Source organism: Calypte anna, chromosome 11, assembly GCF_003957555.1.
Source record: "Calypte anna isolate BGI_N300 chromosome 11, bCalAnn1_v1.p, whole genome shotgun sequence".
NCBI lineage: Eukaryota > Metazoa > Chordata > Aves > Apodiformes > Trochilidae > Calypte > Calypte anna.
In genome coordinates, this window is record NC_044257.1 from 11769062 (window position 1) to 11841150 (window position 72089).

Below are 72089 nucleotides of genomic sequence, written 5' to 3' on the forward strand. Positions count from 1 at the left end.
TTCACCCCCTCCATAGAAGAGAATATCAGTTTTCCAGGAACCTCTGATAAAAACTACAGTTTCATATGAAGCTTAGATAGTACCAGAAGGAAAGATTGGAACAAATATGATCATAGTATTTCAATTTCCTTGCTGTGATCCATCAGTTCATTATGTCAAGGTCAAAGCTAAAAATTTTAAACTCTTTATTTTACGAAATGGAAAATGTCAGGAAATGTCAGGATTAGGAACAGTGTTGACAGAATCAATGCTACAAAGCATCATTTATGAGAGCAGCAGAACGTATAAATGCTGAAAAGTTCTTAGCTTTTAAGAGAGGAACATGTTCCTCCCCAACAGAGCAATATGTACTTATATTAATACCCTTACTAGGCAAGATTTTATGGCAGCTTAGTTTACTACCAACAAATAAATCCCTCTGATTTAGATTTGCTTTGACTTCTCACTTTCTCTAGTACATTCCTCCTTTCCTGTGTTAGTAGTTAGAGATCCATTTAAGCAACCTGCTGCTCTTTGAACATCTTTTCTCTCAGGACTCAAGACAGTCTAAAAGGCTTTTCCTCAGAAGGCAGTGGTTCTGTAAATGATATCCACCCTTTGCATGTGTCCTTTTACCTTGGAGTGCTGCTGCAATGAAAAAAAAAAAAGTTATATATTTTGTGGATGATGTTTTGCCTTGCTGTATTGCATGCTTTCAGCTCCTTAATTGAATTAAGGAAGTTTTCTATGTATTTTTTGAAAAGCAATGAACTGAGTTCACTACAAGTCTACAGTAAACAAAAAAACAAATAGTAGATTGACAGTTCCTTTCATTCCATTAAGTACTTGAGCACACACTTTAGTCTGTTTGGAATTAGAGTGAGAACTTTGAAATTTTTAAATACCTTTCTCAATTCATTAAATAAGTTCATAAATTGAAAAGAAAGAGGACAGAGACTGTGCAGAATTTTAATCAGCAGACTTTGCCAGTGCCTCTGCCATAAAGCCTGCAAAGCACATAGTAAAGCAAATATCTGAATTCTGAACAAAAAATTCTTAAACATTACTGCCTGGCTGAAAACTAGAAAAGTGGAATTGATCCCAGGAGAAGTTTTTTGCTGTATTTTTTCCCCCCTTTAAAATTTCATCCTGCTTTAATCATAAGCAATTTGTTGAAACTCAGCTATCCCTGCAACTTCCTCACAGCCATAATCCAAGATTTCGTCTCCCCATAGTTTATAAGTTAAACGTTTCTAAGGCTCTGTTTTTCCAAGCTGAGACTTTTCCTTAGAAGAAGTAACTTCAGAAATACTCATTAAATTTTTTTAAGCTAATAACATTGTAGTGACAGTTGAGTTAAAAACTGTTGTCAAAGCCTCTCATAGACTTAGATATTGGTCTAAATGGTCAGACTTGGATCTTACTTTGATGTTCAAGTATCAAGAATTTATAACTACATTTTTTTTTTTTTTTTGCTAGATGTGTGTGCTGCTTCACACGCATGCTAGCTAACCTAGCCCATATATTTCTGAAATCTGGTGTTGCCCAGTGGGATAGCTGTGGGAAGCTTGAGTTAGCTTTGTGAGAAGTCCATTATGGGAGCTGCGTGCTGCATCCCCAGCTTGGGACTTACCCTTTGGTCTGAATGGAATTTGGTTCATGGCCATTAATGGAGTATGGATAAAAGGAGAAGCTGCTTTTGCTGACAAGAAAGCACTACCATCCTTTTTTATATGAGCTGCTGCTGCCAAGCTCATAACTTCAAAGCCTTTTCTATCCTTGGAAGCCATAATTCTGTGTCTTGGTCTCCATTTCCTATCTTCCAGCCTGCTCCTTTGCTGCTGCTGTTTGTTTCGTCATTATATCTGCCCGTATCTTTTTCTTTTGCCACATACAGATTATTATTCTGAGCTTGTAATCTCTCTTCGTAGCTTTATGGCTGTCCTGGTTTTTATGGACTTACTAAAAGTAAGTTTGGTTTTTTTTTAGACTGTTTTGCCTTACAAGATACCTGGTTCATTCCCTAAGAGATTCTGCTGCACATATGAAAGATTTTCTGGTTCCACATTAGTATTTTAATTCTTGCTTGTACAGATTGTTATTTTATTTTATTATTTTATTATTTCCTTGCATTGCCACTTTGATTTACTTCTGTCTCTTTAGAAATTTATTCAGAGAGTGAGTCTGTACAAGATATCACAGTGTTAATACATGGACTCCTGCTTAGGTATTTTCCTGTTTCTACTGAAGACACTGATCTTCTTTTATAATAAAACAACTTAATGAAGTGCAGGGAATTGATAAGGCAGTTTAATTGCCAGTGCTTATATATTTTCTTAGTATATCTAAAATCCTACAAAGGCTGTATACAAGTGGCACCAGAAGCTCTCATCTAAAGAACTAAAATAATGGGAGCAGATTAGCAAATACAGTGTTAAAAAAAATGACATCTTTACAAAGTTTCTTTTATTTATTCAACTTTTATAAATATCACAGAGAGTGATAACTTGGTTTATAAATTGAAGGAATAAAGAAAATGTGCCAACATGGAAAAAATATTAACAATTATATTGTCAGTCATTGTTTGAATTATTTATTTGAAATATCTTTTAAGAGTTTTTCATTGCATCTGTAAGGCAAAGAAATGTATTTATAAGACTAAAATGTAGTAAATTATTATTGAGGTATGCATCAAAGAACTCTTTTGATTATTTTAGAATAAATATTCCAAACTGCCACTTCTGCTTCTATTGTCAACTGTTCAAATATTTGATGTTTCCTGTAGGGCTTTATACCTGAGGCAACAAATTTATGAAAAAGGCCAACTTTTATCTTTCAGAGGAAGCATATATCTGTTGGGACTGACTCAGAAAAATATAAATACAATTAACAAGTTGACAAATAAGGTCATCCAAAATGTATTTTAAATAAGGGGAACCTATTCCAAAATTTGAAAAAAATCTGTATGTAGATCTAAATCCTCTACTGTTTGCCAGGTTGGACATTATTTTTAGCCCACAGTGACTTATATACAACTTTGTATTACTAAATAGTTAGGGTGTTCATGAAAAACAGTGCACTATAAATACACCAATCACATTCTCTCTCCTTAAAAGCAAATACTCATTTAACGAAGTAATTCTCAATGTCTGTATGGGGGAAAAATGCAGCTCTGTGGAAGGTCATGAAAAGTTATATTTTGGTAGTTTAACTTGGCTAAAAGTTAATTATGGCTAACTCTATAATTATCCAATCAAGTTATTAATCAAGAAATATGGAATTACAAATCAAGAAATCTGGGAGAGAAATATTCAGTCCATTCTAAAATTTCAGAAATAGGAAACTTTTTGAGGCATTTGTGGAAAAAGGAGTAAGAGAAGCATTAAACATTCAATAGTACAGGTAAGGATAAATAGCTATTTCAAGTTGTCTCTCGATGCAAAAAAATTAAGTCTTACAATGAAATATTCAGAGCACATTCAATAGCTGTAACTCAGATCAGACAGTCCCAGGTCTCTTGATCCCTTTGCTGGCAACAATTAACAGGGTCAAGATCAAGAGACCCAATTAATAAGGAATAAATTTCCAAAAGAAGAAAGATTTTTGCCATTGACTTTCGTGAGAGGAACATATACTAACTATTTTAATATATACCAATTCAGGTGCTATAAAATATTTGAAAATCATCATAGAGATCTTGTGAAAGTATTAAAATGGATTACATAGAAAATTATAATCACCGATTCCCAGATTTTTACTTATGTCTTTCATCCTTTCAGTTCAAAGTCATAATTATTTGCACATTTCTTACTAACAGAGAACTCAGTAATCTTTTTTAAAGGTAGTGAAGTTTGTGAATTTAATTTTTTCCTCACATATATACAGGTTTGGATATAAAAATGCTTCCAAGTGTGTTGTTACTCTGCTAGTCAAAATAACTGGTAGCAGGAATGGTATGTCTTCTTTTTTAACTGACTGCATCTAGCTATCAAACAAATCTTTCTATTAATTGTTAAATCATAGTGACTAAACCTTGCCTCAAGTCACTGCTGGAACTCTGATAACCTCATCTCCACTGGGCACTGTGACTGCACTGAACTGCCTTGTCACGAGGCTTGTCAGCTCTGTACCTACTCTTATTCTCATGAGTTAATGAAAGACTTTCTATTTTTTTGAGAAAGTAACCTTTTCAAAAGTAGTTGCACAGGCAAGCTTTTAGAAGACACTGTCATTTTTTAATAGTGATGTTTTTTCACTATTATTTATTAGTTTTAGTTGTTATTTCCCAGTTATTATCAAATAACCTAAAAATGAGTGGAACTGGGATACAACCTGGTTCCTAAACTTTGTCACTTCTGTGGGAGACAGACTAAGGCAAAATACTGCCTAATTTACTGGGGCAATACAATATCTGAGCAAGTAGGGAGGTTGGTTTGGGAGTGTACAGATTTTTGGAGCATGCAGACGTGTGGAAACTGGTCACGTCTCATGGAAAATCCTAACTGTCTGTTTTAGCTTAAGTGACAGACTCCACCTCCACATCTTCTGCTTCTGAGAGCCTGTGAAAAAATGTGGAGTGCCACTGGTGATCCCATGGGCTGGCTCCCATCAGCTTCAGTGGGAAGGATCATAGTGTAGCATCATACTGAGCAAACAGCAGGCTTATAGTTCTCAGAGTATGTATCAGTAGCAGGCATTACTTTCTCATTATTGGTTGTTATTAAATTTATTAAGACTTTATGGTAGAAGTACAGCCATTGAGAGGCACAAGTGAGAGTGGCAGTTTGTATGACTGCAGCTTCAGTTGGCTTACAGCTCCTGAACAAAGGAGAGTAAGGAGAGTATTTTACAGGAGAGTGGTATTACACAGGGAGAGTAGACATAGGTGTGTGGTGATGTGTAAATAGGCACTGTAAGGCACTGTGGGAAAGATCTAGTGACAATATGTTAAAGAGGCAGTATTAGGTACAATTCAATAAGTTTGATAAAAGGAACAAATACTTCTTGCTATGATGCAATATCCCCCAATATTTGCTCGTACATTGTCGTACAGATATAGACAGGATATATTTCATGGGAGACTTTAATCCAATTTTTCAATACCATTTGCCTTAAAAATGAGCAAAAGTTTCCTGGGTTCATTTGGCAAAAGCCCTTTTAAGACATGTACTATGAAGTATGTTGAATTTCTTTTTTCCCTCACATATTATTTACAAAGTAAAAGTTACTGTGTTTTTACAATTTATAATGGAAAACAAAGGCATTCTGTCATTTGGAGACTATCATGCTCTTAACTACATGAAGTGTATTTAGAGATCATAGCCAAGTGAACACTTAGAGATCATCAGCTTGACACTGTCAAGAACAGGATTTTAAGTTTTTGCTTGAACTCATCTGTGCAAGGGTCTCTTTCTGCCTGCTCCTCTCCTTTTAATTGTGAAACCTGTAACTGTGGTGCTTCACTTGTGCCGAAAACTATCAAAATGCAACAACAAAGAAAAAAAAAGCAAATAAAAAACATTGTAAGAGAGTACAAAATAGCTGCTATTCTGTTCCCTAGGCTCTCTGCTTGAGAGCTCTATTCACTTAAAACATTTTCTAGCTTCTGAAACACTTGATTAAAGTCAACTGAGAAAAAGATAAGCTCTTAAAAGTGCTAATTCGTGACTCAGAAAACTTGAATATGTCTAAAAATGAAATTCTTTGTTGCTCTGCATTCATGATTATGGGGCTTGTTTGCAGAACATTTGAACATTTCTTTGCGTGATCTCTGTGCCTATGTCTGCTCTGTGTTGTGTGGTTTTTAAGCCATTCCCTAGCATAGTGTTGCAGTTCACCTGTAAGCTCCTCCAACCTCCTTTCAATGTCTTGACCTCTTAGAAAAACTCCTTTGGATCAGAAGCCAGGTGTTTCTTTTCCTTCGTGTTTCTGTGGTCCTACAAGCCCATGTGGCATCCTTGCTTGACTTCATGTACACAACTAACAGTTGGACCAGTATTCTTGTTTAATATTCTCTCATTCTTGGGCTCTGGTCACATGGATGAAATTTAGAAATAGAATCAGAACAAGTTGCATTGTGATGGATGTGTGCAAACAAGCACCTGCCTTGGGAAGGTAAGAAAGAAGGCAATGCACTAGAAGGTAACTGTTGGAAGCTGTGGCGGATCTACCTGTACCTCCCAGAAGCAGGTTTGCTATCATCAGAGCAGAGAAAATTATTTTTAGGGTATAAAACCACTGCTTATAGCTTTTTCCAAATTAAGATAGCTTATCATTCAGTGTCTTAACCACTTCATGTGTCAAACCTAATTTATTTTTCATACTGAAGGCATCCTCTACATACTCTCTTTTTTCCTACTTTGAAGGCTATTAAGTATCTCATCTAGTAATTCCTAACTCTTCTCTCTTCTGTTTCTGTGCAAGAAAAAAAATTATCACTGCATATTTTACAGATAATCCTGTGCCTTGTCTCTCACACTTCCCGCCTCCAGTCAATCCCTTTTTCTTGTGATGTATTTGTGAGAATCCTGATATTGCTGGCAGTTATGTATTTGCCTTAAGAGGAGAATTCATTCGTTCAACTGTCATTTTTTAGTCTGCCCTTGGACTACTGATATAGTCATGTTGTATAATATGTAGACACTTATATACAGCCTACAAGCTGCATGACAGCAGCCTTTTAGCCCTTGAAATCCTTTTCAAAATCTTGAAAATGAATATTTAGTTATCAGGACCTTAGACCTTCTCTTCCATCTGTAAGCATAGCATGCAAGCATCATATAAAATTAAGAGGCAATTCTGAAATTGAAAGGGGTAATGTTTTTTCCCTCATGCAGTGGTGATACCAACTATCAAACCTGTTGCTTCAGTGTTGGTGATGCAATCAGAAGTGCCATAAGATCTTTGACATTTTAATTCTTGGCAAAGCACTGGTATGCAACTAATGCAGATATGATATCACTTGAAACTACCACCTGCATGGATTAGAAATCTTGCAGTGTCCCTGAATTTCATAACAAACTGATGCACACAAAACAAGCAGCAACTCTACCTTACCAGATTAAAGTAAGTAGCTAGTGGGCTTTCAGCATTTATATCTATCTTAATAAATACATATATAAAATAAAAATCATGTATGGAATGACATGAGAATTCACTCAAATTAACAAATAGCTTAGCTCCATAAAGTGTAGGCATCTTACAAAGATATTTAATGGAACTGAAATAGCTGATGAATGCCTTAAATAAATTAATCTTTTGCATCTGTGCCAAGTAACAAGTACTTACATGATAAAAATATAATGGATGATATTTTTTTTTCATAACAAATGAATTACAAAGTTTGTCTGTTTACAGTAGGTTTCTTCTTGGTATTAGTTGTTTGTTTTTAGGTTTCCATTCTGCCCTATTCTGTAGTGTTTTCATTGATAAAACATAGGGAGCAAGAAATAATTGATTGATTCCTTGAGGGTCTTGTTGGACAGAGGAGGACACTGAATGTGAAAGACAGCAGTGGGACAATACAGAGTACAAAGAAGTATTGGAGAACTTTCACAATTTCAGAAGAAATTAATTTCAGAATTTCAGGTCCCTCTGCTTGGTTGGAAGACTTCAGGAATCTGCTGTTTCTTTAGGCTGAGAAATCAGAGTAGCTAATTTGTCTCATTTCTATTCCCATGATAGTACTACACTGTTCAAAGAACTGACCTTTGTAGAAAACCACCCCATTAATTGTGTTATGATAGCTAGAGGAGGAGGGTAATTACTTAACACGTTGAAGCATCTTGAAAGACAAAATTAAAAAAAGTCTTTATGACCTCCATCTACTAAGAGGTAGCACAGAACCAGGAAACAAAAACACAGACTAATGGGCTACCACAGCTTAAAGAACCCCCAAAAAACTGCTCTGAAACAACAGAGACTTCTGTAAGCAAGAATTCAGATCTAAAAGCGTAACAGCAATAAAATAAGTTAATAATCAGAAGGTACATATATGCAACATTGACTAATGATATGTAGTGTAGTTATAGCCAAATACTTCTGTGTTACTTTTTATGCTTTTAGAAAGCCAGATTCCATTGAACGTACTCTGATAATGCACATTGCTTTCTCTTGCCTCAGTAAAGAATTTGCCACAACCTCTGAGCCTATTAATCATAAATAAAGTGGTGATGCAAAATATGCTATAGATTAAAAGGCCCAATTTGGCAAAGGATCAAGAATGCTCAAGTACAGATTCATGCCTTCTAACTGCACAGGTTAGCAGCCTAATCATCTTTCACTCACTACATGATCAACGAAGAGAGAGACCTCCAGAAGGCAATTCAGGCCTCTCTAGAGAGTTATTTGTCTCATTCTGGATCTGAATCAACCTCTAAATTTTTCTTCATCTCTTCACTTATGGAGTGTAAGGTCACGAGGCTTTTGACTTTGAATGTGTGCTCTGTTTGGGCAAATACAATGCCTAGGAAGCTACAAAGCCTGCTACATTATATTATAGTCAAATACGATCTAATTGAAACGTGTAACTTGTAGATTGCAATGCTATGTAAGATCACCTTATTCATTCTAATGATGAGCTAAATTCTGAATACCTTGCATTGTAATTTGTTTCATGGCAAAACAATTGTCCTATACATGCCCAGATTTATTCTCTTTTTATGAAGAAATCCCAGCTAATGCACGTCCTGCAGTTTTGTGGTCTGGTGACCTTATCTAGGTAGACACTCTGGATCTGCAGGTTCCTCTGCCAAATGGATAAGAGGCCTGAAAGAGTTTGTAAATGAAATGAGAACCACTGAGCTACTTCTGATGATGCAGAAGATAATCTGCCTGTCCCACAAAATCTCTGTTCTGGGATAGATTTCCCTCCTGCAGAGTGTAGAGTCACAACTCCTGTCTGGCCCACCCATCTTTTCTGCTGGGGGGGTAAAGGCAGGTATGAGTGGGGATTTGAGCTCAGGGAGAGCATCTCTTTGAGTACTAATGATTCAAATTAAGTGTTGGGGAACTTATTACAATTTAGATAAATATATATTTATATATATAAATTAAAGATAGATCAAGTTTCAAATTACTTGGAAAAGTAGCACACAGTTAATACCAGCAGGAAACATGACATAGATTTTCCTATTTTTACCTGTCACTTAAATGTATATTGGCCAGTAATGCTCTCAGCAGCATGAATTTCTGTCATTAGTACTGTCTTTTTACTTGCAGCCCCAGGAAAATATCGTGTATGGTGCAAAATATGATGTTTTCCCATATATTTACAATTCTAATGCTGGTATCTTAGGAGAAATTTTAAATAATCAAGATCCACTCAAATGTTGGATGAGGCACTCAAAATGCCTGTATGCCTGAGTGTGTCCTATCTGGAGTTTCCTAAAATCTTACAGTTACATTTTTTCACCAACACATATCCAACAATAAACTTAAATGGCAAAACCTTTCTACTGTATCTTTTCAGGGTAATAAAATACTTCCACCACAAAAACTGCTAGGGAAATATGATTTCTTGTTCCTCCTCTTCCGGTGTTTTTGGAGTACTGTTGTGTATCAGGTCTGGTGAAAAACTCTATAATATTTTCTACCCCTAGTGAATGCAGAATATATAGATAAAGTTGTATGTAATAATGATAAGGAGCTATCAATGTAAGGTAAATTAACTTTTTTTTCATTCATACTTAACAGGAAGAATTTTGAGAAGATACCTTTCATTTCATATGAAAAAAAAAATTAAAAAAGACCCAGATACTTTAGAAGCAAAGATAGTGATGTGAATGAGCTTAGGAGGAAAAACTGAGAAGGTAATTATCACTGATCCCTCCCCGTGATGAACTTCTAAATTTGGGCAAAATTCATGAGAATTAAACGCTTTGATTTTATTAGTTCCCTTTTTATTTTGATAGTTGTATATAACTGATTTTGTCTTCCGGATGTTGCAATTCTGTGTCTCATGAAAGAAGAGCTAGTACTGAAAGCAAGTCTGGAGGGTTTCCAGCAGGCCAGAAGGGGTGAGGCCATGTTCAGACACTTGAATGAACATGATCCTTCCACATGTGCAATGGGTAGGGAAGGCAAGGAGAAATAGGCCCTGGTTACAGGGAAATTACTTTCCTTGAGTTGCCTATGTTTAATCCAAGGAAAATCTATGTCTTTTGCTTTATATGAAATAAGTTTTTATACTGCAGTGCCACAAGGATGGTCTTTGGCTGGTCTTGCTATTTTATTTATTTAATATTTTTTGTATTTAGACCAGCCAGAAGATTGAATGCACTTCCTCAGCATGCAGACATGACAATCCCTACTAATTAGCTGTCCCAGAGCTAGATTATTAGTAAGATTCAAAAAGGTCTCCAGTTTCCATCAACAAATACAGTTTCCAGTCATTATAGTCTGCAAGAATAGCATCAATTTATTTGAGATTTTCCTCTCCTAAGCATCTGTACTAAGAGTTATTCCCATATGAATTTAAAAGGATGATTAGAAAGAGAGTTTTTCAAGATGGCTTTAAAATGAAGCAGCCAGACATAAGAATGTAAATCGTGTTCTATGGGAAGAAAAAAAACACGTCAGGCTAAGAATGCAAATCATATTCAAGGGAAAAAATCAGATCAATATTAGAATCTGCCTTGTGTGACTGTGGTAGCATAAAATTATCTGCTGAGCTGCCTGTAAAAATGACAGTAGAGAGAAGAAAAAGATTTCAAGGAAAAGATGGCCTGCTGATAATTTGGCACAATTAAGCTAAATTGTAACCCAAATTGGGGGTAAAATAGTGTATGAAAACATATACAGAATACTTGTGGAAATAGTCAGGTATATTCTTATTTTATTATTATAGTGAGATGGAATTTGAGATGTTTGAGAGGTGGGGAAGAATTACTTGACTAGTATTGAATTCCTATGCAATGAAATCCTGATTCTCAAATGTTCAATTAAGAAACAAGTTGGTGACCTCCTTTTTCTACCACAGTGTTTCCTGGAAGGAGAGATTCCAAACTTTGGTTGATATATTCTAAGGATGTTTTTTAAGTTTTTCATTGTGATTCACAACATTACCTGGAATTGTTAAGAGTATTGTGGAAGGAACATTTCTAATAATAGGTATTAAACCAAACCAACCAACCAACCATACAAACAAACCCCTGCCTACTTCAGCTTTAGTTTTCTGAACTGAAACAGTTGACTGACTGCAGCATTCACAGACCTGTTCTCAGCTTCCAATTTCTGCAGATCCTAGGCAGTTTCCCAGATTTCAGAAGAAAAAAATTCTGTGGATGGAAGATCCTAGAAGTCTAAGAACCTAGCTCCCATTTCCTTCATGATACCTTTGTTTGAATTTTTTGTCAGGCACCAGATCCTCAGAATCCCAATGCAAGTTTTCAGGTTCAAATTCCTTGCTGTAGTGCTGGACTGGGACCTCTTCCAGCTATCTGCACATCATGGTCTCTCTGGGCAGGTAAGTCTCTCATTCTGGAGTAAAATATGTAATGGTACCTCCTGAAATGGTAAATGTGATGAGACTAAGATAGTGCTATGAAATACTTGCTGAGTAGTTGTTTGAGTAGTTGTTTTTTTGATATTTTTTTGTTTGGTTTGTTTTCGGGTTTGTTTGTTTTGTTTTTTTTAATTTGAGAACAAGTGTAACAATATGAGCTGCTATGATTAGGTGGTTTTGAAAGTTATACAGTTTCAAATGAGAGACAAGATTTTTAACCTATTTGTCTAAATTTTTTTAGAAATGCTGTTTGAAATTATGTGAATAGAGTAGAACAAATAATGTCTTTAATAATGTAGAAGAAAAAAAAAACTTGTTAGTATTATTAAATATCCATTGAGATGTCCTTGATTTTAGAATTTTAACATTATGACAGTAGCATAATAATGGAAAAAGATATCTGTGACCTGTTCTGTCTGAGTATTCAGTGGTTGCTAGACAATTTTCTTAACCATCTGACAATACTAAGTAGCAGAAGGTTATTTTTGATGGTTTGAATATTGTGTAAAGAGCAGGGTGGTTAAAAACATATTTTGTTGAGCAAAAGGGTGATTTTCGTGTGTTATATTAGATGCCCAAAGCAGTGAGCCATAATACAAGGAAAGGGAAAATACAAATGTGTAGCACCTCTGCAATGCCACAGTGGTGCAGAGTGATTGATCACCAAGGCTGGGCCTACAATTTCCTGGAGCAATTATTTGGAATCATAGAATGGTTTTTGTTGGAAAGGACCTTAAGGATCATCTCGTTCCAACACCTCTTTTGACCTGCTGGTCATGCATCTTTTGATGCAGCCCAGGATACAGTTGGCTTTCTGGTCTACAAGCACACATTGCTGGAACATGCTGAAGTTCTCATCAAACAACACTGCCAAGTCCTTCTCAGGGCTTCTCTCAATCCATTTTATGCCCAACCTGTATTTGTGCTTGGGATTGTCCACTGAACTACAGATTTAGAATTAAAAATGTATCTGATATATAATTTAAACACATTCTATATGTAAGATAAGTATATCTGAAATATAAGCTGATTTTGCTCCATAGCACATTGCTGCTCTCTTTCCCTACTCACATGGAGATTAATTCACTTGGAAATTTCTGACTGTGGTATCTGTAGGTGGGTGAATGATAGGGAACACAGACACTCCTGTCTTTCCTTTCCTTGCTAGGCCTTTGCTTGTAGAAGACAGAGATGCAAGTAGATGGGAGATGGGAAAGTGACTTGTTCACAAGAGAGCTACACATAACTATAGACTTAGGAAACATTCCTGTGAAAGATGTGCCCATCTAAGACTTCCCACGTATCCTTAGAGAATCATAAAGATTGCCTCAAACCTTATGTAATTTCTCTGTATTGAAAGTAGTGACTGAAATGGATGTTTGGATAAAGGAACTGATAGGTGATTTTGTTTAAATTCTTTTGATTGCAGCAGAAATCAAATTTATTTTGCTGGAGGGTGACTTCCCAAGCGAAGCACATTAAATCACTCTGCTTCCAAGGGAGAGTGAAGCAGCAGATACATATCCATGCTGGAGAGGTAAGATGTCTGATACTTGCTCATTGCACATATTTATGTCTAAGCTGCAACTGAAAAGTATTCATGAATTTTATATATTTTAAAAGTGTTTCCAGGTATGGCTTTTACTTTTCAGTTAAGTCTGAGCTTGTACAAACTGCAAATTCCCTCTATGCCTTCTCTACTGTTTCATTTTTCACCTGTCAAGAAGTTCTGGGTGTTTCACTGCAAGGCAGTAGTATAGAGATGGCAAGGTGCAACCAAGCATATTAAAGGATACATATTCTGTGCTAACAGCACAAATAGTGACTGTCAGGTCTTTATAGCACGAGGCCTGGAAAGTGTCTGATCTGGTTTTGTGTAAATTGAGAACATATTTGTAAATTCACATTTTATATAAATGTTGTAGGACTTACTGGCTTGTGCTGTGTTGTCTTGTTCCATGGCTGTTACTCTCCAGCAGACCTTTAACAAGAAAACTGCCAAACGATCTGCATTTTTACATTAAGAAAGCTTTTACTTCAGATTAGCAGTGCTGTTAAGGAAAGGATGGGAACCACCTTATTTGGGTCAAATTTGTGTTTGGTCTCTTGCCTTCAACAGACCCGTTGTTTAGACACAAGTCCAGGCTCAGACACTCATGCATAGCACAAACACAGACAAACATTTACTTGTGATGTTAAGAGGCCAGGAAATGCTCCCTCCATCTTCTACTTTGCAGCCCAGACGTTTATAGTTCAGTGATATTATTGCTGACATTGTGAGACTGAATTGCTTAAGTTCCTGCTTCTCTTAAAGATGCACACCTGGGGGTAAATATGGCAGAAACAAAGAGTTGCTTCAGCTTATTAACAGTCTAGAATCTTCAAGAGGTTTTAATGCCTAGCTAGAAATAACAGCTGCTACATTTCTCTAGCATATTGAACATTCACTTTAGTTATATTTTTTTAAATGGAATTGTTTTGTTCTTTTGAGACTTAAGAATTTTTAGTAAAACAATTGGACATTTAAAATAACCTCAACATTTAGAAATCTGAAACCCAAATTATGATTCTCTCAGATTACCAGAATATTTTTAAGGTGTAATGAAATTAATTTGATTTATAAACATAGATCACTAAATGATGATGGTTTGGATTTGTTGTTGTTGTTGTTGTTTTTTGTATGTATTTTGTTTTTTTTTCTGGGGGTGGGTTTGTTTTTTGTTTTTCTTGTGGAGAAAAAAGGGTTTCTGTGGAAAAGTGCAATGGATTTCAGCATCTTAGGCTGCTTCCTGTTGACTGCATACGGATGAGAATGATATCTGCACACACTCTATTGATTATAGTGTCACTTGATGGTAAAACAGACCCCTTAGTGCTCAGTCTTTCTTCACACGTGCAATTATTAGTCTTGTAGCTGGCTGTTAAATTTTTAATATTATTTATTACAATATTATCACAACACCATGGTCCATGCTGATTAGCATGTTAGAAAGTAACAGGATGTCCTTTCCCAATGTTTTCAAAGCCATTGAAGATGATCTGGAATTTTGTTTTGATTTTTCAGACTGCAGCAATGAAAAAAATAACAAAAGCATCTCCAGTAGTGCTAAAAAAAAATATTAGAAGATTTCAAATTAGTGATAGAGCATCTGCAGGCATATAGGCAGTTTCTGGCATTGGGAGGAAGATTTAGATTTTTAAAAATCCTGATGCTTATGAAATTTGTAATTTTTCCCAATTCTTCTTTCAGTCCACATTAAGCCAGGTGTCTTTCCAATGAAGTATTGGACAACAGTCCATTGGATATATATAATAAGGAGGAGTCTAGAACTCATGGTTTTAAAAGAATTTTATCCAATTTTCTGTGAGTGTTCAGAGGAATACAACAAACTCTGTGAATGCAGACAAATCCCACAGTATTAGCCATAGGTTACTTGGAATCAAGGAGTCCTGCTTTCTTTACTAAGAGTACTGTGAAATATATTTACAGATGAAGTGTTACTTTGAAGTTGGGATTTTGTCTTTGATCAAAAGCATACAGCTTCTCTCATGTCTCTCAGAAAGAGACAGTAGTTATATCACATTGGTGTGGGGTTTTTTTAATGTTTTGGACAGCAAAAATGACATTTACATGAAACAGTAATCCTGGGAATGTATGAGATAAGACTATTTCAAGTATGAGTTGAGAGAAAGTCTCACAAGCAAACTTTAAATCAAGCAGAAGTAATAGCATGTTATACTCACTTTGCCTCCCTTACCTGCTGTTAATTAAAGTACTGATAAAGGAGGTCTGTCAACATTAATATGATGAAAAGTAAAACGTGCTTAAAATTTTCTAGATGAAAGTACTCTTAATCACTATTAGAGACAAAAGGTTTTGAGTAAATGCTCTTAATTCAGCATCCTTGTTTCAGAAGTGTAAAAATACTACAGGAGAGCTTTTTGATCCACAAAGGGAAAGGGCATAGAGACTGATAATGCAGGGGGTTTTTTGTTTTTTGTTTCCTTTTGGTTCCTAAGGAAGAAAAGAAGGCACAGAGCAATTAAAAGTAAAACCACTTGAGTATTGGCTTGCTTAGTCATTGTAGTCACTCAGGTCACTAACTTTATCAGGACTGTGTGTTTGGATCAATGATACTCACTTGCTGTTGGTTTTGTATTGGCTGTCCATGGATTGTTACACGATTTTTTAAAATGTAAACAGGAGTGTGTCTATCCAGGGGGGAAAAAAGAGAATCTGGAAGAACAATATGCTGCGTACACACAGCAAGGAAGGCATGTCTGTAAATATTTCTTTTAATAAAGAGTTTATTAAAAGCTTATTGTACAGCACATAGTAGACTTGAATGCTGCGGGTGGGCAAAACTTTGCTGCTGCTCTTTATGGACACAAGTAATGTTATTTTGCCTAGCAGTGGGAACAAGTACCTTTAGTGGTTTTTAATTTTTGAAGAAAGGGAGTTCTGATCTTTGTTAATTCGTAATGATACCATTATATTTTAATTTAGTTTCAATAGGAGTTTCATCATCTTGAGTTAGAAGAACTGAATAGGGAGAATTATCATTATTCCCAACTGCAAGTGGAAATAAATAACAAAGATAAAGTAATTTTTAAAATCATTTATCTTTTTCTAAGTAATCCAAAATAACAACGTGTTCTTCCATCCTGCACTATACCCTTCTGTTGAGGGAAACAGGAAATTAAATGAGACATCAAAAATGTCAGAAATCAAGATGTAATTCAAAAAGTCTGGTAGTGTAAGGTCTCGGAAACAGAGGCCTTTTAGACCTTCTGCACTTTGCACTTCATAAGCAGGGCACACAAACTTTAACTCCAAAGTTGTATTCACCTCTACAACTTTGTCATAAGATTTCACAGCTAACAGAAACAGCTTTTGATATTTTACCTCTCCACATCAATCCTCTGTCTTTATTTCTTTTTTTCAAATGCAGATTTCTACAAGCTTCAGGTGCCCTCATGTAGAAAAGCAAGATGCAAAAAAAGAAAAACTTTAAAGTTTTTTAACAAAGCAGCTTTGGTCTCTCGCATCATCCCCAAATATATGGGAATATATACAACGAAATTACCATCTTTGCATTATTAATAATGTTATTAATTAGCTGAGTAGCATAATGCTTTATAACTTTCTTCCAAAATCAATTCTGAATTCTGTAAAAATTAAAATTTTATAAATCTGTTCCAATTGAGTGCAATCATACATACCAACTTTTTTTCCTACTTACACCAGTGTAATTCCACATTTAGTTTGTCATTAGATTATCTTTCAACATACTGTTGGTCTTAAAATGAAAATCCCCAAAGAACTACAGGACAGGGTATGTGCATGTCCATCCATCTCTAGATAATATTTGTAAAGCCAATACAAATGCTTGGCACTTCAAATGCCAAGTAATCAATTGTTAGCAGTTAGCAACAGAGAGTCCTGTAACTGTTTGAAGGACAGCATGATCTGTTGAGGACTGGTCATTTCTAATCTATTTGTCATGTTTGAAGCATGGTATGTAGAGTCATTGCTAAAATGTGAAAGGTTTTGAAAGAGACACAATGCACTTATGTGCAATAGTATTAGATTTGTCTTTTGTAATCTCCAGCAAGTGAGTTGTTACAAGTTGCATCCTGGAGAATGCTTGTGACCTACACACACCTTGAAAATGGGTACAAGGAAAATTAACAGGGAGTCACAGAATGTGTCAAGAGCATTTTCCAGAGGTGTTTACAGAATTAATAAAAGGTATTTGTATAGATGCAGTATTTGTAACATGTAAAGTCAGTCAGCATTTCTCAGTTGACAATTCCTCTGTTAGAGACATATACACTGTTCATAACTATAAACACTCTTAAGTTGGGTTTGTAAAATAAATAAAGCTTACTTGCTATATACATCCAGTGCTTTATTTGATATTTAATTTAGCATCCTAAAGATTTAAGAACCAGTGTTTTGGCCTTTGGGCATTTCCCTTGCCTGCTTAGGAGTGCCTACAGCCAATACTGGCTGGCTTATAAATGTGAAAGCACTGTTTGTATGAATAGCAGAGATGCTCCTATTTCTGAGGAATGAGAAGCAATTCTATGGCCAGTTCTTATGATGCTGATTTGTAAGAGATCAAACATGGAAACAGCAGGGGGGAAAAAAAAAAATCAAAGATGTCTTTCCTATTTAATATAGGCTCTTGGAGTAACCATCCAGAATTAGATTTCAGAAGCATGATTCCTTTTTCTTTTTTTTTTTGCAGAACGAAACATTGTAGACTTATGATACCAGGGGAAGAAACTGACTCTCCTGGTGCATGCTCTGTTATATAAAGTACTCAGAGAGCTGATTAATCTATGGGAGTTGGTAATCATTTGACTCTGGATATTATGTTCAAATGTGGGTTTTTTTCAGTGATTCATGAAGCCCTTATCAGAATTCAAAAAGCACTTCACAAATCAACTAGAAGCTTAAAGAAAAAAAAATTAGCAATAATGAGCTCATTTCCATAGAAATAGGACTGGGCTCACTGGTGGGTCAAACTGTTTTCTGCATTTCTACTTTCTAGTATTTTCTTCATTTCTTCTCCATTTATTTCATGCATCATTATCTTCCATTTTCTCTATATCTAAACCATGCCATTGGGCTTTTTGTTCTCTAACCAGCAGCTGCCATGTCAAGGTATTTCAAAATGGTGGTAAAACATTGTCATCCATATTTCACTCAAGAAAGTATAACATTCATTGTTATCTTAAAACCCATTATTCATGATGGTTTCCTCAACAGGATACAAATCATAGTTTGAAGTAATATGGAGCGAAAATTTATAATACAGAAGTCTCTCCATTCCTGCTGGATTAGTAATGTGTTTCAATGATATTGCATGTACATTATTTCTGTTTTCTTTCATGAGACATCAAAGAAGCAACAGAATGTACCTTTTGTATTCCAGACATACCACAATACTGTAGTGTTTTCCGTTCCTCCAGATTCACTGCTAACCAATATGAAAGCTATGGTCCTGTGAGTGAAACCTAAGCCATCTGAAAAGAAATGCTATCCCTTTGAGGTTCTCAATTTGTTGGAAAAAGGGAATTGCCTATAGTTTTATACACCACAGTATAAGACTTGTTTTGGTGGGTTCCAGAGAACTAAAGTGGTCACGTTCAAAGGGACAGTATAGGTCACACACTGGCACTTGAGTTGCTCAGAGAGTTTTGTGGGCTCCCATCCAGGAGATTAAAAAGGAACATGTAAAATGATTTTATGGATTGAAACTTAATTCACAGACTTCCTATTAAATGCTCTGCACATTGTTGGAAAAATAGAAAAGATTGTAATGATCAGAAGAGGGAACTGGCTGGTGAATGGGATAGATTTGTTCAGCCATATATATGTGTGTGTGTCACATAACTGTAAGCCAATGTTCAAATGTTTATGCAATATCCAGACACACATAAAGAGAGAAAAATCTCTTCAGAAAGCATGCTATTGGGATGGTATGCGTTTTTCTTAAGTTGTATCAGGGTAGTCCACATCCAGATCTGAAGATTAAAGTCCAGTTCTGAGTTTTTTTAGAGTTGTGTATCTCCTAGGATGAATACTGTTGGGTTACATTGTGTGATTAAGGGGAAAAGTGAGCTGTGTCTTTGCTGAAACTTATATTCATCTCAGTTCTGGAAAAAGTAGAATTTGTATGGCCAAAAAAATATTTTCAAAGAGGGAAACAAAAACTTGTTCTGGAAATAGACTTGGTGGAAGTATGACGAGAAAGTCTCATAGAGTCCTCTTCCATGAAATAGGAGGAGGGGGTAGAACATACAAGGTTCATCTCTGCTTTCAGGAGGTGGAGTATTTTCTATGTGAATATTACAAGTGGCATAGTGCCAAGTGTTCTGTATCACATTTTCTATGACAGTAACACTATTGGGACCAGTAATATGCATATTTTAACACTAGGCAGAAGTGCAAATGGCTTTAAAAAGCAATTAGACAAAAGCACGGAGCATAAGGTCATGAGTGACTGTTAGACCAAATGGACAGGATAAAGCAATAATTTTAATTCTCTGGTGATTGCTGGAAGCTGCCTTCTCTGGAAACTATGTCAGAGAAGGGTCACACCATACGAGCCCCATTTTTTGCACCCTTTCTTGATGTATCTCTGGTGAAACGCTGCTGGAGACAGGAGGGCAGACAGACAGTGCTGGAGCTGCAAACCTTTTACACGTAAGGAAAGAGATATACCAAAGCCCTGCTTCTATACTGTATTGAGAAATGTAGAATCATGATTCCATACTCCCCCAGGAAATGTATTTTTAGAGAATTTGATTTGTATTAAACAGCCTTGTAAAACTAGCTGCTATCTTCCATGTCAAGACATATAATGAAAGCAGGTAAACCTTTGCTGGAGAAGAATAAGAAATCTTACAACATAAATTAGATAGCACACTGTCACCTATTATTTATATAAGAGACAAGTCTGCTCTCTTTCTCATGATAAATGGTACCTTGTTTTGTGAGCAGTGCTATTGAAAGCCCTTGTGGTGCATGTGTAAGGGACTGAAAATGAACACATGCAAGAAAGATAGTGAAATGTACTACAGAATGCAGAGATCTTGATGATTTCTTTATTTCCTGCTCTCTCTAAGGCTTCTGAAGTAGAGATGATAATGAGCATTTACTTGTCTTTTGACGAAGGAGCTTTTTACTTTGTACTCTATAAAATGACATTCAGGAGTGTACAGGATGTAAGCAAATGGGACAGTGCCAACAAAACCCAAGCCAAAGTATTAGTTTTATTTTGGTTTCTTTCTATTTTGCCTCTAGGGGAAAGTTCCTTTGGGATGAGAGTAATCATAGAGACTTGCTATAGTTTCTGCAGGCTCCTCCCTGCTATAAATCATCCTGGGTTTTATGAAAGAAATCAGGAACTCTCCTGTTAAAACTTTTCCATGACTAGCTTTCTGGTTAATTGTTAGCTGATTTTTCTGACACTGATCTACAATGCCTTCTTCCTCTGGGGGAATTATTGAGGATGCCTTACTGAGCACAGATGACAAAAATGTTCCTTAGCAACAGGAATAACATGGAATTCTGAAAAGCACTCTGGTGACTATCCTTGTTCCTTCAAAAAAGAAAAAAAAGTGCTTTTTCCTAGTTATTTTTTGTACAGTGTAAGGACTCAAATGCGCAACCTGATGTTTTCCATCTCCTTTCAATTTTTCAAGGAATTGAAGTTAAAAAACAAGTCATCCTTCAGGCATCATTCAAGTAATTTTCCTAGTATGACCAATTCCTTAATTAATTAGTTTGCAAAAGCTTATTAACATATAGCCAAAAAAAAAAAAAAAAAAAAAAAAAAAAAAAAAAAAAAAAAGAATGATTTAGCTATACTAGTATCCAAGGAAAAGAGTATACTTAATACCTGAGATAACGCTCTGCAGCCCTTCTCGAGCCATGTTTTACCAAACCAGGGGACTTTAAGGCCAAATTTTAAATGTGTTTAGACATAACAGATGCAGATAGGTACCTGGCGTTTTCAGAAAGTAATTTAAATAATCCATAAGTTATCTGCTAGCTCCCTTGTGAGAGACAGCAAAATACTGATTGCAGTGGTGTAGAAGAAAATTAGAAAAAAACACAATAAATCTTTGAAAGAGTTAAGAGACAATCCAACCTTATGATTCCTACCTACTGTGCTTTAATGACTAACTAATGTTCCCTGCAAGTCAAGGGTAATTAATGTAATTTAGGCAAAAAAAAGAACATTTTGTTTGAAGTCTAAACCTGAGTGGTAAGACATCATCTGGCTGTTGTCCTGCAGAGGTTGCTCACCTTGACACTGCACTCTGGCTCAGTCCTGTTACCCACTATAATCACTTCATCACTCAGCCCTCCACAAGGGACCAACACTGAACTACAAGAAGCCTTGTGGGGAAATAAATCTATTTGCTGGCAATAACTGGCAGCCACAACATTCTAGCTCCTTTCATAACTGACTCCAGCTCCACCTTTTACATATAGTATTTGGAGGGTTTGGTTTCATTTTTCCAGTTGGATATGACTGCCCTCTATAAATAACACTCTTACCCTTTGATTTGCTAAGACTAAGCATGTCAAAGGTTTTATTTTCTCCAAAAGCTCCTCCATCATTCCCTTATTCCTTGCCTCTGCTTATTTTGTTTTGAATTCATCTTTCCAGAACAGAAGTTAAAGTGCACTAGAACTCTAGTACAAAAAAAAAGTTATTTTAGGCCCTCAAAAAGTAACTTTTGCCTTCTTTTCAAATGAGAGCTAGCCAGAAATTTCTATATATCTAGCACTAGAACTATTGGAAAGAAAGGCTCAGTAACAAGTTCAGTGAAATTAATATTTTTCTTTTTTCTAGCCATTGACAAGGAAGCTTGGTCTCAAAATCTTTTAAGCAAAGTTTTTGACTTATTGCTAGCATAGAGAATATAACAATATTTTAAGGAAATAATGTTGATTATGGAGGCTAAAACACAGAATGTTAAATAATCCTTGAAAAGCAGGGTTGCTAGCTGTGATTGTGAATTCAGATGTAGTATTCTGACAGTGTGATAATTTCGTTGCTTCTCTCAACTGGGAAATGGCAGGTAAAAATTTCCTGCCAAAGCTCAAAATATATATTGGATAAAATGTTGGAATATAACTGGAAATCAGCGGGCATATTGGTCAAGAAATATAAAGAAAAGTAAAAAGAAATGTTTTTTGGTGTTAGATCTTTATACCACATATTTTTATGCCAGTTTATATTTCCAAAGGACAATGTTTAAAAGCAGTTAAAGCAAGTGAGTACCCCTCATTACATTTTCTTTATTTGAACTCTTTACTGTGCAATAATAAAACAGCAGAACAGGAACATTGTTACGGTCAGAGAGGATGTAATTGTAATGCAAGTTTAATTGCCATGAATGACTTACAACTGTATTATTAGCAAAAAAATAAAAAACATATTTGATAATTTTATGTTTGCAGCGTGCAACACTGAAATATATTTTGCCAGTAACTGACAAACTAAATTATGGCTCAGAGAACAGAAAAGGCTATTTTGTGTCATTGTTAGGTGATGAACACTGAGATATATAAACCACTGCAATAGAACATTAGAGTGTTTTCCACTGAATCTCTCATGACAAGATGACATTTTCCACCTGTTCAAAAAAATAACAGAGGATTGTACACCTGCTAAATCTCAGATAAAGACTACAAGAATGACAGCATCATGGTTAGGATTTCACCTTATGGGTCTGGGTTTTTTTCGTGTTTAGACATTGTTCATGCATGTGTGTTTGGCAGTATTCTGTAGCTACTCTGAGCTGGCATCTCTGATGTGCTGGCTGTTCAAAGAAGAGACAGATGTCCTGGGATTGTTGTTTTGAAGACTGATAAATATGGCCTGGGGATATAATGGAGTTCTGTTGACCCAGGATGTGGAAAAATATGAGAACTTGGCCTGCTGGTAGTTTCTGGGTTTTCAGCAAGTCTCTCTTCCTGAAACACTGCTTTTTCAGATGTCCTCAGAAAGCTCTTTTGGTGCACGTGCAGTGTGCTAAGGACCTGAGGCATGTGAATTAAGGGTGTCATGCAGTGTATCCTGGGGTGCTATTCATGGTGCATTGTAAACGTTGCATTTACCCAAACACTTCTTTCCAAATTTCTCAAGTGGAAAAATTGGAGCGGTATGGAACCCAAAATCTCCTGGGGAGATCTCCAGAGAAAATGCAATCTTGGAGGGAAGCTTCAATTACAGCAAGAGTGCAGGGAGCCTAGGAAATAAAATATAACACACACATCAGTTCTGAATCAGTTCTGTGGAAATTTCATGGATGAAAATCCTTGAACAGAAATTTTCTTTTGACAGGAGTCAAAGTTAATCACACATTAAAACTCCTTAAGCTTTCCTGGCTCCATAGCTCGTCTATAGCTGCCAGTGATTCCACAGCATATGCAATACTTTGCTTGGGCTCAGCAGATTTTCCACCTCTTTTAATCTATTTATTGCATATACCACAATGCTATCACTAACTTATGAAAGTCACCATTAGTTCATGATTACCTAATGGCTAAGTTTATTTGCTTCGAAGGTGCCAATCCCCCACCAGGGTTACTGGAACTGCCTGTGTCACAGCTCTTGTGAATGAAGTGCCATCTGAATTTTGCTGATGTCCCTCCTTCAGCACTACAGCAACTTGGATGGCTTGGGGAATTTGTCTGTATTAACACAGGCTTTTGGACAACAAGCAAGTCTTGTTTTCTATTTTATGTAGTTAATGCATGTATTTATGTTTAGAATGCACTTCTCGTAAGTAACCAAAGGCATATTCACCAGGTTACTATTAGCTTGTTATTTGACTACTGTGCTGAAGAGAGCAGAATGTGTTAGCAGGAGCACATCTCTGATTAGAAACCCACAATTATTTCACAGAGAGAATACAGGTTCTAAACGCTAAGGGTAGGTGACGGTATTGAGTGGTTTGTATATAATTTGGCCAAAGTAAAACGCAAGCTACCCTGAATTTTGCAGTTTCCAAAATACCTTAGTTTTGTTTGCGTTTGTAATAAAAGCAGAGGGGTAGCTCCAGTGGAGGGTATGTGGGTGCTTTGCTGCATTTCCAGTTTCACTCCCATGTTCTGGACTTGTGCTGAGGAGACTTAGTGCTGTTGGGGTGTGTGTCAGCTGTGCTGCCAGAGCCTGACGAGGGCACCTGGGGTCGATGGGCATGTTGGCCCCCCCAGAGCAGGTGCTAGGCTGCTCTTTAGGCCACAGCTACTGCAGGTTTGATAGTAATGCTGAATCTGTTGCCTTTTATGTTAAACACCTTGTTCTTTTCAGCCTGGAATCCCTCTTTTGCATTTTTTTGTGGGGGTTTGACCACAGTCTTGGTTGATCTCTGTGGGGTTGTGGCCCCTAGCACAGGCCCTGACAAGACCGGGCTTCACCAGCACCACAGAGCTGAGATGACTCTGAGCTGTGCTGCTGCTGGCTTCCAGCTTCAGCCTTTCCAAAGGGGGTAACATCAGCCTCTGTTCTTGCCTGAAGCTGGTGCGGAAACTTGTCAAGCAAAGTCTTCCTGTCAGTAACAGCCATGGTCCTAATCAGCTCAAGTGTTAACGTAGATGAGTCGCCCTGACAGTCAGGCCAGGAGGTGAAGCTGTTGTTCCTTGGGGACACCTGAGGGCATGGAGAGGACCAGGATTTTTCTCTAGTTTATAATGTTTATTGCAGTTCCTTGTGTGTGTGCTGTGTCAGTCAATCAGTAAGGGACCACAGCCCAGAAGCTTTTTTTTTTTCCCTTTGCTGCTTGATGGTGATGTGTGTATCAGGAGGGAGGACAGGCCCTGTTGTGCTGCTGTCACTCATATTGCTTTCTCCATGCTGACCCCTCCTGTTTTTGTGTCATCGTGTGGTAAGTGTTATTTATTGTGCTGATAGTGGTACTGAAAATGATGCTTTTTTTTTTCATTTTTATTTTTATTTTTTTCTTCCAGGTTGGAACATAACATCTAGCTTGGTTTGTCATGCCTAGAAACTGACCTCCATATACCATGCTTTTAAAAATTGTTTAGTGCTTTCAGATCCTATTACCAATACAGGCAATTCAGCTACAGGAAATACATATTCCTGTTAGTGTCTTTCCGATAATATTTAACCTATGTTTGCATAACTTATACAAGGAAAGCTCTTCAAAGAGAGTAAAACAAGTGCAATACAGCAACTGAATAAAATAACCTCCTTCTGTCTTAGGCTGCCCCTGAGGAAAATGAAGTGGCTGATCCCAGGGCTCTTGTGCTTGCCTGAGTCAGCAGGAGCCAGGAGCATTTGCTTCCATGAACTGAGCTGCTTTGAAATTTCTGGTGACCACTCCCTGCTAGTGATCAGGGAAATCTGTGCTTAAAAGACCTGACCTTTGTGAATTTTGCATTAGTTTGGCCTTGAACACAAGAAGAAATCCAGGTAACTTACAGAATAGTAAGTGCCTTAGAGAGCACTCACTTCTCCTAAAAGCAGTTGACAAAATTAAAATTGAAATATTTTAGGTCGTCCTTCAATTGCTAAAGTGGTTAAACTAATCTGTCTTTTGAGCCCTATCAGTGCATATGGGTTTTATTCCTTCTGCAACTCTGATGATGAAGGTCTTGGGCAGAGTCTGTAGGATTATCTTCTCTCCTACAGATGGGTCACTACATATTATGAATGTAAGACTACAACAGAAGATGTGGTGAGACAAATGCTTAATTTCTTTCCAGATAAACCAGGAAACACATCTGGGTTCTTTGATCCTTGGCTTGGATGGTGTGCATAATGCTTTTACTGTGGATTTTACCTCTTCGGGTTTTGTTTTGGTTCTTTTTTTCATTACAGTGTTAGCATTGATGAAGTCTTCTAAAATGTATTTAAATATTTGTTCATAGCTACTTTTTTAAATGCTGAAATTAAGTTGTGATTCCTAGTAAATGCAGGTAAATGCTAGAAACTAGTTTTTAAGACTTTTTTTTTTGTTCTCCCTGTTACCTTTCTTTTCCTAGTCACTGTAAACCTGCACCTATTTGAAGGCTCTTTAATTTGCTGTGCTTCCTTCCTAAGGATGCAAAAGTGCAGCAGAATCAAAGTGTAACTTGAAGAAAGCCTTGGTAACCATGTTCTTCTGTTACAAAGATCCCACTTAGATCTGCAGCAGGTAGAGACAGATTTAGCTGATTGCCCAAGTGAAGGGGAGGCACAGGAAATGCTGCATGAACTGCTCGAGCTTCTGAGGGGCAAGAAGACAAAATTGCAGACAGGGTTCCCAGCCCATCAGAGATGGGAATGCAGAGCTTTGGATGACAGTTCTAGCTCTATTGGTAGTCTCTGGCTTAAGTCTCTCCTTAATCTTGGACTGAAGCTTCCTAGCAGAAGGGCTAAGACTATTCAGCCAGACTCAAAGTCTCAGAGTTGGAAAGGGAAAGTAATAGGATTACTTTTACCTTTGTGAGAATATCTAAGCTGTAGCTATGAAACACCTTGCTGTTTTTCATCACTTGTTAAAAAAAAAACCAAACGTGCTGCTTTTAAAATAATTCTCCCATTTTAGAGCCAAATTATCTGCAGGTGTAAACTCATTTGCTGCAGTGAAGAAGTGTCAACCTTACTAGTAATTTTCTAGTGTTTACCATTATTTCAAAGCATTGACCCTCTGAAAAGCAATAGCAGCAATATCCTGCTAGTTCCTCTGGCATCTTAGATTCCATCTCTATCCCTTTCTAACTCCCCTTTTCTCTAGTGACTACAGTGGGTTTTTTATCTTGAGTTGAAAGAGTTTGTGCTGAGTGGAGTTCAGTAAGGCTAATTTTTCTTCAGAGCTTGCAAAACCCTTTTTCAGTAGTATTAATTATTGATAACAGGTCTCTCAAAGATTCAACTTACCCAAGATATTTTAAAATGTTTTTATGGTATTAACTGATTATAAGATTGTTATAAAACTGGAAAGTGCATGGTTTTCTGGTGGTCTAGGTTCTCAAAATGAATCAACTATTAAAAAAATTATTATTTCTTGTCATTGCTTCTCAAATACTTTTAAAGTAAATTGTGTCTGTCTTTCTGTTAATTGCAGGTCTGAGCTGTTTTTTATTTTGTTGAATTAAACTTCTGTTGCATAATTGCCTTTGCCAGGTAGAAGCAAGGGCTGTCTTTGAAATCAGAACTAATAGCATCTTGAGGGTTTACTTCAACTAAATACTGCCCCAGTTTGTTCATCTCTGTGCATCCAATACTTATCAGTCAATCTTATACAGCAGCTTTCAAGGTGAACACTCTGCATGCCCAAGGATAAATGGCCTACTTATTTATTAAAAAAAAAAAATACTTCCAGTGAGTGACAATAGAATCAGTGTTGCTAGGATTTCTGGGGGAGGGAAAGAAGAAAAACTTTAATCAGTAAAAATAGAAGGTAGTTTATACAGTGAGAAAAAACTAAAACTTCAGACAGAAAAGTATGACTGTGAAATAGTTTCTTCTAGGTCATATTAGGATGTAAATGTGATTTAAATTAAATCGAGGAAAGTGACCAACAATTATAAAATCCTATTTCTGAAAAATGGAGTTTAGGATTTGCACTATTTCTCTATCAGACCTTTATGCTATCTCTGTAATAAAAGGTGAAAAGGTGACTTAGGCTATTTAAAAAGGAGGTTATTGCAAATTGAAGATAGAGCTATAATTGGGTCTCCTGCTGATGCAAGTGAAGAAAAAACAATTAGTGGAACACTCAAAGAAAAAAAGCTAATCTCAAAAAGTGGTTGGAAAACAATGTTCTTTCCACTGACATGCTGACCCAGATAATGCTAATCAAGGCTCTCCTGCAAAAGTCGCAGGACTAGAAACCTGGGCTTGTGTGCCTGACTTACCTGATACAACATGCTTCTGTTTGTGTAAGTATTGGCTCTACACCTATGTTGTTTTGGGGGCTTGGTTCTTTATTCACTGGTTGCTAATTAGAAATACTATAATTCTGTGTTTTTATCCATTTTTTTTTTTTTTCAGTGAGGTATTACAGTTGTTGCATACAATCTCATTGAGTACCTAGGTACAACTGAGCTAACTGCTGTGATCTTCTTTAAGCATCTTCCAAGGCAGTTGGTAATTGTACCCTTGTGTGCACCCATGCTGATAGGCACAGGATTTGTAACCAGAGCATCTGTAGAGAATATTTCTTTGCCTTGAATTTCAATCTGCGTTGCAGAATAGACAAGTATGACAGGCATGCTGCAGTTTGGAGAAAAACCTGCACTCTCCTAACAGAATTTGTACTTAATAATTGGTTTTACATTACTAGGCTTTTGCTAAGCTTTTTTAAGGCCTGCCTTATCAATGTTTTATAGAAAGTGTTCTTTCTTGAAGTCTCATATGAGCAGCAAAGGTCAGGTATGATGGCAGTCATAAAATCCATATTTTATTTGACCTTTGTATGCTTAACAAGTGTATAATTTTCTGCCCCCTCCCCCATAGAGCCAATGGGAAGGATGAAGTGCTGTGTTTTTTATGTTAAGGTGCCCCAAATTCTCTGTTCCTGCTTCAGAATCACTTTTGTGAAATGCTCCAGCTGTGATACTTGTAACTCTTGGGGCTAACATATCCTTTTATAGTTGTTTTTCTGCTGTGTGATATCTTGGCAGGGGAGGAATCCGCAGCATTTCCAGCTTGTGCTCTGATTTAGGATAAAACTGCTTTTGGAATATGACCTTTCCTGTAGAGAGGAACTGTTTTGAACTTTAGTATCAAATTAGTGCAAATAGGAGTTGTAAGTGTCAGGGCTGTTTGGCAAGCCTGCAAGGTGTTTCTGTCTCTTATCAAGACTATGAAATTGCCAGGATTTGACAGACAATATGACTGCTACATGCAGGGCTGTGCACACAGGAATAGGTCATTTTCCTCAAATCAGGAAGCAATACCCTCATGACCCCTGTATATTCTGCATCAGATAGAGACCAGGCAACCTGAGGGACAACCTGAGGGGGAATTAGTGAAGCAGAAGTTCTGGGATGTACTGGTGGGAGATTACAGTTGCTGTTCTCTGAACCAGAATGTCCCAACCAAGTTTTTGGTGAGAATTTATAAAGCATGCATATTTAATGAAGGGAAAAAACAAATCTTTGTGATCCTTAGTAGAAAAATATATTACAGTTATAGTTTTATTCTGATGTAGCAGGGTAGATGCAGTCTGTCAGGTCATTACAAATATTAGGGTGTTCTTCCAGTTCTCTATCTGTCAGATATTTTTTATCATCTGAGCAAGTGCTGATCCCCAAACTGGTACATCTTAGACCGTGCTTTTGTTAGCTGAGCTCTCTGGCTATGAGCTGATTAATCATTGATTAGAAAGTTTGACTTGAAAGAGAAAAATCTCAAAGATATAACTTGGTGAATGTGGTTGGTTTTATTTTTGTCATTTTAAAATCTTTTTTCTTCATTTTCTTCTTCTTTATTAAGTAACCTATTGGGTTCTCAAATTGGCTATTCTGGGGTGTAAATAATAATGAAAGCATTTTAAAATCTCTTAATTTTACTAATACTGCTGTATTACCCACCTGTGTGATGTTACTTGTCTCTGAGCAGTTTCTAACAGCTTTTTTTAATGTATTTTGTGTGCTGGCTTTAAGTTTCAATCATTTGGAAAAAAAAATGTAATTGATTGTAGGTCAGTACTATTGATGCATCTCCTCTTAAGCCATTGCTTTTGTGTTAGTTTTATTTTTACATACTTGCATATATATATATATATTTCTACAAAGAGATAGTCAGTGACCATCATATCGTTTGAGTGACATCCTAAAAATCTTAGATTAATTGGAAAGCCCTTTACTTGTGGTTATTCTTCAAAACATGTATTTGTTTTGGTTAAATTTGGTGTTGTTGTCCCCCTACCTGCTTCACTGTTTTGTTTGTATTTTTGTTTCAAGAAAAGGATAAAAGTAAAATTCGAGGTTTTGTTTGTGAAAGTTCTCCATAGAGGAAATGGTATCATGATGATGATGAAGTAAATGAGGCATTTTATTCACTGAGTGGCTTGTGTTTATAATAAACTATGCAAATCACTCCTGAAATGGTAGAGAGATTAGGATGCTCTGCTGAAGAGGAGTCCTGCTTGAACAACAAATTTGGGATTTGCTGTAGTCATGAGAGAAAGATCTGTTGAATGTCTGATTGATTTAAATGGGGCAGTTGCAAATCTTGCTTTGATCAAATTTATGAAATGACTTGAAGTGCAACTGACTCTTACAGCAGTTTTTAATAAAAAAGTTAAATTACTATTAGATTTTAAATTGAAAATTTTCTTTTAGTATCAGCCTAATTCCCAGAACGCAATATAATTTTTCTAGGTTTTAAAATACAAAGTTTTATAAAGATAATAAAAAAGATCCATTCATATGGGATTACTTAAAATAAGGATTAAACAAACATGAAGCAGAATAGCTTTAAAGGTGAAGATGGTAGAAAGGGCAGGTAATGATAGATTCCAGATAATTAGTCTGACCTTGAAAATACAGAAAAACTAATATTAAATAATCCCACAATAAACTGAATCTGAAATAGCTTTTGGCCTTCAGTAAAAAGATAGTGTGTATTTTTTCCAGCACTGATAATAAGAGAAAAATGAATGAAAATAAGAATTTTCTCAAATTTTCTTTTGAAATCTATCAATGTCTGAGGCTCACCTGTCAGAGAGGTCAGATTCCTGATCACAGAAATAAAATCCTTCTTGTCCATATAGGCTCTCTCTGTCCTTAGGCATCTACTGCAGAAATGAAGAAGACTGGGGGCAAAAGGCTGGAAAGTTGTAGGAAAACCAAGATAATTTATCCTCCTCTGTCTGTTGAGGTGATCCTCACAAGTAGATTTACAGCCTGTACTTAAATAGACACAATAAATGCAGGTTGTCATAGTTGTTACCATGAAATCCTTTATCTCCTTGATTTGGAAACTTCTGGTTTTATGCTGTTTCAGAACTACATTTAGGAAGCTGACTTGTCATTAGTAGGAAATTATACGTGTGTGACTGGTGAAAAAGGACCACACAGCTGCTCACTCCTCCTGTGCCTTTTTAAGGTGGTGAGGAGAAAATCCACTTAAAAGTTCATGAGTCAGGACCAGGACATGAGGCTTCCACTCACCATTTACAGTCATGGGCATAACAGACTCAACTTGGGGAACAATTTTACCTCATCATTAATCAAAATAGGGCAAAGAGAAAACAAAAAACAGTGCTGAAATAATTTATCCCCGCACTCCATTGATCCTCCAGAGGCAGCAGGTCCTGAACTGCTCCAGTGGTATCCATCAGGGGCTGCTCCACCGTGTTCCTCTATGGGTTACAGCAGGACAGCCTCACCATGGGACAGCCTTACCATTCCTCTTCTCTCCTGGTGTTCCTCTCTCTCTCTCCTCTGACTCTTCCCTGCTCTGAGCTCTTGCCTCTGGGTCTTTTTCTATCTGGAAATGTTACCTGCAGAGCTGGGTCTGTTGTCACTGATGCCTCAGCATTAGGCAGAGGTGGAGCCAGACATTGTGTAGCTGAGAGCTTTCAGGAGCTACTTAAAGGCCTGGGGCCTCTCCCCACCATCAAAAAATGGCACCACATCAACCCAGAGCAATGTGTGTTATTATTTTGTGTGTGTTATGCTTGAGATGTAAAATTATTCCAACTCTTGGGTTACTGATATTTAGGAGAGGAGTCAAGACATGTAATATGTGGGAGTAAAGAGGGAGAGTTAAATTTTCTGCTCTTCTTTTTACAAGACATTTTGTGCCAAACCTGTTTTCATTTTCTGACTGAACATGTTATTGCATCACTAGAAATTTCACTGTGTCCTCTAGCTGGAATTTGTGGATGTGTTTCTCAAAAAAATGTGGGCTAAGATGATTGGTGATAACAAGCGCATTTAGTAGGGGGATAAGGCCAAGATTAATTTTATTATATCCTTTTCTTATTATGATGTTTTTTACCATTAAGTGAATTGGATACATGGTTGATATCACGTATCCTTGATAAATGTATCATCCTTGATAAATATATCAGTTTGCTATGTTCCTTCATTTCATGTACTCTACATAGCTCTTGAGAATTCTGATAAGTTATTGCACATGTAAATCATTAGACTCTTTAGCTTTTGTTCAAACCTGCTTTTTAAGGAAAGAACTAAACAGTTTTGTAGTCCAGTCTGCTGGAATTTGAACTTGGAGCAGAGATGCTATATCAGATAGTAACAAAGAGTTGCTGTTTCTGAATGATGGACACGGGATGTCAGGTCCAAATTCACATTTTTGTTGACTCAGACTAGTAGTGCAACTATTATGGTGTTCAGTCTTATATGAAATTCAATTTATTTACGCTCTTTTCAATTTTAATTGTGTTATTGAAAATCATCTTTAGTGAGCATGACTAACGAGGCCACTACATGGATAAGGTAATTCATATTCTTCAGCTCTCTGCACTTAGAGACAATGAGTCCCTTGATAATCAGTCTGCTTTCTGGAGTCCTTTTCCTGTAACTGTGGAATTTTTATCAGGAGTTACTATAGCAAGACAACTCAAGTTTAGGAAACAAAGCCGTATATGTTCACCATGTGATACTTTGATTTCCCAGAACTGGATAACTTCTGCCTCTAGGTTTTCTTTGGTAGATAGAAGATGCTGTGGAAGCTGTTACAGCAGTGCTGTGTGTTCAGATGGCTTCTGCACTGCTACTGAGCTGGTGCCCCAAGCTACACCAGGAAATGTTGATGCCAAGTGCTGCTAAGTGTGAACTTTTGCTGTCCTTAGGAGTCTGCTGCAGAATGAAGAAGACTAGGGGTGAGAGGCTGGAAAATCCAGCTTCCATTTAAAAGGTAGAGTAGCATCTTGCCTAAGGGCATGCTTAAGGGTTTGTGAGAGAGACAAGAAGTAAACTCAAATCTTCAGGGTCACCATCTAGTGATTTAAGCATTAAATAATCCTTCCCCCAGAACTGAGTTCTTTGTTGATGTGCACAAACAATGAGCTTTCTCACCCTGCTCCCCTCTCCTGTGAGGCCCTCCTTGTTTGCTGCTGAATGAACCAAGAAACTTCTGTGGCAGAAGTTAATCTATATTTTAGAACAAAAATAAATGGACATTGAGTAGTTTTTCCTCCTTATTTCCAGGCTCTTTATATGATAATTTTCTGGAATCTACTTGCATTCCCAACCACAGTGGTTTTTTCATCCTTCTGGATTGCAATCTTTTTTGTGTGTTTCTCTTTTTCTCTTTCTTCATGCACATGCCAGTGCTGGGCACAAGGGAGAAAGGAAAAACACAAGAAGACTGTAATAATTTAGAACTGTATGAAATCTCTAAGGTACAGTGTGCAAGAAAACATCTTAAGGTTTTGCCTGGGTCATGGAGTTGAAATCTGGTGGCTGTTCTACTGCTATAGCTCCTCTAAGATGCTACAGTGTTTTTATTCTAACATAGTTTTATTAGAATATGTATCTTAGAGAAAACACTCTGTTCAGTAAGCTTGTGCTAAAACTATATTTTTCTCCTGTATTTAAGTTCAAATCAAAGGGGGCAGGGAGAAGGAGAAAGGGAAGAATTATGATCATGGGTTGTTTTTTCATAATCTACATGTAAGCTAGAATTTGAGTTGGTTCTCTTGCCTTAAACAGGGTGATGCTTATTTGTGCTAGGTGTCAACTGTGCTTGTTTGTCAACTAAAAATGTTGCTCCTAACTTCAAAATGATAGGGAATGTATTTGGGAGGTACTGATAAAAGCCAAATGAAGCCAATTGAGGTGACAGCATGTGTGTGCTGGGTGGTACAAAACATTGGTGAGAGCAGGTTTGCAGTAGCTTAATGGTATAAAAGGGACCATAACGGGTGCAGTAAAGGCAAGAAGTGATATCTGCACTCAGACTGCTGAGCAAACTGTTGTCCCAAGGGTGAAGGTAAGGCCCTGATCTAGCAAACACTTGAAAACATAACTGTGCCCTATTGTCTTCAGTGGAATTTTGCACATGCTCAGTGCTGATAGATTTTTAGACTGATATTTAGTAGAAACAGATTTGTCCAGAGCAAAATACTATTTTTTTCCTCATGTTCCTTTGCATTCTTAATCTAATAGATTTCCATCTTTTTTTCTTCATCAAAACTATGTGGCATAAATCTTTTATGCTTACCCCTACAGCTCTATCTTTTAGTCTTAAGAATAGTTTCTTTGTCTTTTTGTCTTTTAAAATGCAGTTACTAACTCCAAACATAAATTATGAGTAAGGCATCCAAGCTCTTTAACCTTATAATAATTTTCTTACTGTTATCTTATAATCTTAAATTAGCTGTAACAAGCATTTGAATTTCCCTTTTAAAAATGGCTTGTCATTGTTGCCTGGAGATTATATGTACAGTGAGGACTGTTCATTACCCAAGGATCCTTGGCTCTCTAGATCTGTTTGTTTGGACTTGCGCACTTTGATGTTGTGCCAAGGAGTATCATGTACATTTGGCAATAGTAAAACATGAGATAGCACTTAGTTTATTATACAGCAAAAGAGGTACAAGCATCATAGTTTGTTCCGTTCCTTATACCCATATTTGTTTGTTCAGAGTGAAATGAATTTTCAGAAACAATTAGGCTGTAGCCTGAAATCCCTGTTTTATTTCAATATGTAAGAGTAGTTGATGGTGCTTCCATTGCTCAAAAGCAAAAAGGGGGACAATGAGAAGCAAAAAGAGGGACAATGAGTGCCTCATTGTGCACTGTGACTATTACAGGCTTATGAAGAGCCTCCAAAGAATATTTCCAAATACACAGTGATCCTTCATGGTGAGATGAAAAGGTGGAGTACTTGCATCATGGATCTCCTGCATCTCCCACCATGTTAAGACTTCACAAACATACCAGGATTGTGCACTGAGGAAATTATTAAACATTGCAAGCTGGAGGAAGCAGACATTGTACTGCAGTCAGCTAAAACCTTAAAATTCAAGCCTGAAACTTTTTTTGTAGCTTTTAGTTTACCTTTGTGAACTTCATAAGTTGTCTCATTGGTAGAAAATTCATGACTAATATGAGAAGCCAAGCTCATCATGTCTTGTACCCATGAGATCTTTTACTTATTTTATTCTTCATGGTAGCTGTTGAAGGGTTTTAAATACTCCCCTGGTTCCTTGAGGAATATTTATGCCTCCTAACAGCCTCTTACAAGATGAAGAGCTATAGTTCAGAAGTGCTGGGAAATACTATAGAAGGGCCATGAAGATGATCAGAGGGCTGGAGCACCTCTCATATGAAGACAGGCTGAGAGAGTTGGGGTTGTTCAGCCTGGAGAAGAGAAGGCTCCAGGGAGCCCTTATAGTGGCTTTTCTGAAGGGGTGGCTGCAAGAAAGCTGGGGAGAAACTTTTTAGAAGGAAAGTGACAGGACAAGGGGCAATGGCTTTAAATGAGTGGAGGGGAGATTTAGGTTAGGTATTAGGAAGAAATTCTTCACTTTAAGTGTGGTGAGACACTGTCACAGGTTGCCCAGGGAAGCTGTGGATACCCCCTCCCAGGAAGTCTTCAAGTCCAGGTTGGATGAGGCATTGAGCAACCTGGAGTAGTGGGAGGTGTCTCTGGCCATACAGGGGCATTGGAACTGGATCCCTTCCAATCCAAACCATTCTGTGATTATTCTTTGAGGCAATGGTAAGCTGTATGTGCATGATACTGTACTTGTTAAGAAGTGACCTACATGAATACCTCTGAGCTGTTTACTTTGGGGAACTGATGTTACCTTGCAGTACTACAGAGTGGAAAATGAGTCTTTATGGGATTGGGTTAAGTTAATATCAACACTCTGTGATATTCAGTTGAGAAGTGTGATTTAGTGTTTTCAGGATTAGGTCTCTAGATATTACACAAAACTATTGAAAATACAAGTATTTTTAAAAGAAGAGGATCATTGGAAAGATTTTGCTGAAAAAATAACTTGTTTAAGTCAGGAAGAAGAAGCTTCCGTCTTTTCCTGGCATCTAGTTTTCATATTTGCTGGCCCAGGGTTAAACCCTGACAACCTGAATATTTACTGGTTCAATTTAACTTATCGATGCCTTGACTCCTCTTGAAGTGAGCTAAAATTAACATTTATTCTTAAGAAGTTGTTTCTTGGTGGAAGTAGTAAATGGGGATTACTTTGAATGAAGATATATGGCCTGTTTTAGTTCATCTATCTTCTTAACACCTTTTTTGAAGAGTGCAAGGGAGTTGGGTAAAAATGTGCTGTCTGAGGGGGTTTGGTGCTTTATATAGCATATACTAAGAGTTGTCAGCCTGCAGTGCAAAGCTAAAGGTAGAAAACTCTTTATTTTTGGTTTCTTGGGGCCTTTGGTTTTTGAATGAAGAAAACATTTTCCATCTTTAGTTGTACTTAAAGTTTAATTTCGGCATTAGTGTTGGAATGGAAGGTCGGAATTTACCTAAAGAAAAAAACCCATCAACAGTGATCTAAAAGACATGCTGAAAAAACACCTTCAAGGGAACAAAAACTTCTCTGCCTGGTTCTGCTGTGATCACAGCCACTGTGAGAACAGGAGGTAAAATTAATACATTGGAGACAGACATTTGCTCAGAGGATCTAGGGAAGGTTGAGTCACTTTAATTGACTTGTGGCATTATGAATCTACTACACAGTCCTTTGTAAAGTTTCTACCTTTCTTTTAAATTAAATTAATATATAAACTTGAAATGAGGAAGAAGTCAAGCACACCTTTCTCATAACCTGAGTGTACTTTTAAAATTTGTTTGCTTTCACAGAAATAGTCTTAGTGACATTTGTCAAAATATTCATGTGACTTAATGTTCCCACCCTGAACTGGGATGGTTTAGTCTCGAGGAAGCAAATATTATTCCAAGTATATCAAAAAAGGAAATTAAGTCTTTGAAAATAATAGCTTCAAAGTTTTTGCTAGCAGACATCATGTATCATTCCATCTTTGCCCTACTCTAATTGATTTAGAAGCATTAGGCATTTAGTGAGTGTGAGCTTATCATTTATTGAAATCACTCTCTTTCTGCAAGCTTGCTTTATTCTCCCTGGCAGTCAGCTAAACTGGATCTCCAAACCCTGAATGGCTCCAGGGTGAACGAGCTCAGCGTTGATCACATAACCTGGGAACAGCCCCAAACATTGCTGTTATGGATTGATCTCAGCTGACCAGGAAATGCCAATCCATTAGGGAAACCAGCACTTGCCTCAGACAACAAATGATTGTAACCCCTGCACTAGGGCAGAGCAGACAAGGAAAACAATGAAGCATTTTCCCATGATGATTGTTCCATGGTCGGGAGCTAAAATATTTTTAATGTTCTTTAAAGAACAGTTGTAATTAATATGCATATGGTTATGTTTTAATGATAAACATCTCATAAAAATGCCTCTCTGACATTCCTGTACAGCTTGTGGAGTAATTAATGTAGTTCAGTGCACTTGGTCTGTTATGCATTAAGCGTAAACAAGCTGTGGAGGATCATCTTTTCCACTATGTACTTTATACAAAATCTTTAGATTTAATGAGACCTGTCTGATGTTGGGGAAATTGCTGTATTAACTACAATTTATAGTTACACAAATAACTTTTATGGCTGACAAACAAGGGGTCTAAAGCATACGAATAAAGCTAAACAAACAAAAGCTGTGTTGTGTTGTATGAATGTGATTGTGACCTCTAAAAAAATGTAAGGAATTTTCAGAGCTTTCTGAACCTACCTATTATAATCAGCTCAGGGCTCTGAGAGACTAAATCACTTCTTCCTTCTGGTTACAGTTACAGGAGAAGCACACATCTCTTGTCAGCAGTGTACAGCAGGGGATTGCACCACTGTGTACAGTATATGCAGTTTTAGAACAGGCTTAATAGTTCTGTGGTCAGTGTCTTGTCCCTTCGTTAATTTTGGTAAAGGCTTTTAAAAAATAGTCTAATTAGCAGAGAGCCAGGGGCAAAAAGAGAAGGGACCCTGCATAGCATCACTCTGAACTGCTGTATTCCAAGGATACACTAATGGCTCTAAAGGGTTAAGGGCAAATCACAGTTTTTCCCCCTCTTTCTTTCTTTTTCTAACTAAAAAAAACCCCATAGAAATACTGTGTACATTACAGGAGTATTACTCAAGACATCTTCTTGAAGCTGCATTTATATATATAATATGCTGTCTTCTCAAATGGGAAGTACCTTTCATCAGTGTTCTCCCTTGCATGTCTGGTGTGTTCCATTTTTGTCTGAAACTGTAAAACACCCTCTGCAGTTGTCAGTAGATGGTGATTGTTCCCCTTGCATACCCAAAAATCTAGTTCTGCTTCAGTGCTCTTACTTTCTTTAGGATAACTGTATTCTCATGTTATGTTTAGGTTGTGTAATCTATTTGCTTTTTTCATGCTGATTTATCAGGTAGTGATTGGTTTCTATTAGACTGCAGTGCACTTACCCATTTTCTGTATGCTTCAATCAATTCCTTTTTAGCAAGTTTCTGGGTCTTTTCTGTAGTACTACAACTCAAGGACTCTTCATTTTGAGGTTGCCCATTTGCTGGCAGAAAAGAAATAAAGTAGCATACTTTTGAAGTTATAGAATTATTTCTATGTATGGAAAAGTTATTAAAACCAACACCTCTATTCTGTCATTCACTTTGAAGAGTGTTAAGACAGCAATAAATACCGAATCTGTTTTATAAGTCTCCTTACTACTCTGTTGTACTTAAAAAGGTGCTTTGCACTTCCCACCCTGGAGTCTCGTTTTCTCACTAAAATATGAACAGCTCATTACTTAGGTAATCAAGGAAAAAGTTTCCTCCATCCCTTGATTCTCTAGGGTTTCTGTGTCTCAATATTAACACTTTAAAAAGTTTATTTTGGTATTTTAGTGCTATTTCTAAAACTGGATTTTCAGGCATAGGCTACTCATACTGCTTTTGAAAATTCTAACTTTGCCAGTGGGTAAGGATTTTTATTCTGATGGATTTATAACTTTTTCTTTGTAAACCTCATATCTGGTGAAAGAATTGCTCTCATCTCTACTTTGCCTTGCAAAGACAACTCAAACCACAAAGATGCTTTCACTGTGGAGACAACTGCTGGAGTCAGCAATGCAGTATTTATGATATGCTATTGGCAAACACCACTACCAGATGCAGATGTAATTCTGAGGCTTGAGCTGTACCTATAATTCATTACAAGATACATTTCTGTGTTGTTTATTTGGAAATATGAAGCACTTGTCTCTGTATGGAGCCTGTCATCTCAGAGCACCCATCTGATGCAGACCCTGGGCTGAAGGAAAACACTGTATTGGAATGTACCAGGAATTCCAGTGTCCAGTGCAAGGATGTGGTAACTTGATGCTGCTTTCAGCACAGAAGGGAATATGAGCTAGATACACTTATCAGGAGTAATGCAATTAGGTGGGAAATGCAGGAGCAATAGAGGGTAAGTTTGGACAAGAGATTTAACTCATGTCAAGATTATTAAAGGGGAAACTGGATCTCTATCCAGTGATTCCTATTGACTGTTCTTATAGATTTATACAGAGAGATTTTTTTAACAGTGTCAGAGGTCCCTTTGTGGTAGCAGTGGGTCTAAAGCTAACTTATTTTTTCTTGATTTGGGCTGGCTTCATGGATGTAGTTCTGTCTTACCGTAAGCACCTATATAAGCCTCTTAGATTTTGGGAGTGCTAATCTGTGCAAATGGTGGAAAGAAAAAAGGTTGATCACTAGTTTCCATGGGTTCAACTGCCTCTTAAAAACAATGGTTTCTCCAAGTTAACTCTGTAGGAAGCTCAGGGTGATAGGCTTCTAACTTAGGCTTCAGACACTTCAGAAATTATGAATGTCACTCTGAAAATTGTGGCAAGACTGCAGGGCAAAACCAGATATGAAGTGTTGTCAGAGAGCAAGATGTGCTCGCCACAGGAGAGAGGGCTAAGTTCAGCCTCTCTGTATTTTCATGCTGGATTTTCTAGCTGAAAAATAAGCATCTTTTATTTTACAGCAAATATTTCAAGCAAATTACATCAATCTCCATCTGAGACTGCCCTGGGGCATAAAAATAACATAAGGGAAATGTTTGGCCAGCATCTTTCATACTGCAATAAACACTATCAAAACCAATATTTGTCTGTATTGTTTCTAAAGACAGACTCTACTAGACAAGTACTGTTATGAGAGAATTGGAATAGGGGTAAAGCAGTTTGCTGCCTGGGTCTCCTTGTTCTAGGAGCAAATGACCCAAGTGTAAGAGCTGCTCCTCTTTTCTTTCAAGAGCGTTTAGTCCAAACAGGCAGAGCTGGCATAAGACTTTTTTGCAGTGTAGTCACTGAAGATACCAACCTCATCTGCCAGTCTAAGTCTTAGTAGCAGTTCAAGCTTGTGTCCATTGAATCTGAAAAAGTTATTAGTGTCTTTTAAAACAAAAACAGAAAAATACATATTTTACAGTTTTTGTCTTTTCCTAGGAAAGTTGGCCATGAAAATATGTTCTATATTTGCACAATGAATAGGATGTTTACCTTCTTAAAATGTTTTCTGTGAACAGCTTAAAAAATTGAAATCACTTTTGCAATTTAGAGGAAAAGTGAACTATTTATTTAAGTACTTAATCCGTTGTGCATCAAGGCACTTTAATGATTCAGTCAAGAAACCGACCTGAAACACGACAAATGTGGTGAGAATAATATGTGAGAGAAAACTTGATCTCATTTACTTTTATTTGTGAGGTGGAAGGAAAAAGTGGTTGAAATCTTCTAGGTTAATGGAATTCTGAATGTTATCTTATGTGACCATGGTATCTTGAAGAACAGATTAGCAGTTGGCTGGATCAGTTTGCTGGCAAAGCAGCGGAATTCTTGAACTTTGGATATCTTTGGTTGCATACCCAGAGGAGACGTGTTCCAACTGCAAATTGAAAGTCAACTGCCCTGAGCGGCTGTCCTTTCACCACTCCAACAGGCCAACTTCATTAGCAAAAACAGATGATAAAAAAAATATTTTAAGGAGCTGTATCAATCATCAGCTTCAGTAAACATTGCTTTTGTCTGTGTTTCTGCACATTTACCCACTTACGCTCCCCGGAGCTGATTCTGAATCCATGCAATTCCGACCATTTTTTTTCTGAAGAGAATTTGTGCTAGAGGCTTTGCCTGCTTGGTCACCCCTCAAGGAGAAAGAATGGCTCTCCATATGTCTTAAGCAGAAGGCAGCCTAGGCTGACAGATAGAAACGAGATGATGTATTCCAAGAAATGCTCAATCCATGGCAATATAACGAGTTTGGGGGGAGGGAGTGGAGGGGAACTAAACAAAATGGAGCAGATATGAATGCTAGTGGAGGACAGAGACCCTGTCTGTCCTCAGAGATGGGAATCTACAGGTGAGGCTGTCTACACATGAAGAAGATTAAACGAAACAAAACTTGATAAACAAGAAGTTGAACAGTTTAATAATAAATGTAGTAGTTCAAGTGTGTGAAAATTGACACTGATTTTAAAGTCTCCTTGTAAAACAGCTCAGAAACGTTCAGGAAGTGGTAGATGAGTGGAAAAAGTAATCAATGAAATTTAACAGGGCACAGGGGCAAACATGATTTGAGATCTTGACCTAATGAAACATCTGTGTATACGTGTGCAAACCCCAGTGTCTGTATGAATGTTAATGCATGCACTGATCTTATACATGGCAAAAGTGCTTTGAGTAATGAATTTCTTTGTATGGCACTGAATTATTAGAGTAGTGATCAGCAATCCAGTACATCTCAAATGCTCTGTCCCCCGCATTGGGGCAGTTTTCCAAGAGATAATCTTTTGCTGGGCTATTGAATGCAGTTAGGTCAGTGAAGAGTGCTGTGAACAAGAAAGCTAATGTGGGGCAAAGGGCTTAACTGAGATGTTAAGAAGCATTTTTGTATTATCCATTTGTCTCTATTCCTCTATTTTTGTTTCTGGTTTTTTTGGTTTGGTTTGTTTTTTAAGGGGTAGTTTTTCTGGAAGAATAAGAAAAAGGTAATTTCACATATTCAAACTATTTTGCTTATCCTTCAGTCTCCCTCCTTAACTGTGCTAAATTCTACTGGACTTTGCAAAAAGCAAGTGTTGGGGAATAAAAACTAGGCTAAACCAAATGTCCTTTTCCAATCAGAGGGACTATCACTGTGCAATTTTACTGAATGTGGCAAGGTCTGGACTTCCTGAAAGGAGATGGTGAGAAAAATACATCATTCCCCATGAGTTTCAACATCATTAAGAGGTCCTCATATATTTGTATATAGCAGTGCTAACAAGCTCGTTATGTTTCCATTCTGTCTCATCTCTGATTACATTCAACCCTCAGGCAAATCATTCTACACAGTAAGTTTCCTGTCATACTGTAGAAATCTTTGTAGTAATAGATTGTTATGAAGATTAAGTTGATGAGTTCATGAGTGATTTATTATAAATTACTGTGCAGTAGTTTGTTGGTTTTTTTTTTTTTTTTTCCCTCAACAATACTCCCTGTATAGTGGAAGAATTATATGACTATGGTCTCAGAGCAACTGTTCAGGGAAAGAAGTCAACAGTGTCATCTGCACTTTGATATTTTTTCAGAAAGCTTCCTTGGAGGTGGTGGGTTTATCTGCTCTGAATTCTGGAGAAGTGCATTGCAGTAGCACTCCAGCACAGGATGACAGAGACCTATGTAGGAACTGTACAGAAGTGAGAGAATACAAATAAGTGTTAAGATGAAAGCTCTTAAATCGGTTCTCTGCTTCTCATGCTGATTACCATGGCCCCAAGGCATAGTTAGAGAAGGATGCACTGGAGAGAGTTGCTTCAGAATTGCCACAAATCATTACTGATTATGTATGTGTATTTTTAAGTGTTTATAGATGGTTGATTGGTACACTAACAATGTACCTTTCAGAATGGTATGAAGATGAACAAGACTTGCACATTTTTTGATTATTTTGCCTTTTAAAGTCCATGTGGCTCCTATTTTATAAACAGTAGCTACAATAATGCATTTAGGAAGGCTTTCATATGCATATATACATATATGTGCATATTTTTTCCAGATAGGCTCCTTTGTATTTTCCAGTCATTATGAAATGCCTCTGAAGCTCATTCTGAAAGGATATCTATAATCAATTACCTGATTCTCTAGAGCTGCCTTAATATGTCGTTTTAATTAATGCCATGTTCAAAAGCAGAGCGAGCTACTGCAGAGCTCTTCCAACAGTTACTGGGTTTTTTATGCTGCTGTTCTGCAGACAGCTTCTTTTCCTAGTTGCTAGCTGAGCAATGCTTTATGGTTTTCTGTTTCACCTTTCTAATTGTACCTGTAGTATCAAAAATACAGAGTGATACTTCCAGAAGAAATAGAATACTGCAGTGAGCTTCCAAGTAAATAAGATGAGAGCTGCTGAGAGCTGGAGAAGAGGAGGCTCAGAGGAGACCTCATCACTCTCTACAACTCCCTGAAAGGAGGTTGGAGCCAGAGGGAGGGTCGGTCTCTTTTCCCAGGCAACTCTCAGCAAGACAAGAGGGCATGGTCTCAAGTTGTGCCAGGGGAGGTTTTGGTTGGATATTAGAAAGAATTTCTTTACTGAGAGGGTGATCAGGCATTGGAATGGGCTGCCCAGGGAAGTAGTGGATTCTCCGTGTCGAGATATTTAAAAAGAGACTGGATGTGGCACTCAGTGCCATGGGCTGGGAACTGCAGCGGTAGTGGATCAAGGGTTGGACTTGATGATCTCTGAGGTCCCTTCCAACCCAGCCAATTCTATGATTCTATGATTCATGATATTATAGCAAAAACAAGCAGATCAGTGTATTGGGGCTACCACAAACTTCTAAGGCTTGGTTGAGCAGAAATATCCTACTGTAAAACTGAAAAGAAAAGACACGCTCAGTGGGAAAATAATATGAGACTAGAAAATAAAAGCAGAGTTGGCATGTGCTTAAAGCAGAGATATCTATATCAAAATCAAGCATCATTGTTGATAGTATCCCTTTGATAAAAATAATAGTTCTTCAGCTGTGATTTGATAAATCTACATTTCTTGCTAAGCATTTCAGTGGGTCTCATTTGGCAGAATTTGTTGTATTGAACTTGCTATTCAGCTGTTGAAGCTCTTCAGTAAAGTAAATAATTTACACTGGCAAAATCTCTGGTTTTTTTGTACTGAAAGTCTCATGGTGGGTTCTCCTACTTGTGGTCTTTTTCCTATGGGAAAAAAATTTGTGCCATACCCACAATTTCAGTTGAGTTTCTGTAGCAATTAGCTATAGATCTTTTTTTTTTTTTTACAATGATAAACAAATTTTTAAATGTAGGTAAATACTTTAGGTACAGATTATCCTTTGTCACTGTCTTGATATAATTTATTTCCATGTAATGAAGGATTTAGCTTGTTGGAAGTTAATTCCTCTTTCTGAGTTAGTCTTTTTTGCTGTTTAAGACTATCTAGCAAAAATTAATATAGAAACAGAAGCTCTTCTGATTTTTTTTTTTTTTTTGAGACCTCAGGGTGTTGGGAAAGATGCAAATGAAACATACTTGCATATGGTTTAACACAGAAGATATTAGATGGTTTTAAAGGGCAGTGAGTGATCTTTTCTCCACTAAAACATGTATGAGTTTTTTCAGTTGTTTCTGGCTGTTGAAGAATGGTATCCAGCAGTTTCAACCACAAATTTTGGAAACCAATGTGCTCTGAAAATGAGATCAGAAAACTAACTACTTAAGATGCTTATTTTCATCAGTGATCTGGCATTTTAATTGCTCTGACAGATGGATGTTTTCTGAATGGATTTTGTATTTTTTTCCACGGTGTAACTTGGTATTTGTGTTGGGTGAGTTGTTTGATTGTGGTTCTTTTTTTTCCCTAATTTTTAAATACATTTAAATACATGGTGTAGAGAACACAAAAGACAAGCTTGGGAAAATGAATGTATGAACTGAATGGTACAGTTCTTATTCTTGGACTGAAGGTTCATTTTTATGTTTTCTTTGTATGCTAGTAGAGAAAAAATTGCCATGCTAGCTGCAGGAATGCATTTGTACATACCAAACTTTTGTTTTACTGAGCTTTATAAAATTATCAGAATTATTCTGTGGTTGAAACTTGGTTGCATCTTCAAGGAATTAATTTTGGGGGAAAATTAAATATTGAAATACTAAACAATAAAGCAATCTAAATTAATTAATGTACTCTGTAAGTGGATTAAAAGCCCCTAAGTGATGGCAAAACTTTTACTGGCTTTAATCAGGCTTTTACATTCTTCTGTAACCTAAAAACTGACTTGTCTGAAAATGTTGAGGAACTGTAGGTCTGAAGGCCATGGTGGCACAAGGCATAGTGTTGGTATGGAGGAGGGTCCTTGCTGGGGATGAAGATCTGGGCTGCTCTTCAACCATCCCGGGGCAGCTGGCCAGTCCTCACCCTGCCAGGCTGCCATGAAGTGACAGCTTCTAACCACTGGTCACCTGAAACTGTTCCTTTCTGTCACCCTGAGGCTCTTCAGAAATAACTTGCTGCATGGCTGGTTTAGCAGTAGTCTGTAGCAGTAGTTCTGTTGTCTCTCCTGCTGCCACTCCTCGTGATGAGTTCACCAGACATGCTGGGGTTTGGGCTGCTGGTGTCTGTGCATTGGGCAGGAGCAATCGGTGGCTCAGCCTGACAGAGCAGGCTCTGGAAAGAAGTGACAGGGACCTCTTGTTGGCATGCAGCCAACGTAGAAGTCGACCCAACAAATGCTTTGCACAGCCTGAGTGTATCATGAAAGTGATTTAATTCCTGCTGTGTATAGTAATTGCTATATTGATAGAATAATGGGCTAAGTGAATTTGTGCTTAATCTGATCCATCAATCTGTAAAAAATAAAAAAAAAGTGCTCTAGGAATGAGAATATTTTTGTACTTATATCTAATTTGATACCACTCATAGTAAATGGGTCAGTGATCTTAGGTATTGTATTTTTGGCATTAAGAGAAGTGCTGTATGCTTCAAAATGCATTAGCTTTTCTTCCTGTGAAAATCACTTCACTTTGTTTTCACTGGCTTGAGGCTATTGTTTTTTTTTTATGGTCAAAAGTTTGGCACAGAAAGAAAGTGAATTAACATCCAAGCTAATCTTCAAAATTGCACAGATACATTGGAGAATAATAATATGCTATTCAGATGACTTAATTTTGGTAGGGATATATCCAGCAGAGCCTAAGTTTTGCTATCATGAGTTTTCCATCATCCTGTTCTGCTTCTGTTGAAAACACTGGTCACTTTAAAGTGAATTCTGTAGGAGTTAAATTGACAAACAGTAATAGATTTTGGTGAGATGAAAGAAAGTTTGTTTAATGCTTCATGCACAATTATGTAGACCCAGGAGTTCAGGCATCTCAAAAATAATTTCCAGATCAGTACCAGTAAATATCAACTTTGTTTAAGTATCTAAATACCTTGGGGATTCAGCTTACCCTGAATGAAGCACAGATGGATAATTCTGAACTAGATGCAATAGAAATTAATTTCAGGCTATTAGAATTAGCATGTTTTTTTAAAAAAAAAACAAGCTGACATTAAATCCTGTCATCCATCCATATTTGGGAGTTCAAACTTCTTCACAATAAAAGATATTACAAAATAAGAAGTAAGATTTAAATAGCATAGGATAGGTGTGAAGATCCAAAACTAAAGAAAAGAAGCTTAAGCCCAAACCAGGTGCTGTTAAGGCACAACAGTTACGTGGGCAGCTGGAAGAGGGAAAGTTCAGGCAGTTCTCCAGGGCAGAGCTGCATAGCCGAGCAGGGAGTGCAGAGCTTACAGCATCAGGCTGAGCACACCAGACAGCTCTGCTTGGCCTTCAGGGCTGCTGCTGCTTGACTGCCCCCTACCCCACCCTTTCTCATTGTTTCCCCAGTAAAATGCCTGTTTTGTTGCATAAACGTGAGCCTGCAGAGAAGTGCTGCCTTGGTTTCAGAGGCCACTTTAACTGCCTGACCCTGGCATTTGCATGGACAGAAGATTCATGCCTTAAGTAGGGGTGCTAGTGTACTAATTATGTAGTGATGGCAGCCTCTGTATAATAGCAATTTTCACTCAATTACTCAGAGCATGGTGTCACTGTTATAACCCAATTAATTTTAAATAACATTCTAATTTTACAAAGGCAATATGTTGCATTTCCGCAAGTTATCTATAGTGTTATGCTGGTTAATTTAGCTAACTCTCTTAAGAGTTGCATTATACAGTGTTGCAAACAAACCAGTGAAAAATAGTGTGACAAAAAATAAGTGTGTTTCTGGTGCTGAAAACCTCTGAAGTTATGCATTGTACATCTCAGGGCCCATCTTGATAAGATGCAAGACTGTAGAGGACATTTAAAACCAATATTTAATTAGGGGGTGGTGTTCTGCTGTACCTGTATCTTGTTGCTCATATGGTACACATAAAAAACCTACCAAATAAGGATATCAAACTTTTAATGGCAATAAAATGTTCCATTTCCATTGGTGATTTAGGATTAAATTTCACACATAATGAAGAGGATTTTAACTAAAGTTTTTTCTTGAAGTGAGAATTCCATCATCATGATGAATATTTAACAATATGCTGCTAATTTGCATCTTCATTTTGTCTATTGGAATTGAAAGCTTATGCTGCTACATATAAGTAGGATATAAGCTAAAAACAGTGGACTAGATTTTTCTAAATGGCAAAAAAAAACCCAAAAGGTTTTTATTGCTGATAGGCATCAAGCAGATTTTGGCTTTGTCCTGAGTGTGAAGCATTTGTTAAAATCTGTTAAAAGCAAATTATTGTTAAGGTAGCAGTGGCTGAGCAGGCTTCACACTGTTTCCTGGCATTTAACCCAGCTGGTGCCATGTGCACCTGAGGGGCCCAGATACCCCATGAGCAGGAGTTTGTAACAGCTGGAGGAAAAAGGAAATAAGTATTGGTTTGGGAGGAAAGCTGTTCCTCCAGCCTTTGATAAATGCAGAGGATTCCCAGCCCTGGCAGCTCTGGTTTATCTGTGTTGGTTTTGGTGTAAACACAGAGTTACTGTCATGGGAGCATTTTCCCTTGGGAAGAAGAAAAGATGACCTGACAGACAGCCTGTGGATATGAGAAAGTTAATTGGGAGGTGAGCAAAATGCTAACCTGATGTCTGGTCCTGATGTAGGCAGCAATGACAGCCTCTTTACACCCAGATTTTGCTGTCACTTGGTGGTGAGGTTTCCATCTTGCTCCGTGAGATGTTTTTAGATTTCACTGGACTGACTGGAAGAATTCAGTGGAATAACTCCAAATTCCATGGGGCTGCTCCCATGTATTAAAGAACTTCTTATTAATATGGGTTATTTGTTATCATTTATCTAGAGGAAAACACCTCACCTGTTTTCCATCCATTGGCTTTGCTTTCCATTATAGCTTTTTAACTTATGTCCCTGGTAAGATGGCATGATTTTTCTGTTAGGGTATGGTGGTGCTGTTATCAAACTTCCCTTCAGTTGGGAAATACAAAACCAAGGAATTTTTAGCTGCTTTACAAAACCCAAGTCTTAACTTTCAGATCTCCCTTACAAGGTTTTTCTGTAGCACATTTAACTGACACTGTGATGGTTTAGTCATTTTAAGAAAGAGGTAGGAGAAAAATGTTTGCAGTATACCTAGTGGACAGTGAGTCAGGTACTCATTAACAGGATCTTCAAGCCATAATCAGTTAGCCTCAGAGAACACATTTTCTCTTGCTCTCAGCCAACCTTTCTACCCACAATGATTTGCACTCTATTGAACAAAGCTGGTAGCAGAATGGATAATAAGTCTGAAAAAATGCTCTGTGGTCTTGAAAGTTTAAAAACCCTGGGCTCAGGACAGCAAATGTGGAGTTTAGAGCAGAAAGTAAAGAACATTAAAAGGTCAGGGCTATTGAAAGTTACAGCGTTAAGATGATGCAATTGCCTAATAAGCCTTTATTGTAAGAGAAAAGGTGGGAAAATATACCTGGGCCCCTTACATTTGCTTTCTCTAAAGCAGAAATGTTCTCACCCTGAGTACCATTTCTTAATGGTAAAAGCATACTCCAGTTCTTACTGTGGAAAAACAGTGATCAGAGGAGCATGTGATACACAGTGTGGATGGCGTATGCCTGCTGCTGTCAGAGTCACAACATCACTACTACTTGGCTGTAATCTTTTTGGCACTGGTAATGTAAGAAGGAACAGGAGTCAGCAAAGACTGAAGATGTGAGCAGCTACTGACCTTGTGAAATGATCATACAGGTAGTGGGCTGTACATGGACTGTGATACTACTTCTACTTAATAAACCTTCTCTTGTCTTACACTTCTGCCCTCTTGTGCTTCTTGTGAGAGAATGAAGTTTTGGTATGTTTCAGGATTATTTATTTTATAATTGTTTTTATAGGTCCAGAATTAAACTGTATCATTTATGCAGTGAGTTCTCTCTAAATTGTGTGATGTAAAGAGTGCTCTTATACAAGGGAATGTTGTGTGGATATGCAGACAGTGGGATGGGTACTGGGGCTGTGTATTTACGGCTTTCAAGGCAAAAGAAGAGCTAGCACTCCAGGTGACCACTTGTTACATTTTTTTTCCAGACAATCTTATTACAAAGTTGCAGACCTAATCTGAAAGCAACCACCTTCATCTTCTTTTCTCCTCTGTTGTATTTACTGCACAGTTGGTGTTTGTTTAGTTATACTTACTCATTTACATGTTTTAATTAAATGCTAATCATCTAATTTATATCTATTAGATGTAACATGGAAAATTTTGTAGAACCACCACTGGACATTTCCCTTAGCTTTGTAATTCAACTCCAGTATATTACATTTTTCTGAGAAGCCTAATGGCAGCGCAGCACACTTTTAACAAAAAATTTCTTGACTTTGCAATTTAGAATTTGTTTTTAAGGAGTTCTATTTCCCCAATTTCCATAATAAACAGTAAGCATGTGATGGAGCATGAATTGCAGACAAACTTAGTAAGCAGGAGGTAGATTTGTACTCATAAACTGTTACTGAGGGAGAAAACCAGTCCAGACTTGAATTTCACTATGCATGAGTAAATCTAAAGGGTTTCCTGAAGGATATACTTGGATTTCACCAAATGAAGACTGACTCAGTGCAACTTAAATGTGAGATGTAAACCTACTGTGTATAAAGTGTACAGACAGCATTCCTTCCTGCATCACTTCAGGGGGCATAGGTTGATGTGTAGGTGTGTTGGGTTTTTTGGGGGTTTTTGGGGTTTTTTTTTGGTTTATTTTTAATCTAAATCAGGCATCTCAGAGCTAAATCCACTACCATGGAAGAGGAGAACCCCTTGTGTGGACAAGCTACAACCTCTGTGTGACTTTAGCATTGGCTGGTTGGAAATGGGATGTAGTTCTGCTTAGTTCTTGACTACATCCATGAAGTGAAGTTTATAGTTGATATCTAGCAGTAGTGCACTTAGGGTTTTTCTTAAGAGTATTGAATGCTGTTCTTTAATTTGGTGCAAGTGTATACTGAATGAGAAGTGCCCCCTGTAACTAGTAGTGTTGAAGTGACATCTTTGAAATACATCTGGTTTTGTTCTGCATCTGAGTTTGAACAGTAAAGTGACAGATATTGACCTGAAAAAAACTTAGCTCCCTCTTTACTTCCAAGCTTTAGGTATTAATGTTGATTAAAATGCATAGTGATGTCAAACTGGTGAATAATTACAATGTAAAATGTCAATTATCCTATTTTTAATGCATTTGAAATAATAAAATTCATCATGCCTTGAGTCTTCAAGTTAAACAGATGTCTTGTGGTGTAAATGAATAGGAAGAATTAGTGCTATAATTCCCACAAACATTTGTAAAGCCTCTAAAGATCTCTGTACCTCAGCTGTACCTGAGTCTGCCAAAGCTTAAGACTTGTCCACAGAAAAAGCAGATTTGGCTGTCCCTGCATGCCAGCGTTGCTCTGAGATGGCAGCAGCCTGCTGGCCTTTGGTCTGAGTGCTGAAGGAAATGCTGCTTTAGTACTTCAAACTGGTCCTGGGGTACAGAGAGACACAGAAACCAGCTGTTGTTAAATTCAAGTCCCCATGAAGTAATGGGATATTTGAGGTTTGTGTTGGGTTTGTTTGTTTTATTTAAACTGTTCTTCCATCTAAAGTACTAGGTAGCTCTAATGATGGGCTGGGTTTTTTTCACAGTCAAAAGAACAGAAGTGTTTTCAATAAATAGATAAAAAAAAAGAGTAACTGCAGAAGTAACTTCTGAAGTGTGGATGTTCCTACTTTTAGTCACTGTCTACCAGCAGGTCTATAGGAAACACCCTTTGAGCAAATTGGGATACATTTATAGGTGTCTGATTTTTTCCTTTAAATGTGGTTAAAAATGTTGTCATAATAAACCAGATCATCTTTTGTATACTTTAAGAATTACAATAATTAACTTCAAATAGCATTACTAATTTTTACTTAAGAAATAGAAATAAAAATACAAGATAAAAAATGTATGTAAGAAAACATTCCTTACCTATTTCATTTCTTGTTATCCAAACTGTGGGATATAACTCAAAAATTTCCTCAATCATCCTGGTGTTTCTGCCTCAGCAATTTATTGTAATAAACCTTCCTTTGCATTTACCATCTCTGAACAAGAAATTGCTTTGGGCTATTAATTATTTTTTTGTTCTCTTTCCAGTTCACTCTCTTTATTCTATTATCTCTTTAGGGCAGCAAATATTAGTTCAGATAGACTTGTATCTCTACCATGTAAAGTTATAAGATTTAGTGCTTATCATAACCATCTCTTTTGTTAAGGTGTGTAATGTTAGATTATTTAATCTTTGCTTCTTATTTGTTTTCAGTCCAGGTGTTTCCACACAACCACTCATCTTCTTTTTGAATTTTAAAGTTGAATTTCAGGTGTCATCATTCAGAGGGAGGAAAGGCATTCTTATACTCAGTGGTTGTTCAGATAATGTATTTAGGGAGTAATTTTAGTAGAAAGGTGAAAACAAGCCAGTGTCTAGAGGAATCCCTGTCGTCTGTTTCATGACTGAAGTTCTGTTCTCACTGATGCCTATAATATAATCATTGTAGCTGTAATTTTGGTTTGTATGGGCAGTAGGTCTCTAAGGAAGGTACAAAGCTGTATGATCACTTTTGAAATTACAATATCTGAGAGGATGGGCACAAACATACAAAGACTGTTTGGTGAAGAGGGTCTTGAGTCATGATGGCTACAGCTAATTCCCTGTTGGAATTTAATGCTCAAATTCTAAAGCAGCTGAAAAATTTTGACCTTAATGTGTGTACTACGTGGACAATTTGTCTGAAAAGACAGTAACAGTTCTCCAAAACTGGTTCTAGGAATTGTAAAATTCTTGTGCTATGTCCTGACAAAAATGGTAACATTTTCAGATGCACTAGTGCTATTAAACTGAGCTCTTAATCTAGCAATATTATCAAGATGTTTAAAAAAAAAAAAAAAAAAAAAAAAAAGATTTAGTAACATATTTTCCTGGATTTATCTCTTATTTAATATTGTAGGAGCCAGGACTTTTATGTCAGAGGATCCTAAAACTAAGTTATTGTTAAAATTAATCACAAAAGAAGTTGTCATGCCTACCAAGCACCCAGAACCAATCAGTGAAATATCAATTTTTATGAGGTTTAAATCTCCTAAGTTTCTCAGCCCCCCGTGCATTGTGTCCTGCAGGCTGAGTGGCACTGCTGTGGCAAGAAACCACATCCTGGAAATGGGAACTGATCAATTCTTTCCTCTTGTATTTGTTCAGAAACGTGTGCTGGCTGCTCATCAGCTCTCCTGTCAAACTCTTTTGAAGCTTGTCTATAAATTAAGTGGGATTAGTTTTTCTTTTTCCTTTTGAGAGCTTAGTTTGTAAGTGGGTCAGTTGTCCCTGGGGAAATTACAGCACAAGCAGGAGACCACGGAAGGTGGGGACTGTTGGAGCAGGGGACTGACCTGGGAGGTCAGAGGCCTTTGGGGAGGCAGCACAGGGAAAGCTGGGGGGGGGAGAGGTGATACTGAGGGCTGGGGAAGTGAAAGGGCACAAACGAGTTGAGACCCAAGGAAATATGCCAGGGGAACAGTGGAGAGGGAAGAAGTACTCCAGAGTCTAGGAGTTGTAGTGCTTTTTTTGTGGCTGTCTATCCAGCTGTGAGATGCATGGCAAAAGGAGAAATTAACTCAGCAGTGTCTTGTTTTTTGTATTGTTCTGGTACAACAATCACTGCAGAAAACATATTGAGCAGGTTGATTAGGATGTCAGGTGTGCAGACATTTCCTACCTACCATAATTCCTTCATGCAGTTTTAAGCTAGACTTCTTATCCACTGCATGGCTGTGGGGTCACTGGTCCAAAACTCTCAGGAAAGAGATGTTAGTACTTGTGTATATTGGATTCCTGTTCCTGTGTGTTCTCCCATCCATACAAAGTACTCCTTCCTCAGCATCTGGTCATGCTACAGATTAATTCACTGAAAATCCTTTCAAATCTAGTTCCAAAGGAACTTTGGACTGGATAGATATAGCATTCCAGAATCTCTCATTCTTTCAGGTTTCTTTGTCAGAACAGATGGTGTCCTCTCTAAAAGGAAAATCTCTGCTAATTTTTTATTATTGAATACAATGCGTGGTCCACTGTCTCTTTTGTAAGAGTTGGATGGAATTGTCAAAAAGACCACCACAAACCTTGTGCCCTAAAACTGCCACCTCTTGAAATATCTCTGTCAGATAAAAAAAATTGTCAATATATATTGTATACTGTTGCTTTGTGTTTGATGTGTACTCAGTCACAAGACTGTTCAGTGATCAACACTACGGAAAATAATTTGGAGCTCTATATAGCTTTTAGGTTGTACATAAAGAGCAGAGTCTTAGCTCTGTTGAGTTTTCCTCTTTCTTTATTTTTCCAGTTATTTTACCTTCTCCAGTTCCACATAGATTACAGCTTGTGATGCAGATCTGATAAGTATTATAGTGAGAAAATGAAACCAATGGTGCAGAGCTTACAGGAGATGACTGACCTGACAGAATCCCTATAGTGAGAATATGTGGAGTTCCTTCTCTTTTCAAAAGAGATTTGTCATAAGGAGTTGTATTTCACATAATTAAGAAAATATGTTTGAAAGAGTAAAGGTGCTTCAAAGCATCCCACAGAGGAGTCTGAAGAGATGTGTGGTGGCCCTTCTCTCTTTGGATCAAAGTGGCACAGAGACACTGGGCAGGTTTCTCCCTTTTATCTGGTTATTCACTATTGCTGCAACAGATCTTACTGTTAAAGGATGAGCAGCCTTTGCTGCAAGGGTTGAACAGTGTCCAAAGCTGGTTTTAGGCAACCCAGAGAGAACAATGAATGCTCTGCTATGAGACTGCAACAACTGGCTTGAAAATTAAGAAATAAATTATAAATTAGATAAAACGAGGTCCTAGGTTTTTTATGGGCATAATAAGAATATCTTGCTGCAGCAAAATTGGTTAAACCCACCAAGTAATGGATTGAATGCTACCAAGAATTCTGTTCTGTTAGAGTCACAAATACTTCTGCTAACGTGAGACACTGACTTGTGGAAGTGGTTTATATTTTTACAGAGTATTTTACATTTTCCAAAGCTTATTCCTACTAGTTTTTCTTTCAAGACCCTTTTGCCTTACTTCAACATCTTGTTAAAATACTTAGTTATTTATATAAATAAGTTATAACTTCTTTCTTTGGTTTTGATTTAATGGGATGTTTTTTTGAACTCTAGAAGATATGGGATCGTGTACTTTCCCTTGGAAACTAAAAATGTAATAATGCTGTGAACTCCTGGAGTTTGTTGATTCTTTGTATGTGGAGGTGACTCACCTGCTGAACTGTATCTGTAAGACTGTAGTCAAATGCCTAAAAAGTAGCCTTTAAAATTGTAAATGTAGCTGTCTTTTACCACTGTGGTCCATCTTGTTTTCTGCTGTTCCCCCTGTAGTGTGTTTTAATACATCACTGCTTTAATGCAAAATTCATAACAATACAAACAGTGCTACACACTTTTGTTTGGAATATGCCTTTTTCTACTGGATTGCACTTTTTTTGTGTTTTCACCACTTTGTAACAAATGTTTTCCCAGCTTGATGATGAATCAAGTTTTAGAAACTTGTGTCTGTTATAGCATCTCAATTTTTGTAAAAAAAAGTTTATTTGTAAGCATTTTCTTAAGTTATATTTAGCATATCCATGGTATACTACAAATGCTATAAAGTTTGTCAAGGGAAATTTCCAGGAAAATTTTTGATATACAAAAAAGGTATTGAAATATATGTGGGTAATGGACAGATACTGTAGCAGCAGGTATTCGTTTCATCATTTTCACGGGTCTCAATTTATCTGTTTGTGGATCTTTTTTTATATAGGTCCTCTGTGTGGGTATATTTTGCTAAATTACCAAAAACTGAAAAATCAAAATACAGAAAGTATCCACGATACATTCCTGCATAGGAATATACATTGGAGAAGCAATTTATTACAATGCAAATGATCTCTGCTAGTTGAACAGAGCACACATCTAAGCTGCATCTTGGGATCTTAGAAAAGCCTGGACATGTATTCTGGGTCTTTCTGTGTTTCACACCTAACAACACTACAGGGACTTGAATTTTGTCACTTTTTTCCCACCCCTCCCCCATTAAGAAAGAGTAATCATCTGAAATTCAAAGGCAAATTCCCATCCCTTAACTTTTAAAGCTGCATTTTAGTACTGATTTTAGTTTTATTTTGCTTTATAGACTTTAAACAACCTGGGAATACCAGCTGCTACAGATCTTGCCCTACAGGATTAGCTATAAGGGAAATAGCTTGGTTTGGTTTGGGTTTTTTTTGTTTGGTTGCTGATTGTTTTGTTAAAATTTTGTTTAGTTTTGGAAACCTTGGATTAATAAGTAGGTAAAAATGGCATAGTAATAGGACTGTCAGAAGCAGAGGGATTTTTTTGGGTAACAGTAATGAAGTACAGTGGAAAATGAGCTGTAGCAGTCAAGAAGTTTGCATGTCCAATTTCAAGACCAGTGCATTGATGAAATAATACCTGGACCACTTGCTCTGAGCCCTCTGGTATCTACTGGTACAGTTTAGCCTAAATGTCCCAACTGGAATCTGGTAGGTTTCCTGGGCTGGAGATGGTCATACTAAAACCATGGATTTTGGGGAAATTACATGTTTGTGCCTAAAATGATATACTTAATTCTGTGTTTAGTTTCCCAAACTACATAGTTTCTACTTGAGAATGGAAATACTGGTTTGGTATTTTGACATTTGCAGTTAACAGTAGCCTGAAGTTTATATTTATTACAATGAGGCTGTTTGTCTAGGGAAGACTGAAACTTCTGATTCCATATTGATTCCATATTCTGCTGAATTGGTTGTGCTTGTTTAATGCATATGTAGCATATCTGGTATGTGTTGCACAGGGGTCTAAGATAATTGAAATGAATTTTTTTTTTTTTCTTTTCTTTTTTTTTTTTTGTGTGTCTTGTCAGAGGACTTGATTTAGTTATCCTTCTGTTTTTAGTGGGAAAGTTGGTTATGTAAGATTATCTGGAATATTTTAATTTGGTGGTAAAACTAAAATAATGAACTTTATATTTCCTTGGATCCAAGCCTTTTGTTTTGCACTTGAAATGTTAAAGGAACTGTAAAATTGCTAATTTGCATCTTCAGGAAATACAGAACACCTGTTTTCTGGTGAAAGGTCTTTAGTCCATTACTGATATTGAGAAAGTCACTTCACAAGACATGTAGAATAACACATTAGGTCAGGCTTAGTTCAGGTTAAATTTTAGAGGAGTTAGTCCTGATTTTGAATACTACATGAACAAGATTATATGAAATTATTCAACAGAGATTTCTTTTATGAATGTGGTTTTTCAAGTTTAAAACTTGAACTTTGTCACTCAGCCACTTGGGAACATAAGCTATGGGGTTTTTTTGTGCCTGTCACACATTAGATACAAATCAAGATGCAGATATTTTGAATTGTACCCTTGTGTGTACAAAATATTGCCAAAAAATACTTGGAGATGTTCCCAAAACTAATTCAGAAGACAAATCAGAATAAGAGTATATTTCTTTTGAATACTGAATCTAGTAACAAAAAAAAAAGAAAAGAATAACATGAATGATTAATACAGAAAAGGTGATCCAGCCTTTAGGAGTGTCGAATGTTCTTTCCTGATTTTTGTGCTTATGAATGTGGGTTAAAGAAAGTGCTGTTGGGAAAATAAAACGTTTTGTTCTGCTCTTTTCATAGTAAAATCATCTCCTTGAAGCAAGCCAAAAATCTGGAAGAATGGCATTTCCCTGCCTTAAATTGTAGGGGGCAGTAGTTTTGGGGCTCCTTGCCAGTGCCCATCCTGTAGCAGTCCTGGTTCAACCTGAGCAAAAAATGAGAATTTTTTTTCATTGTGCCTCAGGGAGGTAGGTGTGTGGTTCCTTCTGCCTTTTGTTTGCTTGGTTTTGTGACTGAAAAGCTACCTGACAAGCAGACCAATTTAGCACAGCAAATTAACATCCCATGGGGGGTGCCAGTATAAGCATACACAAAACGAACAGAAAATACTTTCTGAAATGCTGAGAGAAGGTGTAACAAACTTCAGCCAACCAAGTTCCAGTAAAGTAGCAAAGTATGGCCATAGTGCAGTTGTTTGGGTTGCATGTATCCTAAAATAGTTTCTTATTATCACAATGCCTTCTGTGTCATCACTTGTGTATAAATAATAGATTTTTTTCATCCACACCTAGGGAAATAAGTGTTTTTCTTATGCACTTCCAAATTTATGTCCTCTGCTACCTCTTAATTTCATGCTACCTTACATAAAGGTAAATTACAGCAATGAAAGGGGGAAGGCTGGTATCCTCTGCCATAATTCAGTGATGGGTTTTTTTGTCTATGTCGACAACTGCTGTTTATTCCTATCATGCATATCCCAGTGTTCTTAATTTTCCTCCCACACGAAGTTGTATTCTTGTGTTCAGTTGAAAGGGCACTTAAAAAGCAGTATATCACTTTACCCATGGTTGTAGGCAATGTAACAAAGACTGTGTATTTTCCAAACCTGCAATATAGCATCAAATACATTTTTAATTTAGGTTAGTAAATATTAAGGCCAGAAGGGTGCAGAAAATCTACTATGACCTCTTACATTATTTAGTCCATAACTTATTGTGGTTATAAGCTAGATATTTGGATGGGAGTTTGCAACTCCACTCACGTGTTGAATTTTTCTAATAATCTCTGTAGTTACCTTCACTGACTGCTTGTTCCTTTATCCAGTTTGATTTTTGTTTACTTTTGGTATCCTGCTTGCTCCCTCATACCTCATTAGAAAGCTTTCTTATTATATTTCTGTAATTTTATTCCTGGAAAAGGAGCCTCTCTGCTGTTTTGCTGTGCAGTGCATCTCTCTCCAGAGCACTTTGTGAAACTCCAGGAAGCAGTATTGATACAGCAGTGGAATGGTCCTCCTGATGCAATTAGTTTCTCTTCTGTCCCTCCTTCCTTTTTTTCTGTGTTAAATGAGCTCAGATGCAGTGCTGTGCTGGCTTGGCTGTGCAGGTTCTTTGGGGAATTGAGCTGGAGCTGGACTGGGTGCATGGCACAGGGCTGCATGGCAGTGATGACACCAAAGCATACCCAGTCCTTCCTTTTTGATGAGTTAAACAGAGTGAACTTTTAAAGTGTAAATGTAAGGCTCTGTTTTTCCAGCACACAAATAAGACTCTCCCATAGTGGCTTTGTTCACTCTGGACTTTCAAAATTGTGCTCAAAGAAGTTTTACAACCAAACATCTGAGGTTTTATAAATCTTAAAAACCTGGGTAGCATGGTAGAAAGTGAAGTTAGTAGGCTGCTGTCTGCTATCCTTCATATTCCTTAGCGTTATTTCCAGAAAAATGTTGTATTACTCAATCTGTATAATTGGTGGTTTGGATGGGATGGGGGAGATTAAGACCAAGCCATAGTCTTATTTACAAGTTTACCACTGAACTGCAGAAGTTAGGCAGTAAATGCATATAAGTATTAAATATTTTGCTGCATGACAGAAGCAACTTTATTATGCTAGAAATGCTTTGGAAAATAATTTTCTGTAGTTGAACCTTGACAACTTTGTCTCAATAAGTCCCTTACATTTTCCCTTTACTGTCTTTCTAAAGTTTTTCTTTAACATGTGGTGTTTTCTCAGAGTACAGTTTTTATTTTCCAAACCTTTTATCATCTTTGATGCTTTTCTCTGAACATCCTCTGATCTGTCCATCTCCTAAGCATGCTGCTCCAAAACACACACGTTCCCACTGAGATCTAATGGGACTTGGCTAAATCGTGCTTATTTTACATACACAGTGCTGTGACCTAAATAGCATTTCACTTTTTATGTGACAGTGCTATATTGTTAACTTGTATTCAGTGTATTATCCAGAGTGACATACAGCTCTGTCTCTGTGATGCTCCTGTATAGTCTGTTCCTGGGGAAAATCCTAACGGCCTGGTTCCATTTCAACTTGTTGCATCTTCAAGCAAAGTCAGTTGATCTCAGTGGGAGTTGCCAGATTAAGACTGGATTTGGTGCCCTGTTGGTATCTTTTTTTGTTCTTTTCAGCTAAAACTGTTTGTCATTTGTTTCTCGTGAATCATAAGACAAATTGATTTAATTATTTTAGTCCCTCAAGGTTTTTGACATCTTGCATATTGTTCAGGTGAGGTGTTATGGTTTGCAGTTCTCTTTTCCCTCTATTTTCTCTTGATTAATAATAATGAACACTAATCATGTTGTGTTTGCATTAGAAATGCAAATTTGGATGTTTCAAAGAGTCTACTTAGTAGCAAGTTGTAGTTTCTTCTTCATTAAAAATGGCTGAAAAACCCAGCTTTTTTGGAATGGGGTGGGAAATAACCTTCCCAATAAAACAAACAAACAAAATGCCTGTATCACACAGATGTATTCTGGCAGGGACAGGAACTGTGTTCCTAAAGACTCTTTATGTTTGGATGGTTAGAAACAAAGGTATTAAGTGACAGAGGTAAGAGCTGAAGAAGAATTCCTTTGTGGTTCTAATTTTGAGTAACAGGATATAACAAATATTTGAAGTAATAGTATTTCATAGCATACATATGTGCATTGGTGAATCATATTTTGAGCAATTGATATTTAAATCAATTGCAAAATACTTTGGGGAATTTGAATCTTTAGGAAGTAAAAGTTATTTAATTATTTTTTTAATGAGCTGGGGAAGGGAGGCAGGGTGAAGGCATGTCTTGAGGATTTGTCGGTAAAATCAGCAGATTCATCTCCATTGTAACTAATAACTTGGTGACACAGACACAAGAACAACTGTGGAAAAAGAAAAAAGAAATGTATGACAGAACCTTCCATACTGAAGTACTCTGGGCTGTATATAATAGAACAGTTACCTAACTAGTGGTCTATTACCTCCCTAAAACCCACTTGATTACATATGTGATGTATAACCCACATCAATGAGTTTTTGAGAGCCACAGTATTTGCTTGCATGCTTAGACAACCACCCTAAAACTAGGTGTAGAACTTATGGCTGGAGGAAATGGTGAATGACTAAAATGACATGGAAGTGGGATTGATCCTCAGGTGTCCTATCGGCTGCTGGGGCCAACAGCAGCAAGAGCTGTGTAGGGGCATCCTTGAAATGTATCTTTGAATAATAACCTTTTTTTAATCCATTGAGTTTTCACTGTGTTCTGAGGTAATGGAAATTTAAAAAAGCATCTAATATATATGTACACAGGATGCAAAAAATAATAATAATAAAAAAAATCCACCAGCATTTCCAAAGCTATAGATACTCTAGCTTAGTTGATGCTGCCTTCTTTAACTCGAGATGTACAGATATGAGTATGAATATCTGAGGAAGACTGAGATAATTGCTCAAAGAAGGTACATTGAGCTGTGGGATTAGAGATTTACTGGTGTGGAAGACAGACCTTATTGAAGGGTAGCTATTCCAGTCTTGAAATGTGACTGTTGTCCAAGTATCTCCCATTGTAGTACTTATTGTGGTTGGAATATCAGTCTACAGACGTATGAAGAATTTTAACAAGTTGTCTGCTGTGCATGACCAAGACATATGAAAGACAAATGCTGACAATTTGAAGCTTATTCTGAACTGCTCCTTTTTACTGTCCCTTTCTTCACTTGTCTCTTTTTGTCTCTTCCTACTATTCATAATTAAAAAGGAAAAAAAGAGGGGAGGGAGAAGAAAAAAAAAAGACCTTTGGCTCTAATTAGATTTTCATTAAGGTTTTATAAAATCTATTACACAAAGCCTCATAAGAAATGGGAGCACAATTCATGGAGATGATTAACAATTTGGCTTAATGAACTTATCTTGAACTTTTCAGACCCACTGTGGAGTTCTCACTACCCTGAAGTGTTAGAAAGAAGCACATTTGGTATGACAGTTCAGAACAGTATAAGAAGTAAAAATGAGATCAGACGGCCTCAGCCTTGTTCCTACTTTTTCTAGAGTGCAAATCAACAAACTATACTGAACTGTCACTGATTTGACAGCTGTAGCAGTGAAAAGCCCCATAAAGCCAGAATAAGACACTGGGATTTCTGCCAGCTGAAGGCAGTTTTACCTTGAAAAGACTGACTCTGGGCTGTGTGTAATTGAACAAGGAGGTTAACATGGCTGAGCTCTTATCTTTCATTTGCATGGGAACTAACAAGAAAGAGCTGCTTGGTCCTATTTGTTATTTATTTGCACTAGTGAAAACACCAGTATTGTAATATTACACAAATCTGTACAGGGTCTGCCAGAAGTCAACCAAGAGAGAGACTTCCAAAAGTATCCCTGCCCCTAGGGGTCCCTTCCAACCCAAACCGTTCTATGAGTCTATGAATAATTTCAGACATGATGATGAGATCTTTATGAGCTTCTGCTGTAGGAAGTTTTTAGATCATAGACTTTTTTGACATTCCTCAGTGTCATTTAATCTCAAGGTTGTAGTTATGCTTTTAGTTGATTTTTATCCTTTGTAAAACAAAATCCTCCCCAGTTCATTAAAGGGACCCTACAAGAGGAGTTGTGTCCTGTCCTTTTTGTTGGAGGGGGAATAGTTACTGCAGTATCCTGCAGCAAGCCTTCTGTCTTTTCCTGAAAGGGAGGACATTACTGGGATATACTCTTGTGATATCTCAGTGTGCTTTGCTGTATGATAGGTAGGTGTGATGCCTTGCAGGGTTTCTGATTTAAGTTACCCTGGCTCAGAAATAAGCAGGGTTAAGTAAGGGTTGAGCTTCAAGTCTAGTGGGACAAGAAATTCCCAGTGGAAGCTCTGGCTTCAGCAGATGTGTCCCCAGCCTTCCTTCTGCTTTCTCATTCTGTCATTTCCTTCCACTTCTGTGGAATTTGTGCTGTTGTATGTTAAGCCATGCAGGGAGGTGACTAGTAATGTTTTGCTGCAGTTACTTTCCTGCCCAGTGACTGCCCTGAGCCAGCTCTCTGTGTGGCTCTGCTGTTCCTGCCCCTGCAGGGAGGGAGGACGCCTGTGGTTGGGGAGGGACTGAGCCCCAGCAGCTATCTGGTAGCACTACTATTGACTGTTCAATTATGCTCAGCTATTTTCAGCCTGAGAATTAAAATTCAGCTCTTTTCCCTTACTGGGAGGGAGTAAACACCATAAAGCCTCTTCTTGGCTCTGTTTAACTCCTCATTCAGCTTGCTGCATGGGAAGTCGGCTGTGTCCTTTTCCCATCCATCTGTGCAGGAGTGTGAGCAGCAGCTCCCATGCCCTTCCCCAAACTGGCATCTGTGAAAGGGAATTCGGCAGAGTAAAGCAGCTCCCTGTGGAACCTTATGTCCCCACACGAGTTTGCAGAACAGGATTCACAGTCTGGCCTTACTGTTGTCCTTTGCCAAGCTCAAAGCATCTCCTTTTCAGTAGTTGAAGAGGGTCTCAAATGCTGCTAAGAAGCACAAGTTCTGGAAACCAAACTTTGGAAATTAAGCTTCTGTCTCCCCAGTGATAGCAACTAGGTGGGTAATCTGCCCTTTGAATTGCCAATCTCTGAGCTGGTGTACAGGATCAATGTTTGTCTCTGGTCAATAGGATACACTCCAGTTTCTTTTGCACATTTTGCTTCATAGTGCTCATTTCAGAATGAATCTGATACTTCTGGCTTTGCTATCTGTTCACTTTTCCCACTGTTTATCTGCACAATACAGTAGCATTCAAACAACGTAGAGAGTTCTGTCTCTCATTGGTGCTGCAGAAGGTAGATTGGCTACAAAGTGGTTTGGGTTGGAAGGGACCTTAAAGATTATCTAGTTCCAACCATGGGCAGGGACACCTCCCACTAGAACAGGTTGCACAGAGCCCCATGCAACTGGTCTTGAGCACTTCGAGTATATTTGTCTTTTACCTAATCTCAAAGGGAAAAAGTCTGTATTATTCCTTTATTCTTCTTTTTGTTTGTTTTTTTGTTTGTCATAAAATCATATTTTACGATAAATAGATCTTTTAAACTGTTCTCAAAGGAAATATGTGTGAAGTTATAATACCCATTTGGCACTGTTTACTTGAAAGGAGCTACTAATTAAAAGCAAAGCAAGTTGGTACAATTCTTATATTGGCTTGTATTGGCTGTTACGATTTTTGAGCAGACTAGTTGAATGATCTGTCTATTTTTAAACAACTCCATCTTATTACTTTTATACATGACATTAAATGAATAATGTATTTTCTTCTTCTTTTTTTTTTTTTTTTTTAAAAAAAACCATCTACAACATCTGTGAACTATGTTATTTTTGGTGATGTGATGTTTCCTGCGTAATTTATTAAATCCCTCTCAGTAAGTTTGTTTCTGTCTTCATTGATAGATTGCAGTAGAATTCAAGTTACTGAAAATTAGTTGCTGGAATAAGTAAGTCACTCTACTACAAGAAAGTAAGTTTTGCTAATGGAAATACTGTTGGTGAATCTAGCATAGTTTGCATGGGCTACTGTAGATTCTTTTCTCTTAATTCTACTCATAACTTCACTTTCACATGATCAGCAGTTGTGGATGCACTGGTATAAGGAGCCACTGGAATTTATTCAATGTCCAACATGCAGCTTAAGTTCTTAGAAGCATTAAATGATGTGCAACTTAAAATGCTTTCAGTCATCTCGAGTCCTATGGAACACAGAACTTCCATTGTACCCAGTGCTGACCTAAGACAATGGTAGACACAGGGGAACTGGGTTTTCTTTTGTTTATTTGTTGAATTTGAGTCTTAATGGCATAAACTATTAAAATCCCTTCAGTTTTATAAATGAGAGCATGAGTGCTTTTCTTGTTGTGTTTTGGTTTTGTTTTATTTGTGGTTTTGTTTGTTGTATAAAGATTGCTTAGTATCTGACATTTTGGCTGTGGTGTCATTAAGCCCTTAGGTCAAGCTCTAAGCAAATACATCCATTTATTTACTCTCCTTTCCCTCAGTTCTGTATTTTTAGCTTACGAAAACCACTTTGTTTAATAAATCTACAGTTTCCTTGACTGTTTGTAGACCAGATACTGGTTCAGTATGTGTCTTTATCAGCTCTTGTTGGCAAGACATATGCTAAAAAAAAAATACATAGGAAGGGTCATGTAACTTTGGGTTCATAAATGCAGATGTCAAAACTGTCATCAGCTTCAGTGTTGCAGCATCAGTTATCAGAGTTTTATCTGAAATTTCTGATACTCAGATACTTCATTTCAATAGAGAATTGTCACTAGTCTTTTCTCTGAAATTCCATTACAGAGTGTACTGAATAGAAAAGTCAAAAGGAGGGCAGTGCTTGTGCCTCACAAGGGAATTAACACACATGTCCCCAGCCTGCACAGGTACTTCTTCCCTCCCTCCCCATCCCGTGACAAGTACAAATTGCAGACAGGGCTGAGGCTGCTTCTCTGTCTCTTAGAGACATCTAAACTATGGTTTTTTGTTGTTTTCAAAAAGTGGTTTTATGCAGCTGTCAGATTGTACTTCAAAGGATTTTTCAAAATTTACTTCCAAAATAACTGAAGTGCCTCTGCATGCTGCTCTGCTGGCTGTAGGAAGTACTATTTTTTTTTAAAGTCCATATCTGGCACCATCATGTCCTACTGGACCATGGCATTGGTGGATAGGGGCTGTCCCAAGCAAGTGTATTGTAAGAAGGGAGACATAAGCAAAACAAGAAAAAAATCACTTCAGCTCCTTAACTTAGAAATATTTTACATGCAAATTTAAAAATGGTGTTTCCTTTGGGAACATACTAAGAAAACCCACTGTATTTTTCTAAAAACAACTCAAATGAATTCAAAGCTACAAAGTAAGAATGTATTTCTCAGTGATTTATATACTGCACCTTCACTGTGGATGCACATCATGTTTGAAGGTAATGTGAATAATCTGTAGCTCTAAACAGAGGCAGACTTTAGTGTTTAAAGCTTCTTAAAGTTTTTAAAGCCTTTTTTCAGTTAGGCTTATTCAATACCTGAGTAAAGGATTAGGGGAACACAGAAAACGGCTTTCTAATTAAATTTTTGGCTTTAAAATCTTATTTCAACAAAAATATTTTAGGCAGTGACCAATGAGATTGGAGTGAGGAGTGCAAGTTTCTGAACCTGTGTCCAGTCAGGGATTCTCCTCTGCCTGGCCCTGGTGCTCCGTGCCCCTCACCCTCCAGTCTTTCTGAAGACTTGGAAATTCATCAGCACCAGAAAATGCCAGCTGAGCAGCTTCTGTACCTCAGGTAGTGGTGAAATCAGCTCATGTTTTAGAGAGAATGATCTGAATATAGGTTAAATCTTACAATCTAATGGAACTAATGCACACAAGTTTCTTTATATACAAGTGGTAATAAAATTGCTTTCTGTTGATATAAAATGGTAATAGGTTAAAATGTGAAACTTGCTAATGTGTATTTACTTCTCAGGTAGGCATGCTTGGCAGGTTTGCAATTGTTGCCTCTAGTTAAGAGACTAAAATCCTTGCTAGAGCAAGCAGTGTCTCCTGTAAGCTTAGAAAAAGTGTTCTGGTTTTGTGAAAGTTGACTTGAGTATATTGAGGCATGCTGTAGAGCACTGAATTACAGAGTGGGGTGGGCTGTCCTTACTGAGTGTGTGATTGGAGATCAGGGATGCAAGAGAAGCACATGTGCAGCAGGTTCTGTGAGTGCACATCCCTATTGGCAATCAGATATCATGTAATTCATTATTCCTTTTCACATCCATTACATTTCAAGTTTGTTTCAGAGAATTAAATCACAGTGGAAAAGGATCTGCTCTTGAAGTTTGAGGAGCAGTCTGTAAAAGCTCTGAAGAGATAAGAAGTCATTCTGAAGTGAGCAGTGCCCCTGTGACTCTTTCAAGTGAGATACCATTGCATTTATCTTAACTCACTGAGGGTTAGGATGCATTCTGCACTGCTGGAAAAGTGTCGCTTTTAGATCTATCTCTACTTAAGGCAGAGCTGTGCTTGACTGACCTATTGCTGTGTATGGCAAACGGCAGGTAGAGCTTCAGAGTGATGCATCACTAGCAGCACAGGGTGAAGGAGTTGTCCTTGCCTATGGCTGAGGTTACACTTGTCATGCAGCAACATGCTCCTGGAGAGGAGGTTAAGACGGTGGCTTAACACACTCTGGCCTTCTGCTTACAGCCAAGTGTGTGGGAGGAGGATCCTGGCTTGTTTGTTTTATAAATCCTGCCTGTATTTGAGATGCTGGGGGCTCCAGAGTCCTGGAGCCTGAGAGGATTGGCAGTTCAAATCCTTTCCCTTTAATCTTCCAGGTAGTGCAATGCTTTGTCTGGGGGGTCAGGGAGGATTTTTTTAAGAGTTTTGTTTGGGGTTTTTTTGGGTAATTTCATAGACTTAGTTCAGACATGTATAAACTGAAATTTGAGAGGTAAGTCCTATTTCAGTATAGCAAAGACAGGTGTGTTAATGCTCTGTTAATGAGCTGAAAAATTCTTGAGTTGGTTTTGCCATTGAAGTACCTTTGCTGTATGGAATTGTGCTCTCAGTGGAATTCCAGTTCTGTCTTTGAAAACTGAAAATCAAGCTAGCTTTTTTATTTTTAAAAAATAATACAAAAGCTAACAAAAAAACAATAGTGTCAGGAATTTTTTATCCTCAGATTCTGGTTCCCATTCATTTCAAAACCACACCCTCCTCTCATTCATTCTGTGATCAGCTGGAGGTGCCTTTTGGAGAACTCTCTATCACCTGTGAAAATGCAGTGTTATGTGTCTGGTTCTTGTCAGTTGTGGTGCTTGACTGCACTGTGCTAGTAGCTGACCAGGAATGTGAATACCTGCAGTAATCCTCAGAGTCTCTGCTCTAAAAATAATCCTCAACAGCCTAAGGAACAGCTGGATGAAATTACTGTTGTTTTATCACATAATAATAAAGCTCACTTTCTTATGAGCTTATGTGACTTCTAAAAATGTTAACATTTTGGATGTATTTACTGTTTGATTTTGCAGTACCACTGGGTAGCACTATACTGGGTTCAGTCAGAGGACCTGCACACTTAGGGGAAGCCTTTGTCTGAATTTTTCCTGTTTATTTTCAATGGCTTGAATTATATCTACTGATTTCAGTTTTGTTTCTGCCTGTCTCCTTGCAGAAATAAACTAAAATTTTAGAATAAGATATTTCTCAGAAAAATACATTTGACTCCATAGATAAATGTTTATATTCTTGTACACACAGATATGTTTGTTCCAGTGCTGATTTTTCTGTTGTTCTGTGGTTTTTTTGTAAGGATTTAATTCTCTTGAAGGCTGGGAGGGAATGCCTCAGAGCCTGAGATACTGCCTTGCAATATCTCTGAAATACCTCCTGGTATTCTGTTGGTCTGTCCAGTTCCTGCTTCATTTCAGCTTCATTTGCCTTCCTAGCTTTGCTGAAGCAGTAATTTGAATTTGAACCCAGAGTGAAGCAGCTCTAGTTCTAGGAAACTGGTCTTTTTTTTTAATTGCTCATTTGTATTTGGGGAGCTTCAGAAGTAGAATTGTTGTAGTGTCTTTATACTTGTTTATAAAACGTCTTTTAAAACTAAGCTAATTATCTTTGTTACAAACTCACATAATTCAATACAACTGTTTTCATGGGATTTTCTCACTAACAAGGTCTCAAATGGCATTTTTATGGTTGCTGTATACTGATTTCATATTTGCTAAATGTCAGCTTTTCCCCGGCAGTGAGGACTGTAAAAGACATGATGAAAGTACCTCCTCTCCTGTCCTGCTTGTTCTCTTTATTTCCATGAAAACAAAGGTAGTGATTGCCTACTAACTTCATATGTTTCATTTATTTTTGTGAGAAATTTCAGTGTTTATTAATCTGGTAAATAACTAGATGTTGCTCATGAGATTTCTAACAATAAGAATGAACTAATTGAAATTATTTGACTTAGGATTACTAAAACCCAGTGCTTCCTAATGGTGGATCAAGACTCAGCACTGTAAATACCATTACCCAGCTAGCCAGGGAGCTGATTTCTAAGATGGCAGTACCTTTTGCATCAGGTTAATAATAGAAAACTCAACCAAGTTTTATAATTTCCTTCAGTTGTCTCTTTCTCTAAACCAGAAAATATCCTCATGTTTTAATTGTGACTATGAACGACTGTTAGAAAACATGTAATTAACAGATGCAAAAGTTGACATCAGACAGTTGACACCAATTTTTTATACATCATTATATGAAGACATACAGTAAAGCAATTAGTCCTTCATTAGTTGTAAGTTATTTCAGAAGCTTTGAAATACTTGTGTATTTAATTTTTAATCATCAAGGAAATGTATCTTCTGATGGTGTTAACTTCAGGGACTTAAATTAAGTACACTCCCATGAGACTCATTTCAATAAGATAAATGGCCTCCACAGCTGCTGGGCCACAGAAGCTTTCATGAGTTTTTGAGGCTCAGCAGTGATACAGCCTCTTCAAGATTTTACTCATTTTAACCACCTTTTTGTTACTGTAGAGTGCTAGCTTAGAAGTGCTGTGTTATTGCACACATTACAGAGGAGTCTTACATTCACCCCCACTGCAGTCAAGTGGCCTTCTCTGATGTTTTCAGCTTTTTGTTCCCCAAAGCCCAGCTTTGCAAGTCGGGCTTGCAAGTTAATATATTTGACTTCTACTGCTTTGCTGATAGTGTTAAAAATAGTCCTGAAATATAACCGGATGCTGCCAGGAGAAGAATTTTGAAATTCTAACATTATATTTCAAGATGCACTTTTTCCTACCTTTTTTCCTGAAATGCAGTTTTGCTATGCTGAAATGAACAGTGTCACATTGTGTTCTTTTATCTCAGTGGCAATTAGCCATTGGTGCCAGTCAGATCACAGTGCAATAAAGCTTTACAGTGCAGCACTCAGGTACTCAGAGGCAGAGTCTGAGAAGATAGTTTTGTTAGGTATGTTTGTTCAACTTTTGTTATCCAGAAATAAAACTTCGATGTGAAATTAGTTGTAGTCAATGTGAACAGCATTAGCTAATTATTCTTCCTGACACATTTGCACCTTTAGGAAACTCACCCAGATACACTCTGTTGAAAAGGGATTGAGGAGAAAACCAAATCATATTGGTCATGTTTTAAGCTGCATGAGACTTCTGTCTTACAGAATAAGCTGCTGGATGTGAAACACTCTGCTATGGTGGCTCACAGAAAGCCTTTCACTCTGCATGAAGGTTAAATAATAATCCTTTGGGAGGAAAATGATCTTTTTCATTTCTTTTTCTTCTACTGTCCCAGCCATTTGCATCCTCCAACAAACTGCTTCAGGCTGCTTGAGATAAGGAAAGGGAAAATGCACCCTAAGCCATTTACACCACATGGATGAGGTAGAATCATAGGATGTTTTGGGTTGGAAGGGATTTTAAGGATCCTCTTGTTCCAAACACCCTGCAATTGGCAGGGACACCTCCCTAGCCTAGGCACACACTAGCTCAGGTTCCTTCAAGCCCCATCCAGCCTGGCCTTGAACATTTCCAGGGAGGAGGAAGCCACAACTTCTCTGGGCAACCTGTGCCAGTGTCTCACCACCGAAACAGGAGAGAGCTTCTTCCTAATATTTAGTCTAAATACACCCTCTTTAAGTTTGAAACTGTCCTTCCCCTTTTCTATGACTACATGCCCTTGTAAAAACCCTTCTCTAGCTTTCCTAGAAAAAACCTGGGATTTTGGAAATCTGATGATCAGTGCCTAAAACTTTTAACTTACTATATAGGTGGAAAAAAGGATGTTTTATCCTTGTCTGACATACAAGGTTACTGATGGCATAGGCATCATTTTCTCTTTGTGCTGATAACTTAGAAGTTGAAAATGTTGACTCTTGTATTTCACAAGATATTTTAAGGATTACAGACTTGATGTTGTGGAAATGGAAATATGTCAATCATGCTGGTCTTAGACCCAGAAACAAGAATGGTAAGTAATATTAAGTGACAAACTCAGTATTTGACACCAAATACCGAAGGTTGTTCAATTTTTACTGATTTTCTTATCCTGAATATTCCATCAAACTTATTATTTAAAATCAGACACAGAGCTGTGGTAGTTGTCTTTACTCTTCAGTCTTTATCACTTTCCTTCCTAATATAAGGTGACTGCACATTGTTAAACTTTGCTTTATTAGAAACTTGTACACAGGGAGGCTTACTGAGCATAGAGATAATACATCTATTTCTAAAGTTATATAGGATAAAATTTTATTGCAGTATTGGTAGTGTTGGGAAAGGTGAGTCATGTCCTGCCAAAACCTCACTGAGGGAGCAAAGGGAGAATGAGAAAGAAGTGTTTAGGCTTATTGTTTTCTTGGTTATAGCTCATTTGTCTTGAATAATCAGTTATCTTTAAATATTTTGAAAAATGCTGTTATGTGGGAATTCCTTGTGGAGATGAAAATTATCCAGCAAAAAGGACTTTGGTGGGTTGGGTGTGTTATATTGTTTGGGGTTTTTTTCTTGGCATGCTAATTTCTTGAATGATAAACTGGGTAGAAAAAAAATGGTTTTTTCTCAGTGCACAGAGATAAAATGTCTGAAGTAGAAAATCCACCTAAATATGGGGGTTCAGAGCTCCACTAACGTGGCTTTTCTTGGTTACTTTTGAACAATATTCCTTAGTTGTTCCCTTGATTTGGTCCCTCCTATTTCATGGTGCAGTGTATCACTGGGTTTTAGACAGACAGAAAAATATTGCAGCTAGATCAGGCAATCTTTAATCTTCAATAATTAAATTATTAATTGTTCCACAACAAAAGACTAAGACGCTTAGATGTCTCCTAGAATATATAGGTAGAGAATATCTGTGAATACCTAACAGTAAGAATGTTTTGCTTTTTAAATTTTTTTTCAAAGATAAGAAAAAGGTATAGGTTACTGTGAAAGGGAATTTAAAGGAGTATATATATATATAAGGATATTCTTTTCATACTGAAACAATTTCAAGAATAGCATAGTGACTATCAATATTAAACATACTTAAATTCAGTGTAGAAGTATGGCAAATGAATGCAATTCCATTTATTCTATAGAGTAAATTTAGTTGTGTGAAGCGAGCAAAAGCATTAGAGAGCCAAATTCCATTAAATAGAGCTAAGGTTAAAAATAATATAGGAGTTGGAAGACAGGCTGGTTTATGCTTTGTAAAATTGCACAATAATATTTCCTTCCCTGAATAGGCTTCCTCTACCTGTATGTTTGGGTACACAGTCTCCAGTACCCCTTTATCTCTCATGAGATAAAAAAATTTACACTTGTTGTTACCTAACTTTAAAAACACAGAGTAAAAGTGGAAAATCTGCCTGAGCATGCCTGCCTCAAGTCAAGCAATTGATTTATTATGATAGTTTCTCTATATTCTGATTAGAAAGGAAACTAGAGCAAAACTCCAAAACCAAGGCCAAGTTCTCCTAACACTTACAGTGCTTTATAAGTGAATGAAATCCGGTGGCCAAAGGAACAGTCTAATCTTGCCTGCTCTTATGAAAAATGGCTAGTAGGAGTAAAGAAAGCCAGGGGAGAATTTCTGGAGAAAAATTAAGATGT